Source organism: Malania oleifera, chromosome 11, assembly GCF_029873635.1.
Source record: "Malania oleifera isolate guangnan ecotype guangnan chromosome 11, ASM2987363v1, whole genome shotgun sequence".
NCBI classification, from domain to species: Eukaryota; Viridiplantae; Streptophyta; class Magnoliopsida; order Santalales; family Ximeniaceae; genus Malania; species Malania oleifera.
This window is the reverse complement of record NC_080427.1, coordinates 80,253,797-80,325,885: the sequence shown is the minus strand read 5'-3', so window position 1 is coordinate 80,325,885 and position 72,089 is coordinate 80,253,797.

The following is a 72,089-nucleotide window of genomic DNA, read 5'->3' as shown; positions in this document are numbered from 1 at the left end:
CATATCAATAACAAATTCAATCTCACGATCGGGAGGCAATCCTGGTAAATCTTCGGGAAAGACATCTAAGAACTGCCTTACTATTGAAATATCTGCAAGTTTCAATTCCCCTCCTAGCGCTTCCTTTAAACAAGCTAAGTATCCCTGACACCCATTTAGCAGTATCCTCCTCACTTGAATAGCTGATAGTAGCTACGGTGAGGAGCGCACACACGACCCCATAAATCTGTACTTTTGCTCCCCAAGAGGTCTGAATACCACTTCTTTATTAGATAGCTGGGTGGGACACATCTCAGTAAGATGGAATGAATTATTTACAGTGTGTGGCAGTATAAGTTTCGTTATATCATAATATACTCATTTTAGTGATAATACCATCTGAGAAAATATACAAATTTGTATTCGTAATCATATAGATATAAAACACAATCTTTTTATAGCTTTATTCCATTTCTCAAATTCATGCACATGCAACCTATATTTATCAGTGAAATTTCCCGAGGATAGGGGAGATTAAACGCCCATACATGTAGCTCCCCTTTGCTCTGATATCGTTTGTAACCTTTCCCGAATAGTTCGGGTGTGGATACAAATGCTACTTATCAGGGCACTTACCTTACTCAGTAAGCTCTCAAGCGGAGAGTTTTACTTCACCCTAATTATTTATGTTTTTAAACTCACACTCTTTAATTTCTCATTTATATTTCACATCTAGCTTATGAGTGTCCTCGGTAACCAATCCATGTACGGTCATTGACTCATGGCTTCCCTAAGGATATTCTCCACGCCATGCTTCCCTTCATCGTTAAGGTTGTGCGGCCCGAAGGCTAGAACTAAATTGCGGTTGGCCTACCTGATTAGATCAAAATAGGAAATTCATCCATGTGTCTGTAGTACAATTGGCCTACCATAACCCTAGTCCGAACCCAAGGGCAAAACTACCTTTCTCACTAGCTCAATCGGCTGTCAACACCACACTCACCATGAGACTGTGTAGTTGCACTAACACCTCACTAGCAACGGTACCTTGCTTTCAACAATACATCCGTTCACCAGGGTTCTCATTTTCACATTTCAATATTTCACATTTTGTATTCACATTTCAGTATTCACACTGCAATATTCATATTTCAATATTCACATTGCAGTATTCATATTGCAATATTCACATTTCCATATTCACATTTCAATATTCACAATTTAATATTCACATTTCAGAATTCGCCTTTCAATATTATCATTCTAATATTCACATTTTTAGTATTCATATCTCGTCTCATAATAGTATATATCATATTTCAATATTCTCATCATTTTTCAATAACGCATACCATCATTTCATATTTCCTCATTTATTGTAGAAAACATTTCCATATATATATATATATGTATGTATGTATGTATGTATGTATGTATGTATGTATATATGTATGTATACCCTATTCCATCATTTTCCAGTAAACATATCTATGTTTCACATTTTATTATTTCTTAGAAAATACTCATCAATATTTATCACTTTCATCATTTCCCAAATTTCAAATCCCAAAACATCACAACTCAGTATAAATCATATGCCACACAATTTTATCTGATATTCGTAACATAATAATTTCGGAAAAAATATCATAGTTTCATTTTCACATATTTCCTCAACTAGTAATTTCAAAAATAACTGCAATAATTTGTCCCCATACCTGACTTACTGAGTTCTCACTAAAATACCCAAATTCTATGCTTGCAGCGTTCGACGCTCAAAACCCTGAAATTCTTATTTTTCCCTGATTAATCAACTCAACTCCCAAAATAATAATAATTTTAATATTTTCTATGCCCACACACTCTCAATAAAAAAATTAAACTTTAACAACAATTAATGAATATATTTCCACTATCCTACCCTAGCCTTGGAGTGGTACCTAGGAAACCCAAATTAAATATCTGCTCCCGCCAACATGACGAGGATCGGAGTTAGGACCCTATAGTGGTGTCAGATCGTCGATTTGGCTAGAGATTTAAGGAAAAATTGAGGAGAGAGAAAGAGAGAGAGAGAGATTACCTTACCCTAGGGGTGGTGCCTATGTCGCTCCTACAACAAATCCACTCCGATGAACATGTCGGTGGCGGAGATAGGATCTCAGTGGTATTTTCTATTTTTTGATTAGCTAAGTATTGGAGAATAAATTAAGGAGAGTGGGAAGGGGGAACAAAGGAGTGAGAGACGAGATTGGCGAGAGAGGGTGAGATAAGCGCAGAAGGGGGGGCTCTATTTTGTAGGATTGAATTTCAATCCTAATTTGTTTATTATATATATATATATATATATATTATATTAATATATATTATTATATTATTTAAATAATAATAATTAATTTAATTAATTTAATTAATTAATTAATTAAAAAATTTTAAACCACTACATCCTCCTGTAATAATATATTTTTTTTTGGGACATTACACCTATATCATCCTTTTATCCAAGCCTTTAGCACTTTTAAAAAGACAACTAAACCATATGTGCTCTTTCCTTTTATAATATAAGCAAACTTTATGCACATGTCAAAGAATTTGCTTATTTGTTTCATTTTTACTTGATGAGGCATGACTGTGGGTTTGATAAACAAAGCATGAACCCTTTTTGAAAATATTCTTCTTTTTAACTCTAAAGGGTTTATCATGATTATTCTTTTCATTTTTGGCTTTGGTTGATATTCTAGAATGATCATTCATTTCATCCTCCAAGCAAGTAATTTTCGTAACTCTCTCAATCTTTTTCTTCTCTAGGATAGCATGATAATCTATTAGATCTTCTAATTGTTTTGCTAACCTTTTATTTTCATTTCTCAAGAAAGTTCTCTTCTTAGACATCCTAACAAGAAACATATGAGCATTAATGAATTTCTTTCGCGATTTCTCATAGGATGTCATGCATTCAATATCATATTCACATGATTAACTACAGGATTTATTACAAAAATTATCACATGATTCAGTGCAAGCATCATTAATAGTATTATCACAAGATTCAGTAGAATTTTCACTAGAAACAATAGATGATTCATCAAACAATATATTGCAGGATTCGGCACACGAATCATCACAATAAACATCAATTTAATTATTTAATAAAGAAGATTGAGATACGTATACCTCCTCTTCGACTAAAGCACTTAGCCCATGATTCACCACTACTAGATCGTTTGAGCATGATTCTTCAGAAGTGGTGGTCTCTTCTTTCTTGGACACTCCATATCTCTTTTCTAACTCCTCCCATATATCTCTCACACATTTACATGCCATAATTTCATATAAAATATTATAATCTAAAGCATAATAAAATAAGTCCATGACATATGTATTTGCATGCATTAATCTAGTATCATTTTCATTCAGTGACATACAAATTCCTTTATTAATCACTTGCCAGGCCCTCTAGTCCATTGATTTTATAAATATGCTCATTTTTATTTTTCAAGTGGTAAAATTTTCTCCGCAAAATATTAGAGGCCTAGAAAGGGATTGTCCCTCACCGAATAGGGATACATCAATTTGAGCCATTACGATCTTTAACATAATTGGTTAAGCTTTTTGTAATGAGGCGCTGATACCAATTGATGTGAATGGTGTAATCCCAAGAGGGGAGGTGAATTCGATTTTTTTTAAAAAAAATTCTTCCTAGGTTATGTGTGTTCAATTGGACACTGCAGCCAGTATTACACAACCTAGGGTTTATCTATGCAAACTCAAATTCCAAAATATTTAAAGCATGTATGTAAAACAATTAATCACAATAAATAATTAAACATACATGTGTAGAAATTAAATAGCATAGGGAAAGAGAGACAAAAAAATTGTTATTGAGGTTCGGCCAATCTTGCCTTCATCCCTGCCTTAAGCCAACAGTTCAAGGATTCACTATATGCTCACTTAACTGGGTGGAGCGATGCTGTTTACAAACTCTACTTATGGTGCGGAGACTCCCTAGCTCAATTATGGGGTTGAGCCACAACCAGTTCTCCTCATGGGGCGGAGTCTCCCCAGCTCACCTAACCAAGCTTGAGCCAAATCGGTATACCTTACAAGATGGTGTAATCTTCTTCAGGCCATGCTTGGAATACAACGATATCAAATATTTTTTGTACAAATAAAGTGCTTCTCTAACAAGCAGATGTGTACAATAATATACGTGTTGACTTTATGAGTCTAATCCTATTTTGATAATGACAAACCACTTAGTATTTTACCTGTGCATTAAGATTTTGAACAGGACCATGGCTTAGCATGCACGGATGGTAAGCACGCTATGGAAAGCCATGAGGAACACGAAGTACATACCACTTGACTCAATCCATGGAAGCAAAAGAGCAGAAGGATAAAGACAATCCAAATTTTCGCAGAACGGCGCTTCAACACAGAAATAGACGAATATTTTTTCATTAAAAGATCCAACGGTTGAAAATTGATCAAAGGGTGAGAATACTTATATATACCAACTCTAAACCCTAAGTTAACACTTTTGTACAACTTTTGCACAACCTTTGCACATCTTTTGCTAAGCTTTTCCTACTTTCAATGTATTCACATCAAGTTTGGGCATTCGTCAATATCATCTTCAAGATCCAAGCACTTACACTCATATCATTTTATGAAAAATTGGTTTGATCTTGAGGTTTGGTTAAGTTTATTATTGAGCATTCAATCTTATTTTTATAAGCTCATTTATTCCCATATTCTTTCATTTAAATATTTATTGGGAGCGAGTACTCGAATTTCACATATATATTTGTTTGAAAAATCTTTTGTAATATTTAAAGGTAAATTTTTATTCAAAAGATTTCATATTATTTTTGTAAAAGGTATTTGAAAGCAAGAGCTTAAATCTTTGTGATATTCAAAGCTATATTCTGATTCAAAGGTTTTATATTTTATTAATCTTGCAAAAGTTATTTGAAAGCAAACCCTAGGATCACCAAATCCTATATTTTTAAGAAATTATTTTTGGGAGATATTGAATAAAGTGTAGATCTTTGATGCATCTCATACACATATATTTTTCATATAAATATCATATTTTTATATACATCATTGAGAAAAATATATTCTCTCTTGAGCTTCATATTATACCTTATAAGAGTGCTTAGGGCTGATTGTACTCATTAGCTTATTAAGAGGTGTCTGAGTGTTCAGGAATATTTATTTTTTATTTGTATTAACGATTCGATTTGTGAATCATGAAAGGAAGCTACGCCTCTTGTAAGTAGCAGATTAGGAGATAGTTACGTCTCTTGTAAGTGGCAGATTGTAATGGGAAGTTCCGCCCCAAGTTAAAGAGCAGTATTGTAACGACCCCGACCCGCCACGTGGGCTCGGAGTGCTACTTTAGTGAAGTCAGTGTACCTGGTACCTTATTCATAAAATATAAAACATATATATGTAGTGAAAATAAAATATAAAATCCTCAAATTACATTACCAGAGTTCTAACTATCTTTATACACAATTACATCCATTTTCATGTAATTACATCCCAAAAAACTAAACAAAAATAAAATCCCTATCTACACACTACCTACATAAAATTTACACCACTAGCCCGGCTACTCAAGCCTACTAGACCCGATCTCTAGGATTCCCTGAAAAGACAATTTGTAAAGTAAGGGTGAGGCACAGGCTAGTAAGGGAAAGACTAAGTTAATGTCAGTGTGTGGCCAGCATGCATTTAGTGTACATAAAATAACCAATTCACTAAGCAGAAAATCACATTTATGAAAACATTCTTATTTTACACTCACACACACAATTAGCCGAGGATAGGGAAGATTACCCGCTCATACAAGTAGCTTCCCTCTGCTCTAGTACCATTAATGCTACCAGGGTACTCACCTTTCTTAGTAAGCCCTCGAAATTATCTTATTAATTAACTGTATTCACATAAATTAACAGATATGCATATAAGACACTCCCTGTGACAAAAACGCCATTTACCTTCCCCATGGCACGGGTTGTGCGGCCCGAAGGCTGGACTAAGCTTGGGTGATCAGCCTAAATGAAGTCAAAATCAACATCCTCTGCAAACACATCTGCAGGCATCCACAACAAAGCTACAGGTCCGACACCCTTACTTCAACCTCACGCAGGCAGTTAGCTGGACCCCCTACACTTCTATCCAGACAGTGTGGGTGCACATGGTCTAACTAGCAACAGTACCGTGCTCACAATAGACTGGTCCCTAGGGTTCCTAAAGCATATCATGCAATTTAGATAATAGAAATCATCATTTAAAATATCAATTCACATATATTTCTTGTTATTCCAAAGATCTAGCCCCCGACCAAAAAATACAATCCAGCGTATAGCCAACAATTAAAACTTGGCCCTCGGCCGTCAAATAATAATCCTGGCCCTTGGCCAATCAAATAACACTCGGCCATTGGCCGTTAGTTCAAACTCCTGCATTTTATAAACAGTTCCATTATTTTCACAAGCATTTCCAGTATTTCTCAAACAATTCAGTATTTCACAGACAATTCAGTATTTCAAAATCCCAAATCCAGATATACAATAATCCATACAAATTAAATCATCTTCCACACGATTTTTCACATTTCAACAAATCCATATAAACAAACAAGCTTTCCACCGTTCATTTTATTCAAAAATACCATACCATATATCCTAAGTTTGTAAAATCCATTTTGAACAGTTGGTTTCCAAAATAGCCTTTAAATTCTCAAATGAATGAATAAATAAATAAATAAATAAATAAATAAATTTATATAAACATAACAATTTAATTGATTCAAATTGCATAAAATTACTGACTTAACTTAATCCCCTTATCTAATCCCTGAAAAAGCCCGATAAAACCCCGGCCTATGCCCCACGGTGTTCAAAAACCCTTGAAACCTGAAATTCAAATTTCACCATATTATTTGTCACAATCCCTAAAGTAACTTTCCCTAAAATTTCCTTAAGTTTTGAATACCCTAAATAGCCTAATAAAAGTCTAAATTATCAAACTCACCTCCGATTTAGGATTGGTACCCTAGAGCTTCGATTCGAAAACTCGCTCCGGTTAGATTGTAGAGAATCTCCCCACGAGTCTCCTGGCAATTTTTGTTTGTTAATGGGGCTTATAGTTTAAAAGAAATTGAGGTAAGTTTGAGATTTGGCCTTACCCCAGGAGATATGCCTACGCCGTTCCCACGACAGATCTGCTCTAGTAGAAATGTCGGTGGCGGCGAGCAGAGCCCAACAGTATTTTTGGATTTTTGATCGACCGAATAACGGAGACGAGATGGAGGAGAGTGGGAGAGAGGGGAGGGAGGAACGGAGTTGCGCCCTTCCTCTGCATTTCTTCTTCCTTAAGGATCTCAGATCCTTCAGGTTCATTTATATATATAATATCATTATAATATTACATTATTATTATATTACATTATTTAATTAATAATTATTATTTAATTAGTTAATTTTATTATTTTTTAAATTTAAATTTAAATTTAAATTTAATTTATTTTTTTAATTAAATATTTTTTTTTAATTTTTTTTTAGGATCACTACAAGTATAGTGGAATCCTTGGGTAGTTTACCTAAGGCGAGGACGTAAGCCGGGTTGGCCGAACCTCATGAAAATCGTGTTTGCATCTCTCTCTCCTTAGCTCATTTAATTTCTGCTTGCACTTAATTATTTGTATATTGTGTATGTATTAAATATCTATCACACTTGTGAGTGATTGGATGATATTGATTGATTGATAAAGTTATACTTTAAAATTGTTAGGTTGTGTAATACTGAACTGTTTGTCACCTAGCTTGTACGTGTGTGGTTGTAAGTTTTCAAAATTAGGACTTAAAGACCAAGATTTTTTAAAATACCCAATTCAACCCCCTTTTGGGATTACATATAAATTCACAACATGCAATGCACTCTAGTGTGATGGAAGTGTAAGCTCAGTTGAGATTATATAATACCTCCCAAAAATATATATATGTGAAATATTGTGAGAGATGATGGTGAGTATAATCTTTGTTTCAGATATATAATATTTACAAAGTGTATTTCAAAGATCTTAAAACTCAAGTAATATCTCAAAAAATATTTTTCAACAATAGAGTGTAGGAGATAATGATGATTAGCTTTACAAAAATATTTTCCAATAAGTACAAAAACTAGCTTTTGAATCTTGCAATGAGTGTGCAAATATTCTCAAGATGTAAAGAGTTTTCCCAAAAATATTTATCAATGAAATCATATGGGAAAAAACTCAAGCTTACTCTCTAAAAATTGATTTTCAAAATATGAATGAATGAGAGAGTAAAAGCTTTAAGAAATGAAATATATGATGCCCAAAATAATAAGTATTCAATAATTCTCTAAGTTGCAATGACTTTGCAAATGAAGAGGATGAACTTAATGCTCTCTTTCTAGAATGATAAAACAAGTGAATATAAGAAAGATATTGAATATATGCTTGAGTACATGAAAATATAGCACAAACATTTTAGAGAGAATTTCTAGCTAATCAAAGTCACTAATCAAGCTTTGAAATAAGGCATTTATAGAATTTCCAAAAATTATAACCATTAGGGACACGGTGAGAATTTTGGAAAAAGTTTAATTATAAAAATAATCATGTTTAGCATTAAAAATATTGGGCAACCCAAGAGGGTCGGTCGACTGGTGAGGGCATCGATCAGCTGACTACACGAAAACCAAGCCTTCACGAGAGGGTTGGTCAGCTAGGCAAAATTCCGGTCGGCTACCCTTTCTATTTTATTCAAAATTTTGCAAGGCTCGGTTGGTTGGGCAAGGTGTCGGTCGACTGAGCTAAAGGCAAAAGCCAACCCTTCGTAGGTTCAGTCGGTTAGGGCTCTCCTTAGTTTATTTTAGGCCAATCGGCCTAGAAATAATTGCCGGTCTATAACGACCTGAAAATTCATACCATTTTTTTTCATAAAATATACTACAAAATAAAATACTCTGATACCCCAATATTATCAGCTATAACATCTCAGGCCCCTGGTGGGCACTGAGGAAATTTCTGTTCACAGAATAACATACCTATGCAGCGGAAAACATAAAGTCATACATCCATATTTACAATACCAGAATCCAGTATTCTCACAAAACATACATTCATGATTACATCATCCTAGCATCATCTACCCAAAAACTACTGAATGCTACTCAAAATAAAATTCCCCTGATCACACTTACCCTACAGACAGGGTAGTGTAGACGTCCTCTCTACCTGCGACTCTGATCTGCTCACCTAGTTGGATCGCCTAAAAAATGTTAAATCACTGGGATGAGACAACGCTCAGTAAGATGAAATATGCTATTACCAGTGTGTGGCAACTAAGTTCACATAAATAATATGCTGATAATTTATTGAAACTGAGTTAGCTGGTAAAATAATATATAGTACAACTAACACCTATATAGTTTAAAATACAACTGTAGTATCTGAGCTTTCTATTTATTCATACTTCTAGTATTATAATATATCTTCTGTTAATATGTAAATCTATATACATATCAATAACTGTGATAATTACCCTGAAAAACTGTAAGCCATGATTTAACCCTTTATGATAGGGTTGTGCGGCTCGTAGGCGGGACTTAACACTGGTTGGCCTACCAGGTAAGTCAACTGATACTCTATCAATCCTCAGACCAACCTTACTGCAATCCCTCCAAAGGCTCGGTACTGGCATCTACCTCATCAAACCAGCCTCCTCAACCCAGACTTTTGGGGAGCCTGCAATCCCTCCATAGGCACGGTTAACAGAAATCTACACACTATCTGAGATATGTGGTTGGATTCTGATTTGAAATAGTTATGGTACCGTGCTCTGCTGATAACCGATCTAATACATCAGGGTCTGATACTGTACAATACTATTATATATATTATCTTACTATTTTAACATGATTCCGATATATCTAAAACAACCATAACATTGCAATGATTGATCTGAATATGTTGTATAATCTGAATAATCTGTAAAATCTGAATAATTGAATGTTATTGTTCTATAATCTGAATATCATGGTATATCTGAAAGTACTGTAAAATATTTATCTGAATGTAAACTGTAAAAATATCTGTCTATATATATATATATATATATATATATTCTGTAAAACATGATATCTGTAAACTAAGTAAATTTCATGCTGAATCTGTTAATTACTCATGCCACATAATTAAATAAATATTAAACCCATTTACTAAAATTTGGATTTTTCCCTAATAATTAAATTAATTTATATCTCATAGAATTTTTCCCTATAACACATATATTTTTTGATAACATTTCCAAAATTACTAGCATAACATATTTTCCTTAACTGACAAATTGAACTCGCTTATTGATGTTCTAACTTACGCCTCTAGCATTCATAATTCCATAATCCTGAAAATATCATATATATTTTCCTTTCAAATAACTGAATTTCCCAGAATAAATTTTCATACTCATATTTCTTGAATTATAAACTATTCATTATCTTACCTGGGTTCTTGAGAACACCCTCTAGGTCCCCTAACCAGCCTGCAGTATAAGACCCAAAACCCTGAATTCAAAACACCCACATAAATCATCCCAAACACTAGTATTACAACGTCTACTACTAAATCTGGGTTCAGAAAAACTTACAAAACAAATAACCCTTAAAAAATCTACTTACCCTAATTTTGTGATGGTTCCCAAACTTCTCAAATTGAACTTCTGTTCTGGCTATGTTGTAGAGAATCTCTCCAGGATCATCATGGTAGCTTCTGATCATCGAACCGGGCACAAACGGGGCTGGAAATCTAAAGAGAAGGAGAGAGGATCCATTTTTAGAGAGAGATAATGAGAGAACAAAAATGATTCTTTTGCTGAAAACCTGATTTTTGCATATTTATAAGTGTCTTGACACGTGGCTTTGTCGACAAGACACGTGACCTCGTCGACGAGGCGAAGAAGGGAGTTCGTCGGTGAAGGTAAGGATTTCGTTGACGAACCAATGGGTCTGAAACACCCCCTATTGGTATCTCTTCATCGACAAACACTGAACATCATCCACGAATCCTTCAGGGAGTTCGTCAACGAACCCTATTTTGCCCCATTAAATTTCTCCTTCTTCTCTATTATTTAACTATTATAATTTTTGGGTCTTCACATTCTCCCCTCCTTATAAAATTTCATCCTCAAAATTTGCTACTTATTTTATTACTTACCCTCACTTATGGCGGCGGAATACCGTGGTTACATTTAGGGTTCTAAGAGATTACAAATATATATATAAAAGAAAACTCTCCCACAACCAAAAACACTATCCATCCTATAATCTAACGTACAATTCATACCTTAACTATTCTACACAGAATTTAATATTATTGATTCTATCTAATTTATTATTCTTAACTACTATCGATCCCACCAAACAGGTGCGGGTATTTCTATCGTATTTCCTTCTCCAACTCCCACGAGGCCTCTTCTACTGCACAATTCCTCCACAAGACTTTTACTAATGAAATTCTTTTAGTACGTAACTCCTGTTCCTTTTTTTTTTTTTCTAAAATCTGCACTAGTGTTTCATCATATGCTAGTGTATCTCTGAGCTCTATCTCCTCATAGCTAATCACATAAGAGGGATCTGGAACGTATTTCTTTAATAGAGAAACACGAAATATATTGTGTATTCTAGATAGAGCTAGTGGAAAAGTTAGCCTGTAGGCGACTAGACCCACTCTCTCAAGTATCTCGAATGGGCAAATAAACCTAGGGCTCAGCTTACCCTTCCTCCCAAATCTTATAGCCCCTCTCAGCGGTGCCACTTTCAAAAACACCTGATCTTCCACATCAAACTCCAATTCCCGGCAATGAGTATATGCATAGCTTTTCTATTGACTCTAAGCTGCACTGATTCTATCTTTAATTAGTTGAACTTTATCGTACGCCTGCTGCACCAATTCTAGTCCCAGAACTGGCCTCTCACCCATTTCATCCTGGTATAATGGAGAACGATACCTCCTACCATACAATGCCTCATAAAGTGCCATAGTGATGCTATCCTGATAGTTGTTATTATACGCAAACTCCACCAGCGGCATATATTGGGTCCAGTTACCCTTGAAATCCAACACACATGTTCGCAGCATATCCTCAAGTATCTGGATCGTCCTCTCTGTCTGCCCATCAGTCTAAGGATGAAATGTTGTGCTGAATGATAATTGAGACCCCAAAGCCTCCTACAAGCTTCTCCAAAATCGTGATGTGAAATGTGTAATGACCCAAAGAATAATGGTATTTAAATAATAAAGAAAAGGTAAAATGGAAATAGAAAAGAAGGAGGCAGCAGCCTTACGTTCGTCGACAACGTGGCAGTATAGGCTCATCAATGAAGGTGTGCCTCGTCGACAAGAAGATACCGAGAGAATGTTTTGGGCGACTCTAAAACTCATTGACGAAGGGGAGAGTTCGTCGACGAATTGCCTCTTGACCTCGTCGATGAGGTGACGTGGCTTGTCGACAAAGCCCACAGGTTAAATAGTGCAAAACTTGGTTTTTATACAGAAAAATTGGCAGAAAACATTTTCTCTCTCCTCCCTTCGGTTTCTTTCTCTTCTTTCTTAGATTTTGGCTCTGTCGTTCGCCAGATCGACGATCTGAGGCCACCACAAGGCTCCTGGGTAAGTTCTCTCCAAATCTATTGGAGCGAATCATTGGTGGGGCAGAGTTGAAATTCATCCTTGGTTTCAAGTAAGGCTTCTTGTTGACCTAACTAGGCTTTTCAATCCTATTTTGATGATAACAAAATGAAAGATGCTTTAACATATGATATTAAGTGATGTGTTTTAGGTAAAAGAACTCTTAAGATTGATAGGTTGAAGCTCAATGTTAATCTAGTGAAAGCTCCTCAGAATGTTAAAGGAAATGAATGACAAATGAAAAAGTTTAAGGGCAAGCAAACCTAGAGTCAAAAGTGAACCTCAAAAGGCTAAAGGAGGCTAAAGAATTTAAGAAGACCATAATTAGAAGAACTGTTGTAAGTACTTCAAAGCCAAATGCTAGTTAGATATGTGAAGCTCTCATAAGTCAAAAGAAACTAAGAAAACACCTTGTTAAAAGAGCTTAAAATATGTTTTTTCTTTTTCATTTTGAAGCTCATTAAGCAAAGAGACTTAGAGACTTTAGTTTAAGTCTTGGAACACATTTTTCAAGGTTAAACAAGTTAATATTCGAAGATTAATTAAGTAAAGAAGAGTTTAATTCAACAATTTAATTAAATGAGGAAATTGTTCTTTGGAAAAATTTTGAATTTCAAAGTTAATTCAATAATTTAATGCTACCTAATTAAATGAGGAAATTGTTCCTTGGAAGAATTTTGAATTTCAAAATTAATTCAATAATTTAATTAAATGAGGAAATTATTCTTTGGAAAAATTTTGAATTTCAAAATTAATTCAATAATTTAAATGCTACCTAATTAAATGAGAAAATTGTTTTTTGAAAAATTTTGAATTTCAAAATTATTTCAATAATTTAATGCTACCTAATTTAATGAGGACATTATTCTTTGAAAAAGCCTATAAATACCTCTTTGGGTAATGAAAAAAAAAGAAGAAGAGAAAACACAAGAAAAGAGAGAAATCAGACAAAATTTGAAATTCATCTTGTGCTGAAATTCTCCTAAAGTTCTTCTTTGCTCACATCTTTTGCTGGAGGGGAATTCTACAATTTTGGTTCAAAGCTCGGTTCCAGTTTGCAATTCCATTTCTCTTTTAAACGAACCATTGGTGACTTCTAAAAACTTTAGAGTTTCATATATTCTAATTTGCTTTGTTTTTTTGAAGTACAATTTACATCTCAATTTGTACAACCTGCTCTAAATTTTGAGAGTATTTTTGGTACGCAGAATTTATATTATATTCTTGTAGATTGTGACGATCCCAGGTTTTCTGGATCGTTGGTTAGGCGAGAGATTATCGTTTAGAGAGGTGCTGCTCTAGCCTTCTGAAGGAGTGTGTAAAGGTATTGTTCCGCCCGGTAAAGGAACAGGTTTAGTGAATCCTTTGGTGGTTTTTCCAAAGGCGAGGACCTAGGTTGTGTTGAAGCCAAACCTCGTAAAATCCTGTGTCTCACTCTCTCTTTCCCTTACTCTTTATTTTCAGTATATTTATATTGCATGGATGGTTTAAATTTGAAATCATATATACTACGTATATTTGGAAATCAAACAAACTTAAAGTTTATTTTTGATTTGGGTTGCGGAAATCGAAAGGGAGTACGTTGGTTAAACCATACTTTACGGAAACCATACGGGAGTACGTTACTTGGTTAAAACACCCAAAGAAAATTAACTAATAGTTTACTTGAATTCTGAATTTTGGAAAGAGTGTGGATGTGTGGTTGTAAATCATATAAAAGAAGCAAATTTATTTTAACAAGCATATCATTCAACTACAGGGCTTGATTCATATTTATAAGGCATACATAAACAAACAACCGTCCTAATTTCTTACTACTGTATATCTTAATTTCGGTTTGGTTTTTTGCTTTCAAATTGTGTTTGATTAGTTTGGATAGTGTGATTGATTGAAAGGTTGTTTGGTGATTTAGTTGTTTAAGTGCTTGTATTGTTGATTGTATAAAAGAAACCAAGTTATTGTGTGTTTGACAAATTAAACGAACAAGTAAAAGAATTGGTTAAATAATAAAAGAAGTTAAGTATTGTTAAAAGGAATTAAAAAGAAAGTTTTTAAATTCTCAACTCACCCCCCTCTTGGGAAGATATCCTAATTTCAAATGGTATCAGAGCCCAGTTATAGCAAAACCTAATAAGTAGCTATATAAAGATCTAAATGGCACAAATAGGAGTAGCTCCCTTTGGTGAGGGTCAATCCTCAACTAGGCCACATATTTTTTGTGGAATAAATTACACCTTCTGGAAGCAACGAATGAGAATTTATCTTCAAACAATGGACTGGAAGGCATGGAACGTTGTAGAAAATCGAAATCTAATCCCCACTAAACTAGTTGATGTAAAAGAGGTACCTAAAGAAGATAAAGAACTAAACGATTCAGGTTATAAAATGTTGCAAATTAACTCAAGTGCAATAAACGCATTATATTATGCACTTGATGCAAATGAATTCAACAGAGTAATGGCATGTAAAACAGCCAAAGAGATTTTGGATAAATTGGAAGTAACTTATGAAGGCGCGATAGATGTTAGGGAAAGTAGAATCGATATGTTAAGCAGTGAATATGAAGCTTTTAGGATGAACTTCGATGAAAGTATAACAAGCATGTACACACCCATATCATAAACTCATTAAGTGCCTTAGGAAAAACCTATTCCACCCATGAGATGATCTGTAAAATTTTAAGAGCACTTCCACCTATTTGGGAACCAAAAGCCACAGCCATTACGGAAGGAAGAAATCTTAAAACAAATTCTTTAGATGAACTCATAGGATCTCTTCTAACCTATGAAATGATGTTGAAAGAAAGAAGCACAAGAAACAAAAATAAGAAGACTATAGCTCTAAAAGCTTTGAAAGAATATTCAAGTGAGGAAGATAATGAATCTAGTGAATTAGAATACGATGACTTAGCTTTAATAACTAAAAGGCTTGGAAAATTCTTAAGAAGAAACAAAAATTTCACTAGAAAATTTAATGGATCAAAAGCTGAAAAAGGAGAAAGCAATAAAAAGGAATACAAAAATAAAAATGATCCTCCCACTTGCTATCATTGTAAAAAGGTCGGGTACATCAAACCGAAATGCCCACAACTCAAGAAGGACAAGAAGAAGAAGAAGCCTGCAATGAAGGCAACTTGGGATGACACTAGTTCGAGTGAATTGGAAAGTGAACCAAGTGATCGAGAAATAGCAAACATGTGCTTCATGGTGCATAACGAAGAGGTAAACTCTTATTATTCCCTCTCTGAAGATTCATGTAATGAATCTTGTAGTAATTCGTGTGAAAGTATGTCCTCTTACAAAGAACTTCAAAATGAATTACTCTTTCTACATAACAAGTTTATTAAAGTCTCAAAAAGGAACATTAGCTTGAAACAAAAAAACGAGGCACTTAAAAATCAACTTGAATCTGCAAAACATGTTGAAAAAGAAAAAGACTTAAAAATTGAAGAACTTGAGAAGAAAATAGATAATTTATCTCAAAAACTAGTTAAGTCTCAAGAGAATGAAGATAGCAAGAAAATGCAAGAAATGAATGGTCTCAAAAACCAAATTCTAGAGAAAGAAAAGGTCATCTACAACTTTACCAGAGGAAAGGATAATTTTGAAAAGATGGTAGGACAACTAAGGATGGCAAACAACAAAGAAGGAATTGGATATAATGAAGCCTCAAACAAAAGAAAGAAAAACTTGTATATGAGATATTTTGTAAATCAATCTAAATATTATGCAAGTACTTTATCAACAAATATTCATAAGCACACCACTCGCCACATGTGCAAAAATAAAGGACACATAATGTTTAATTGTCTACTTAAAAAAAAGTATACTAAAGTAAAAGATGAGTGGAAGATAAATACTAAAAATAGACAAAATTTAAAGAAAATTAAGAAGGTTTGGGTTCCAAAAGTAACAACTTGAATCATTTCTTGTAGGTTTGCTTTAAGACCACTCTGTTTAAGGATAAATGGTACTTGGACAGTGAATGTTCAAGGCATATGACAGGAGATAAATCTAAGCTTACCTCTCTCACTCCAAAGGATGGAGGATTTGTAACCTTCGGTGACAATGCAAAAGGCAAGATCATCGAAATAGGTAAAATAGGTAAAGACTCTTCATTTTCTATAGATGATGTCTTGTTAGTAGATGGTCTAAAGCATAATTTACTAAGTATTAGTCAACTTAGCAACAAAGGATGTGAAATAATGTTTAAGAGAGACAAATGCATAATACGAGATTCTAAGAATCAAAAAACGTTATTCACTGCACTTAGAATGAACAATGTTTATTGCATAAATTTTGATAGTTTAATCTCTCAAGACATAACTTGCCTAGAAGCCATGAGTGAAAATAGTTGGCTTTGGCATAGGAGGTTAGGACATGCTAGCATGGATCTTATATCCAAACTCTCCAAAAAGAATTTAGTTAAAGGCTTGCCTAAAACAAAATTTGTCAAAGATAAAGTGTGTGATGCTTGTCAAATAGGAAAACAAACCAAGAAAAGTTTCAAAAAGAATAAACATATATCAACTAGTAGACCCCTAGAATTCATACACTTAGACTTGTTTGGTCCTACTAGAACCCAAAGTTTAGGAAGAAAACAACACGCCTTTGTAATTGTTAATGACTACTCAAGATACACATGGGTGTTGTTCCTAGCTAACAAAGAAGAAGCTTGCAACTCATTCATCACTTTATGTAAGAAGCTTCAAAATGAGAAGGGGTATTATGTCTCAAATATTATAAGTGACCAAGGAAGAGAATTTAAGAATCAAAATGTTGAAAATTTTTGTAATGAATATGGCATAAATCACAACATTTCGGCACCTAGAACCCCACAACAAAATGGAGTTGTGGAAAAGAAAAATAGAACCCTCCAAGAAATGGCAAGCAAAACACCCTATGAATTGTGGAAAGGAAGAAGACCTAACATAAAGTACTTTCATGCTTTTGGATGTAATTGTTTCGTCCTAAATAACAAAGACAAATTAGGAAAATTTGATGCTAAATCGGATGAAGGCATTTTCCTAGGATACTCCACAAATAGTAAATCCTATAGAGTCTACAACAAAAGAACTCTAACCATAGTTGAATCAATTCACATAGACTTTGATGAATCTAGCCCTCTTTCAAGAGAGGTTAAAAATGAAGAAAAAGTTGGTGTATTAAAAAAGGAGGATGAGATAGAAATCAATGAGGAAAATGAAATAATCAAAGAAAAGTCAAAAGATGAACTCATAGAAAATATGAAATTTCCAAAAGAATGGAAATATAAGAAAGATCACCCTCAAGAACAAATTATAGGTGAACCATCTAGAGGTGTGACTACTAGATCTTTACTAAAGAACCTTTGCAATCATCATGCATTCCTATCTCAAAAAGAACCTAAAAATATTGAAGAAGCCTTTATGGATGAATCCTGGATAGTTGTAATGCAAGAAGAATTAAACCAATTTGAAAGAAGTCAAGTATGGAAATTAGTACCCAAACCGGAAAATCATTCGATCATAGGAACTAAATGGGTATTTAGAAATAAAAAGGATGAAAATGGTATAATCACTAGAAACAAAGCTAGACTTCTAGCAAAGGGGTACAATCAAAAAGAAGGAATAGACTATGATGAAACCTTTGCCCCTGTAGCTAGAATGGAAGTTATTAGAATGTTGTTAGCCTATGCTTCTTACAAAGAGTTTAAGTTATACCAAATGGATGTCAAAAGTGCATTCTTGAATGAATATATCAATGAAGAGGTATATGTTGAACAACACCCTGGTTTTGAGAATATTGAAAATCCTAACCATATATTTAGACTAACTAAAGCTTTGTATGGACTTAAACAGGCCCTAGGGCTTGGTATGAAAGACTTAGTGGATTTCTATTTGAGAAGGGATTTTTAAGAGGAAAAATTGATAGCACCGTGTTCATTAAAAATAAGGAAAATAATATACTTTTAGTTTAAATCTACGTAGATGATATAATATTTGGTGCTACAAATGAACATCTATGTAAAGAATTTGCAAAATGTATGCAAGAAGAATTCGAAATGAGCTTGATGGGGGAATTAAACTATTTTCTTGGACTGCAAATTAAACAAGAAAAAAATGGGACTTTTATAAGTCAAACAAAATATATAAAAGATATGATACAAAAATTTGGTATGGAAAATAGTAAACCCATAGGCACACATATGAGTACCTCCATTAGCCTAAACAAAGATGAAAAGGGAAAATCCGTAGACATAAAGCACTATAGAGGTATGATTGGAAGTCTATTATATCTAATAGCCAGTAGACCCGATATAATGTTTAGTGTGTGTATGTGTGCACGTTTTCAATTAGCACCTAAGGAATCACACCAAATTGCCGTTAAAAGAATCCTAAGATACTTAATAGGCACAATGGACTTAGGACTATGGTATCCTAAAGACACTGGTTTTGAAATGATCAGTTATTCAGATGCGGACTATGCCGGTTGTAAGATAGATAGAAAAAGTACAAGTGGCACATGCCACTTCTTAGGAAGATCTTTAGTTTCTTGGTTTTCTAAGAAACAAAATTTCATGGCTTTGTCAACTGTTGAGGCCGAATATGTAGCTGCTAGTAGTTGTTGTGCACAAACTCTTTACATGAAACAACAATTAAGAGATTTCAATTTAAACTACACAACTGTACCAATTAAGTGTGATAACACGAGTGCGATTAACATATCTAAAAATCCTATTTCACACTCAAGAACAAAGCACATTGACATAAGACACTACTTCCTAAGAGATCATGTTCAAAAAGAAGACATAAATCAGGAATTCATCAATACAAATGACCAATGGGCTGATATCTTTACTAAACCACTCTTAGAAGATAAATTTATAACCGTAAGAGGAGAACTTGGTCTACTACATAGTAGAGAAGTAAACTAAAAGGAACCAGACTTAAAGAAATATCTACAATCTCTAGGATCACCTAGGGTTTGTCTCTTTTAAAAGATCAAAATTTGTTTTGGCATGTACTTTGATGTGTTGTATAATTCAACACTGAGTTTGAATTTCTTTCCTTGTTGCTTGTAAAATAGACTCATGATATGTGATATGCAGCATGCTACATGTGGATGTTTGAAAAATTGGCATCTTGAAATTGGTATTTTGAAAATCTAAGCATAAAGTTATTTTTTAAAAATCTTGACCATGTATGCTTATGATCACATGAAAGAATGAAAAATTAGAAGTGCATGATAAAATTTCAATATGAATAACTAAGACGTATATTGGTATTGGTATTGGTATCCATGAATATATCACTTGATCTTTAAGCAATACAACATGATTATAAGCATTGGTAATATTGTCATAATCTTGGTATTTGAATGATGCATTATGCATGACAAATTTTTTAAAGTTTTTTTCACAAATATGAATGTTGAGCACCATATGCATGATTGAAAATTCCAAGATGTCACAACACATATGAAATAAGAATGCCTAATATGAAATATGATATTGAATTTTGGCATGATTGAGAAATGTGTGCTCATATGTTCTTTTAAATGTTTACCCTTTTTGATTGATGTCAAAAGGAGGAGTAGTATTTGGAGCAAAAATTTTGGCTTGATTGAGAGCATGATATTGAATGTTGAGCATGTTGAACATGATAGTATTTGAGCATGATAGTGAAAAATCATATTTGAGCATGTTAAGCACGATAAGAATGAAAAATTGGGCAATGAGCATGTTTGATCTTGAATCTAAAATTTTTTAAAATAATGCTTATTTTAAGGGGGAGTAGAATAATGCTAGATGTAAAGGGGAGATTTTTTATGCTTATTCATATTTTTTGCTCCTCATTTGTCATCATCAAAAAGGGGGAGATTGTTGACCTAACTAGGCTTTTCAATCCTGTTTTGATGATAACAAAATGAAGGATGCTTTAACATATGATATTAAGTGATGTGTTTTAGGTAAAAGAACTCTCAAGGTTGATAGGTTGAAGCTCAATGTTAATCTAGTGAAAGCTCCTCAGAATGTTAAAGGAAATGAATGACAAATGAAGAAGTTTAAGGGCAAACAAACCCAGAGTCAAAAGTGAACCTCAAAAGGCTGAAGGAGGCTGAAGAATTTAAGAACACCATAATTAGAAGAACTGTTGTAAGTACTTCAAAGTCAAATGCTAGTTAGATATGTGAAGCTCTCATAAGTCAAAAGAAATTAAGAAACACCTTGTTAAAAAAGCTTAAAATATGTTTTTTCTTTTTCATTTTGAAGCTCATTAGGCAAAGAGACTTTAGTTTAAGTCTTGGAACACATTTTTCAAGGTTAAACAAGTTAATATTCCAAGATTAATTAAGCAAAGAAGAGTTTAATTCAACAATTTAATTAAATGAGGAAATTGTTCTTTGGAAAAATTTTGAATTTCAAAGTTAATTCAATAATTTAATGCTACCTAATTAAATGAGGAAATTGTTCCTTGGAAAAAATTTGAATTTCAAAATTAATTCAATAATTTAATTAAATGAGGAAATTGTTCTTTGGAAAAATTTTGAATTTCAAAATTAATTCAATAATTTAAATGCTACCTAATTAAATGAGAAAATTGTTTTTTGAAAAATTTTGAATTTCAAAATTATTTCAATAATTTAATGCTACCCAATTTAATGAGGACATTATTCTTTGAACAAGCCTATAAATACCTCTTTGGGTAATGAAAAAAAGAAGAAGAGAAAACACAAGAAAAAAGAGAAATCAAACAAAATTTGAAATTCATCTTGTGCTGAAATTCTCCTGAAGTTTTTCTTTGCTTACATCTTTTGCTGAAAATGAATTCTACAATTTTGGTTCAAAGCTCGGTTCCAGTTTGCAATTCCATTTCTCTTTTAAACGAACCATTGGTAACTTCTAAAAACTTTAGAGCTTCATATATTCTAATTTGCTTTGTTTTTTTGAAGTACAATTTACATCTCAATTTGTACAACCTGCTCTAAATTTTGAGAGTATTTTTTGTACGCAGAATTTATATTATATTCTTGTAGATTGTGACGATTCCAGGTTTTCTGGATCGTTGGCTAGGCGAGGGATTATCGCTTAGAGAGGTGCTACTCTAGCCTTCTGAAGGAGTGTGTAAAGGTATTGTTTCGCCCGGTAAAGGAACATGTTTAGTGACTCCTTTGGTGGTTTTTCCAAAGGCGAGGACGTAGGCTGTGTTGAAGCCGAATCTTGTAAAATCCTGTGTCTCACTCTCTCTTTCCCTTACTCTTTATTTTCAGCATATTTATATTGCATGGATGATTTAAATTTGAAATCATATACACTACGTATATTTGGAAATCAAACAAACTTAAAGTTTATTTTTGATTTGGATTGCGGAAACCGAAAGGGAGTAAGTTGGTTAAACCATACTTTACGGAAACCATACGGGAGTACGTTATTTGGTTAAAACACCCAAAGAAAATTAACTAATAGTTTACTTGAATTCTGAATTTTAGGAAGAGTGTGGATGTGTGGTTGTAAATCATATAAAATAAGCAAATTTATTTTAACAAGCATATCATTCAACTATAAGGCTTGATTCATATTTATAAGGCATACATAAACAAACAACCGTCCTAATTTCTTACTACTGTATATCTTAATTTTGGTTTGGTTGTTTGCTTTCCAAAATTATTTGATTAGTTTGGATAGTGTGGTTGATTGAAAGGTTGTTTGGTGATTTAGTTGTTTAAGTGCTTGTATTGTTGATTGTATAAAAGAAACCAAGTATTGTGTGTTTGACAAATTAAACAAACAAGTAAAAGATTTGGTTAAACAATAAAAGAAGTTAAGTATTCTTAAAAGGAATTAAAAAGAAAGTTTTTAAATTCCCAATTCACGCTCCTCTTGGGAAGCTATCCTAATTTCACTTTTTATGCAAAATTTGGTCTTTTCATAGTTATAGGAAATGATATTCACGTGAAAATATTAAAGTTTAGTTCTGGGGATTGTTTGATTCAGGGTGTTGAACGGGGAACCCTGCGAGTGTAGGACCAGTGCATTTAGGGGGTTTCTTTTCAGTATCAGGTAAGGGAATAAACTAAAGCCGTCATTTTCCATGAAAATTATTATTAATTAGAAGAATTATGTTTAGGAAAGCATGTATTATTTTTGTATATTATTGATAAAATGCATATTTGGGAAAATACTGCTATGATGTAGAAATGTGTATATATATATATATATATGTATTAAGTGCCAGAAATTATGATTTTAGAATGGAATGTACGGTGTATTCAGCATTATGTGGCATGTATATTATTTTTCATGAAAAATATTATATTGTGGTTATTTTACGTATACAGCATGTTTAGAAATTATGAAATAATACGGTACATTATGGTTTCAAAATACATGATAAATGAATTATTTATTCAGAATGATATTTATGAGATGTTCGGCGCAAGGTCGTGATTGATAGTTGGTGCAAGGTCATGTATATGTATGATTTTTGGCGCAAGGCCACAGATATGAAAATAAAAGGCGTAAGGCCCTATGTATTTACGTTATTATGAAAAATGCTATCAATCTATTTACATTAAACTGTATATTATCATGTATTATGTATTATCAAAACCCGGATGGTAGTTTAGTTCAGTTACAAGAGCACAGTACCGTAGCTATACAGATCAGATTACTATGTTCAGATTTGTGCTAACCGCCCCACGAGAGGGTGAGAGATGAATAGTCAATGTGGCTTTCAGTATATAGTTGTAGACGTCCACCTGGCAGTCCGAACCAGAGTGTGGCAGGCCCATCGTACTTACAGACATTTTTTACTTGGCAGTGGTCGGCCAGCCATTGTCGGGTCACGCCTTTGGGCTGCACAACCCGTTATGGGGGGTAATACATGACATCAACTAGCTATACATCCTGGGTAAGTTTTCAGTATTATCATTAGTTGTACTAGATGGTTCATGAACCATATGATTTATTGGAAATATGAAATTATATGTTTATGTAGTTATTAAATGATCAATGTTTTCTAGTATGCAAAATGTACTGCATATCTATATTAGCATTAAATATTCATGTTGTCACACAGCTGTATTTAGTTTATTTTCCATTATTGAGAAGTGTCTCACCCCCGAGCATTAAATAATTTTCAAGAAACCTAGAAAGACCGACGGATCGAGGCCGCCGTTGAGCCACTGGTGCTACCCCGTTAGGAGGGTAAGTTTTGTACTGGGGTCAGGAGATTTTTTTTTTTTGGGATCTTAGATGTATTTTTGATATTTTAAGGTTGTATATGAATACAGTATCACTATGGATTATATTTGGCTCTAGTATTATATATTTTATGGTTATGGGAATGTGATTTACATTTATTGCTGCTTAGATTTCTACAGTGAATGTCAGAGGTGTCCTTGTTACCCTTGGGTTCGGGTTGACTTTATTATTAAATATGTTTTATTATATGATTATATAAGCAGGTTGTTTCAAAATGTGGGTCACGATTTGAGACTATGGATACTGACATTCCATGGGCTTGAACTATCTCCCAAATATAGATCTCTGCCAGTCTTTTCATAGGGTAGCTAATAAGTAGGAGGTGGGCAGTCTTCGTTAGACGGTCAACGATCACCTAGATAACATTCTGACTATGTAGTGCCGGCGATGAACCTGTGACAAAATCCATGGATATATGGTCCCACTTCCACTCAAGGATGTGGAGTGGCTATAACTGTCCTGCCGACCTCTGGTGCTTAGCCTTTACCTGCTGGCATATCAAACACTACTACACTAATTCAATTATTGCCTTCTTCATACCTCTCCACTAAAAAGACTCTAAGATCTTGATACATTTTAGTTCTACCAGGATGAACTGTGTACAGGGATCTGTGAGCTTCCTCCAAAATAGCCTTCCTAATCTCAGCATCCGTAGGAACACACAGTCTGGTATGGAACCGTAGGGTTCCATCATCTGATATACTGAACTCCTCCCCCTGATTGTCCTACATTTTCTCTATCAACTCTACCAACTCTGCATCATTTCTCTAAGCAGCTTTTATTTTCTCCTACAATGTAGGCTGCATCACTAGGTTGACAACGAATGGCTGGTGACCTTCCTCTACCAGCTCCACACCTAACCTCTCCAAGTCCATCTGTATCAGATGATGAATCTCGACTGCTGACATCGCTGTTCCTACTACTTTCTGGCTTAGTGCATCGGCCACCACATTTACTTTCCCTGGGTGGTAGCTAATGGTGCAATCATAATCCTTAATGAGCTCTAGCCATCTCCTTTGCCTCATATTCAAATCTTTTTGGGTGAAGAAATACTTTAAACTTTTATGATCAGTGAAGATCTCGCATTTCCCACCGTAAAGATAGTGCCTCTAGATCTTTAGAGCATACATCACTGCCACTAACTCTAGATAGTGCATAGGGTAGTTCTTTTCATACTCCTTAAGCTGTCGAGATGCATAGGCAATAACTCTTCTATACTGCATTAACACACATATGAGTCCCTTCAAAGATGCATCACTGTATATAATAAATACATCCTCTCCTGATGAAAAAGAAAGTACCGGTGTAGTGACTAACCACCACTTGAACTCCTGGAAGTTCTACTCACAATCATCAGTCCATTTGAACCTCACATTTTTCCTTATGAGTCATCTCAGTAGACTCGATAATCTGGAAAAACCATCTACAAAGCGTCGGTAGTAACCTGCCAGACCCAGAAAACTTCTGACCTCCTGAATATTTCTCGGTCTCACCCAATTCACTACTGCTTCTATTTTACTTAGATCAATTGATATGCCATCCCCGGAGATCACGTGCTCGAGGAATATCAGCTTTAGATTATCCTCCCTTAACACCTGCAATATCAGCTTCAGATTATCCTTGTGCTCCTTAAAAATCTTCAAGTAGACCAGTATATCATCAATAAATGCAACAACAAACTGGTCCAAATACTGATGGAACACCCGATTCATTAAATCCATAAACACTGCTGGTGCATTAGTCAACCCGAATGGCATTACCAAAAACTTGTAATGCCCATATTTGGTTCAAAAAGCTGTCTTTGAAATATCTTCTGCTTTAACTCTCACTTAGTGATACTCCGACCGAAGGTCAATCTTGGAGTAGACTTGGGTCCCCTGGAGTTGATCAAATAAATTGTCAATTCTGGGAAGAGGATATTTATTCTTGACTATTTGTTTTTTTTATTTCTCTATAATCTATGCACATCTTCATTGTCTCGTCTTTCTTTTTCACGAACAGGACTGGTGCTCCCCAAGACAACACACTAGGCCTGATGAATCCTTTATCCAAGAACTCCTGCAACTGATCTTTCAATTCTTTCAATTCGGTTGGAGCCATACGGTACGGTACTTTAGATATCGATGTCGACCCTAGTAGCAGATCCACGGTAAATTCAATCTCCCGGTATGGTGGTAAACCAAGAAATTCTTTTGGAAAGACATGGAAATCTTTGACTATTGGAATATTAGACTGTTTCAGTTCTTCCCATGGAAACTCCTTTATGTAAGCAATATACCCCTGGAAACCACCCTGAAGCAGCTTCCTCGCCTGAATTGCCAATACTAACTGTGGTGAGGCATGCACTCGTGAACTCACAAATTTAAATTCCTGTTCACCTGGGGGGTCTAAAGATCACTTCTTTTTTATGATAATCTATGCTGGCGTGATTAGCTGTCATCCAGTCCATACCCAATATCACATCAAATCTCTGCATATCTAGTACCATAAGATCAACTGGTAGTACTTTCTCCTGAATGTCCACTCAAAAATTTCTAAATGCTTTCCTACATCTCACTGTATATCCAGTTGGTGTGGCTATAGACAACTCGACATTTAACAACTGTGCCTTTACCCCAGATAGTTTAACATATCCCGACGGCACAAAGGAATAGGTGGCACTTAAATCAAACAAAACAATAACTTTATATGGTAAAGTAATAAGTGTACCTGTAACAACATCTTTGGCAGCCTCAGCGTCTCCCAGCGTCAATGCATAAACCCTCGCCGATGCCGTGTTTCTCTGCTAGCCTCCGCGGGGCGCTTAGTATCCATCCCAAAATGGTCTATGAGCTGGTGCATGAGTTGGCAATCCTTGACATGCCTAAGCTCTATGACTAGGTCTCCTACAACGATAGCAGACATTCTCTCCTCTTCTACACTCTCCAAATGCCTTCGACTACATCTAGGACAGATAGGGAAAGTAGGCTCACCCTAAAACCCTCGGTGCCCTGTCATCTGCCTCTAGCCTTTACCGAACCAGTCTCCTCTCCATGGTCCCCGGCTGGAACTCGCCTGGAAACCTAGAGTCGTAGGCCTCTTCCTCTAGCTTGGTACTCCCACATTTGTATGTTCAATCTCCTATGCTACTATAGCTCTGTCAACCAGCTAAGAGAAATCCTGCATCTTCAGTATTGCCACCTGCTTATATATATCTAGCCTCATGCCCATTTCAAACATCCTGGCGTTCTTAGCTTCATTTGGCACTATATATATATATAGAGTGAATCATGACAGCTCAATAAATTTGGCCATATACTGCTGAACTATCAATGGTCCCTGGGTCAAACTCAGAAACTCCTGTACTTTAGCCTCTTTGTCCATGGAAAAAAAGTATCTGTCAAAAAATATGTCTCTAAATCGAGCCCTGATCATTGGCACTAGTACGGGTCTCTGCTCCTCCAATAATCTAGTAGTCGTCCACCATCTCTCGGCCTCCCCTGCCAACTTATACATGGCTTAAAGAACCCTTTGCTCATTAGCGCAGTGGAGCATCATCAGTATTTTCTCTATAGGAGCATCATCAGTATTTTCTCTATCTCTTACATCCAGTTCTCAACAACTGCAGAATCAACAGCTCCTAAAAATGCTGGAGAGTTCATCTTTGTGAACTTCTCTATCGTACAACCCTATGCTGCAGATGGACTGCCTTGCTCCATGGAGCTCCATGCAATATCAGCTAAGACCTGCTGAGCTATGATATGTAAAACAACATCTGAGTCCCTGTTGCCCATATTAGAGGGCCTTGCTCCATCATCATCGCTAGCGGGAGCACTACTACGTCCAAGGTCCATCCTGCAATAACACCAAATTATTCTAAGAATCCAAATTTCATACTACTATTCTAACCAAAATATCCTCATACCACCTATTACTAATTTAAGGTCTAGTCCTACCATCTAGAAATAGAAATCGATGATAGTTTACTATGATTTTTCTAAAATCGTCACCCCAGAAAAAACATAAAAACCACCCTGAAGTTTCTGCTTCTAGACTGCAGAACATAACCTTAAATTCTCACCCTAGTCTCCCAACATCAACTCACTGATATTCTGTTCTATCCCAATTTCTATCTTTCCTTAAAATCCATTACTATGTTCTGGTATTATTTTTTGATGTACTCTAGAGTCTACAGAACCTAGCAACCTAGGCTCTGATACCAAAATGTAACAACCTGAAAATTCATACAATTTTTTTTTCATAAATATACTGCAAAACAAAATACTTTGATACCCCTATATTATCTGCTATAACATCTCAGGCCCCAGGTGGGCACTGAGGAAATTCCTGTTCACAGAATAACATACCTATGCAGCGGGAAACATAAAGTCATACATCCATATTTACAATACCAGAATCAGTATTCTCACGAAACATGCATTCATGATTACATCATCCCAGCATCATCTACCCCAAAACTCCTAAATGCTACTCAAAATATAATTCCCCTAATAACACTTACCCTATAGACAGGGTAGTGTAGATGTCCTCTTTACCTGCGAGCCTGATTTGCTCGCCTAGCTGGATCACCTGAAAAATGTTAAATCACTGGGATGAGACAACGCTCAGTAAGATGAAATATGCTATTAACAGTGTGTGGCAACTGAGTTCACATAAATAATATGCTAATAATTTATTGAAACTAAGTTAGCTGGTAAAACAATATATAGTCCAACTAACACCTATATAGTTTAAAATACAATTGTAATATCTAAGTTTTCTATTTATTCATACTTCTAGTATTATAATATATTTGCTGTTAATCTGTAAATCTATATACATACAAACAACTATTATAATTACCCTGAAAAACTGTAAGTCATGATTTAACCCCTCATGATAGGGTTGTGCGGCCTGTAGGCGGGACTTAAGACTGGTTGGCCTACCAGTTAAGTCAACTGATACTCTATCAATCCTCAGACTACCCTTATTGCAATCCCTCTAAAGGCTCGATACTGGCATATACCTCGTCAAACCGATCTCCTCAACCCAAACTTCTAGGGAGCCTACAATCCCTCCATAGGTACGGTTGATGGAAATCCACACACTATCTAGGATATGTGTTTGCACTCTGATCTAAAATAGCTATGGTACCGTGCTCTACTGATAAATGATTTGATATATTAGGGTCTGATATTGTATAATACTATTATATATATATATATATATATATATATATATTATCTTACTGTTTTACCATGATCCTGATATATTTGAAATAACCATAACATTGTAATAACTGATTTAAATATGTCGTATAATCTCAATAATCTGTAAAATTTGAATAACTAAATACTGAATAATTGAATGTTATGGTTCTGTAATCTGAATATCATGGTATATCTGAAAGTACTATAAATTATTTATCTGAATGTAAACTGTAAAAATATCTATCTGTATATATATATATATATATATATATATATATGTATATATATTCTGTAAAACATGATATCTGTAAATTGAGTAAATTTCACATTGAATGTGTTAATTACTCATGCCACACAATTAAATAAATATTAAGCCCATTTTTTGAAATCTGGATTTTTGCTTGATAATAAAAGTAATTTTTATCCCGTAGAATTTTTCCCTATAACACATATATTTTCTGATAACATTTCTAAAATTACTAGCATAACATATTTCCTTTACCTGGCAAACTGAACTCGCCTACTGACGTTCCAACTTACGCCCCTAGCATTCATAATTCCATAATCCTGAAAATATCATATATTTTTTCTTGTCAAATAACTGAATTCCCCATAATAAATTTTCATATTCATATTTTCTGAATTATAAACTATTCATTATCTTACCTGGGTTCTTTGGAACACCTTCTAGGTCCCCTAACCTGCCTGCAGTATAAGCCCCAAAACCCTGAATTAACAACACCCACATAAATCATCCTAAACACTAGTATTACAACATCTTCTACTAAATTTGGGTTCAGAAAAACCAACAAACCAAATAACCCTTAAACAATCCACTTACCCTAATTTTGGGATGGTTCCCAAACTTCTCAAATTGATCTTCTGCTCTGGCTAAGTTGTAGAGAATCTCCCCAGGATCATCATGGTAGCTTCTGATTGTTGAACCAGAGAGAAATGGGGCCGAAAATCTAGAGAGAAGGAGAGAGGATCTGTTTCTTAAGAGAGATAATGAGAGAAAAAAATGATTATTTCGTTGAAAACCCGATTTTTGTGTATTTATAGGCGTCACGTGGCTTCGTTGATGAGACATGTGGCCTCGTCGAGGAGGAAAAGAAGGGAGTTCATCAATGAAGGTAGGGATTTCGTCGATGAACCAATGGGTCTGAAACACCCTCGCTTGGTATCTCTTCGTCGACGAACACTGAACTTCATCCACAAATCCTTTAGGGAGTTCGTTGTCGAAACCAGGGCATTCGTCGATGAAACCCTGTTTTGCCCCTTTAAATTTCTCCTTCTTCTCTATTATTTAATTATTATAATTTCTGGGTCTTCACACAATTGGCTGACCATTTCAAGAGATAACTTAATGGGTCAAATATTTAAGGTTGGTCGACTAATGCATTTAGAATGGGCATAGGTTGGTCGATCGAGGTGCTTGAAAATTTGATTTTTTGCCTTGATTTTGAATTTAAAAATTTTATCCCTATATGTTTGAATGTGGCATTATAGTTAGGGAATTTTTCATGCAAGTTTAGGTTCCCTAAGGTCAGTCTATGGTCATGTGTTTGAGCTTTCAATTCCCATCATGCATGAAATGCATTATTACAAATTGAAATCTAAACTAAATGCATTACAAGTAAAATCATGTGTCTTCTTTTCCTTTTGCTCTTCACATTTCCAAGGAATGCACCAAGTTTGTATGAGCTTTTGGATCCTCATGGCTTCCATTGTACGTCTCATTTGTGTGTGTGCTAATTTATAAACTTGCTTATGCACTAAATACACACATGAGATACAAGTGTTTTGTCAGCATCAAAACAAGGATCAGACTCAAAGAGTCAACAATTTCCACACTTTAAATTCTGTACATGTATGCTTGTTCATTTAATGTTTTAATTATTTTGCATACACACATTTAATTTGCACACTTTAAATTCCGTACATGTATGCTCCACATGTGTATGTCTGTACTCATTACTTAAATCATTTTACGTACACGCTTATATTTTGAACGAGATATGACATGGGGGGGATGGTAAATTTAATTTAGCCAAAAAGTTTTAAAACCCAATTCACCCCCCCCCTCTTGGGATCACACCATAATTGTCATTATTATGACACTTTTTGCTTGCAGGTTGCGACTCTAATCTAGACCTATTCACATACTTCTTCAAGTATGTCTAAGTCTACTCCCCTTAACTCTTCATTTTATTGCTCATCAAAAATTTAACTCGGTGGCTTGGCATCCCAAACTCTACTAGTACCATTGTCTTAATGCTAAAAGCCACATTAAATGGCGTCTCTTTAGTCACTATCTTGGGGGTCATATGTTATGGCCATAAAATAAGGGATATCTCCTCTACCTTTTGGCACCTATCACACCTCTGTACAAACTGTGCAGAGTCATCTTGCAAGGTGGGCTAGTAATAAACCTGCCTTATGAATTTCTAGACCAAGGCTCAACCTTCTTTATGTCCTCCACATGCCCCTTCATGAATTTCTCAAAGCATATACTCAACTTTGATTGGTCGAAAGCACCTTAAGTATAGCATTGTGAAAAAACATGTGCTATATAGTATGTTAGCTTTACCGTGATCTCAAGAGGGGTGGTGAATTGGTATTTTTAAAATTAATTCCCTAGGTTAGTATTCTAACAACAGTATATTCACAACCCTAAAGTCAATCTAGTACAAGTAAAGTAAATCAATTGAAATATGTAACAGAAATTAAATAACGCAATTTAATCAACTAAGCATGCACTAGAAAGCAGTAAAGAGAAGTGACACACCGAAGTGTCATCGAGGTTCGGCAAATTGCCTACGTCCCCACCTTGGCTAACAAGGACAAGCATTACCACAGTAATGCTCACTTAAATGGGTGGAGCGGCACCTAAACAACCAGGTCAATTAGCACAGGACTGACCTCAACCTTTACACAATCCTTACCGGGTTGGAGTACCACCCCCTCAGGCCACGCCTGGAAATACAACAGTATTCTCTCAATCAAATGGTACAGTGATTATGCTTTCATGTAAAGTAGATATGTACCCAATACGCGCAGTCACATACACATCAATGATATGGATATAGTGTAAGCTCAATGATGCAAATAGTTGTGCTATCAACACTCAATACGGTATAATCAGTGAAATGCTCAAGGGTGTTCAATAGAAGCAATATCTTGGAATTTAAGCAAAGCACAGTTCAGTAGAAAATTAATATTCCAAAGATATGAATTCGATAATCAAACTAGTTCAAGAAGATTTTCTTCAATGAAATAAGCACAATACTAGTTTGAAAATATTTTGCTTGTTGGAAAAATCTTTGCACAACAAAAATCAAAGCTATTGAATACTTGCAATAACAATGCAAATATCCTAAGCTCACTTAATTTATCCCCACACAAGATTTATAATATGAAAATTTGTGGGATAAACCTAAGCTAAACTACCCAAAAAATAATATCACAATCAATCACACAATGAGTGTGCGCAAAATGAAAAACTCCCCCTTAGTCATGCATATTCCTTAGTCAATGGACCATCATCAAAATATGAGGCGTTCAATTTAAAGGTGATGATGCTCTACCATTTGGATCCGGAGTGAAAGTACATAGTCCAAAGAATTTGACCAAATGGATTCTATGAACTAAGTTCATCCTAAGACACAACCTAAATGTGTACATGCCTTCAAAATACATAGCAGTTTGGATTTCACATGTACTATCCCATGTATTTATTGTTCATCCTAGGAAGGGAAATGTGTTGCTTATACTAATAAAAAATTTATTTCACTAGGTATACCAGATAGTATAAGCGGTCCTTTTAATGCAACTATACTGGTTATCTGTTAAGAAATTTTGTCATATGTTCAGTATAGTCTTCCCTATAAGCCATAGATGCATCAGAAAATATATATTGAGGCATGCAATAATGTTCATGACCCAAGAACATTTCATATCAAATCATAAGACTTTAAGCACTAGATATAATGTTTATGGTATTCTCAAGAGCCTCAATATTCAATAAATGAAGGTAATGCATATGGATCATTTTTGTGCTTCCTATAGGGATGGAGCTGGGCTCTCCTAGTTATTCGATGATTATGAAATGATGAATTTTAATTTTCTATTTGGTTTCACTTATCCTTTCAAAAATGTTTTAACATTAATTTTATCATAATCGTCTTTAGCACAAGGTTTTGATTTAGGAAAAATCCTATCAAAATTTCGGCAGCATGCCGTCTGTAAATCGGACATTTCCCAAATTTACCATGTACCTAAAACTAGATAGATTCACACAATCAACAAATAATAATCCAATTTAAGCATGTGAGAACCTATTTCCACTACCAGCATGCAATTCTCATCAACTGCATCCGCCATGCAGGAGGCATTCTAGACTAAGCATGCAATCAGGTAGTTCAATCAATATATCAAATAAAATATAAACTATCCATACGAAAATATAATCATCAAACAAGCAATGGATAGTGGCATTCAATACAAATAAGTTATCCATCAAATATAATTGAGCTTAAATCAAAAGATGGGTATACGCATTTATTTAAAAACAAATTATTCATTCATGAGAAAATATAGTCATTTAAATAAAAATGGACATAGGCATTCAACTCACTTTAGATCATATTTAAACAATATCCATCCATCATAAAATATATTCATTTAGCAGACATGGATTTTTGCGTTCAGCTCATACAAAGCATCCAATATATATGAAATAATAAGCACAATACCACAAAATGCATATTGGATGAATTTTCAAAGCATGCTGCTCTCCCGTAATTATGTAGCCAAAGAATTATATGTTCAATTGATTGTATTTGGCATAACAAATATTTTCAAATAGGAAAATGAGCTTATGAATTCCTTGAATTTAATTTATCATTTGAAAATGATTTATCGTTTAAGCTCAATTATGAGTTTAGGAATATACATTGCATAACATAAGATCAACTTCCTAGAACTCAATGTTGTGTGATGGGCAAAACATGCTATATTTAAGATTTTTCAAATTACAACGCATATACATATAGCATTACGAATATAATGACATTTTAAAATCAATTTGTCCATTTGAATGGGATTTTATTTAAATATGCTTATGACATTTGAATGAAGAATTGATAATGATATAAGCACGCACTAGCCAATATCAGCATATATTAACCAATCATAATTACATGTACATTTATTAAGCTTAGATTGGGTAAGATCATTGAAACTCACACATTGGCTAGATTTTTCTTAGGGTTCTCAGAATGATAATAGTGTATATTAAGGTTTTTAATTTTAAGCATTATACACTATTTAGGCATTCAAAGTATTCTAATCCTATGTATAACAATTTCTGAAATCTTATGAGTATATAAAAATTTCTTTGAGATGAACCTTATAAGACATCATGCTATTATCATAAAAGATTTATCATGATTTATACAAAGATTTAATACAAGATATATCATACAAATCATGAAATGAAATTAACACAAATGTCATATGATTCACAGCAACAAATAAATCAAGCACAAGATATATCATGTGAATCATACTATGAGTTATTCAATATCTTAGAAGCAGAATAGATATACCTTTTAGTTTTACTCCTCCTTAATCATTTAAGCTCGGAGTGGTGTTCATCTCTTTTTGGTTTCTCATACCTCTTATGTTTTCCAAAAGACCTTAGCACTCAAAAGAATAAACTTACAAAGGCATTAGTGACTAGGGCATAGAAAAAGTATACATGGCACACAGATGATATGCATTAAAACACATGTCATGCATTTTCAAATCATTTTCAGATTTTGGGAAATTATGCCTTTTTTTTTAAATCATTTTTCAATGGGATATGATAACATTAACAAATACTTTCCAAATCCTCCAATCAATTGATTTTACAAGAATATTTTCAACAAACACATAGTAAAATCTACACAGTGAAAACAATGGAGAATTTGCAAAGTGCTGACCCTCAAAATTGGGATACACCAAAAGGTTGAGCCGTTGCGATCTTTAGCATAAGCGGTTAAGCCTTTTGCAACAAGGCTCTGATACCAATTTTTGGAATTGGTGTGATTTCAAAAGGGGGGGGGGTGAATTGGGTTTTAAAAATTTTTTGGCTAATTTTAACAATTCGCCAATTCACCACAGTATCATATCCCATTCAACATGTATACATGTATGTATAGTGAGTTTAACAATAAAAGCAAACATACACGTGTGCAGTATCTTATTTAAATCAAATGTGTGCATGAGAATAATTTCGACATTAAATAAACATTCATACACATGTTGAAATTAAAGTGCAAGAATTTAAATAAGATAGAAAAAGCGACATCAGATTTGTTATCGAGATTCGGCCAAACTAGCCTACATCCCCGCCTTGAGCTTACCCCCAAGGATTCCACTATACCTGCTCACTTAACCGGGTAGAGCAAAAGCCTTTTACATCCTCTTCTTACAGGGCGAGGAAAACCCTAACTCAATTATTAGGCTAAGCCAAACTAGTCTCACTTGCGAGGCTGAGACTCCCCAGTTCAATTTTGGGCTGAACTGAATCGATCTCATTTACGGGGCTGAGACTCCCCAGTTCAATTAACGGGCTGAACCCAACCGTTATAGTAAAATCATTTTGTACATAAAATATGCTTCTAAACTAAGCAGGGATGTACAACATTAAAATCTAATATGCATTCTCATATGATTTTGAAATCAAACTCATGTAGAGTATGGGTTTTCTCTCAAAATATTTTTCGAGTAAAACTTGAGAGTTTGGAAAATGATTTTCTTTTCTAAAATGATTGACCTTTTCAAATTCAAATCATAAAGGTTACCAAGCAAAAATGAATATATGCTTTAGCCTTTTTTTTTTTTTTTCAAGAAGCTTTTCAAGCCAATATATATTAATGAATATATGTTTAAAACTCTTAAATAACCCAAAGAGTTTCTCCAAAAATATACTTCAAGATAAGTATGAGAAACTAGGATTTTGCTATCAAAATGATTGACCTTTATAAAATAAAAGGAGAAGCCTCTCAAGCAAGTATATATTAAATTAATATATGCTCAAGGCTCCCTCTTGTATAACCCAAAGAAATTCTTCAACAAATGTATTTCAAGATAAGAGTAGGAGAATATTAGGGTTTTCTTCAAAATGATTGACCTTAGTAAAATTAATCCCAAGAAGGCATTCAAGCAAAATATATGAGCAAGAATATTAGCCCAAGACTTCAAGACATTATTCACAATAAATTTCTCCAAAAAATATTTTTCCAAATAAAAGAATATGGGAGAAATTTAATATTTGAAAACATGAAAAATAGAAAGGCCTTCAAGCAATATACATATAGAGAATGTTATATGCTCAAGCCACTTCAAATATAACCCCAAAAATATTTTCCCCAAAAATGGTTTTCAAAAGAAGAGAATAGGAGACATTTTAATCTTTGAAAATATATCACAAATGAAAGAAGAAGGCCATCAAGCAATATATATATATATATATATATATATATATGTATATGATATATGCTCAAGCCTCTTCACATAAAACCCCCAAGAATATTTTCTCCCAAAATGATTTTCAAATAAAAGAAGAGTAGGAGAAAATGAGAATTTAAAGAACAAATGGGGTATAGAAGTGTGGGAGAATCTAATAATGATAGACTAAATTAGCAAAGGGATTCTCCAACAATTTTCAAGTGTTTTGGGGTTGTATTTATAGGCAAAAACCTCTTGTGACTGTTATATAGCCGTTGGGACCTTAATATATATTTTTATTTTGAAAACTTGCCATTTTTCGGCCATTGGGACACTTTCCCGAGAAGGTCGGTCAACCAAGCTCAAGGTACGGTCGACCGAGGCTTGAAATCCGCGAGTTTCGATCGACCGTAGTGAAGGTTCGGTCAACCAGCCTCGACTTTTTTGCACAGATACTATTCAGTGTTTTGGCCATAACTTTTTCTATACAACTCTAAATTGGATTTTCTTTATATAAATAGAACTATAAGAGGAAATACCACAACTTTCATGTTGAACACATTTTAAGATAATGAGTTTTGGTTTAAGAAAATGCCCATAAATGAGATGGAAGAAACATGAAGGGAGTTTTTCTATTACAGACACGTTTCAGTGTTTTAGCCATAACTTTTTCTGTGAAATTCAAATTTGGACGTTCTTGGTATCAAACGAAAGCTATGGGAAAATGACATAATTTTTATGTTGAACATAGTTTGATATGAGATCGAATTGAGTGAGAAAATTGCTTATTTATAACATTCAGTCGACTGGCCGATTGACCAACTCTTTTGAAAAATTTGGTTTTTCCCTTATTTTAACTTTAAAACCATTTAAAAACCTTTGTATAAGTTAGACATTTTATGAAAAGAGTTTTTCATGTTATTTGGACATCCTATGGTCAATCTAAGGTCAGGTAGAGCTTCAATTTTAAATCATGTAAGATGCATGCACATTCAACCCTAATTATTATTACAACCCAGAAAATAGATAAAGTCTTCGTGTCTTCTGCTCCTCAATGCTCCATGGAATATGCCGATTGGTGTTCTTCTCAGTGCTCTTTATGGTTTCCATTTTGCATTCATCACTTGTACTTACAGAAATATAAACTTGTTCACACTCAATTACACAAGTGTGATACTATGGTTTGTCATTATCAAAACAGGGATCGGACTCAAAAAGTCAACAAGAGGATTTTTTTGGCTAATCAATTTACTAATCCTTGTTAATCCTCACAAATGAGCTTATATTTATAGGAAGGATAAAAAAATATAACCGTTTGGGACTTGTTGGGAATTATTAAAAAAGTTTCAAATAGTTAAAACACCAGTAACCCAACTTAACCCAATTTTACAACAATAAAAATAATTTTAACCCGCCAAGGTTCGGGTGGCTGAACCGTGGTTCAGTCGCCCGAATAGACACAACAATAAAAATCTTTAAATTTAGTTCGACAGCCTGAGTTTGAGTTCGATGGCCCAAAACAAAGTCAGAAATATTTCTTTGTAACTTCGGGTACCCGGTCATAGGTTCGGTAGCCCGAACTCGTGTGTTCGGTCGCCTGGGGCTCAATTTGAACTATATCACTTAGTAGCCCGAGTTGGTGGAATGTCCCTTTCGAAGGGTTCGGGCACCTGTGGACAGTATGCACAAATATGTTCAGTCACTCGAGAGCCTAAGTCAACTGTTGACTTATCAACAGTTCGGGTGCTTAGGGAGTTTTGAACTCTTGGGATTCGGTCGTCCGAACTCTCTGAATTTCCCTAATGATGTTCAATTTAAGTACATTTTTAATACTTTTGTATTTAGTATGATATATGTGAGAGTGTTGGGACCTAGAGTCATACTATGGTCTTACTGAGCTTACCATATATCCTATATGCATGATATGCAGGTAAGTAATATAAACCATATTCCTAAGTTACTATTACAGACCCATATTAAAAAAATTGAATTGGCAATACAAATTAAAGTCTTCAGGGTCTTCATGTTGCTTCAAGTGTCATTTCTTGAGATGCTCATTTAAACCTGCACAAACACTTGACAACCATCAAATACCTAAGTATTTGTAATTATCAAAACCAGGTGTGACCTATAAGGTTAACATAGTACATCACCAATTAGCACATATCTTGCAACTTTCTTTCTTAACTTCAATGCTTCTTTTAGGTTGTCTAGGGCTAGTCCTTCTTTCAAGGAACTTATAATTGGGTCTTTTCAACTAGACCTATCACCCACAAGGTTCACGTTGATGCCCATTTTTGACCTGGGGGGGGGGGGGTTGCAGTAATTAGTAGGCTTTAATTGTGTTTCTTAGCCTTTACAGCCTCATTGGAAATAAAATAGGCTTTTCCAAGTTAAATGGGCCCATTTTGGGCTTATAGGGCTTAAGGAGTACTCTTAAGCACTTAAAGGGGCAATGGCGTAATTCTCCTTGCCCCTAGGGACACTCTAGGATTTTTAGTCTTTTTAAGCCTCCAACCCCAATTTCACCTATAAATAGACACGCAAAGCACAAGGGAAGGGGTGGGTTAAGAAAATAGTAATAAAATGAGAGTAAAAGAGGGAGAAAGAGTGAAATTAAAAGAAGGGAGGCAAGTTAGTGAGAAGAAGAAAAAAAAAAAAGAGAAGGAAAGGGGATACAACCACTTAAAAGAACAAAAGAGAGAAAAATGAGAGAGAAAGGGAGAAAAGGGGGAGAGAGTGACGTTAGTAAAAAAAAAAAACACAAGCTAGAGTGAGAGAAGGAGAAAGACAAGAGTGAGGATAAAAAAGGGTAAAAAGAAAGATAAAAAGAAAAGGGGGCTTCACGGCCAAACCCTAGAGGGACATGGCCAAAAGGTAAGGAGAGAAAAGGGAGGGGACAAAGGGGAGTCTCTTTCTATCTCTACTCGAGCGTGTGCTTGGGGATCCTTGGGCTAGCTAGTGTGCATCTTCACAGGTGAGTTGGAAATCGCCCTGGATTGTTGGTGCTTGGAGAGACATCAGGGCTTCAACACTAAGGTTAAAATGTAAACATTGGATTGACATTGATGAAACCCATTTGCCCCTATCCTCACGAGGTGGCCTTACTTACTTTACAAGACTGCCACCACCACTCGCTTCATTAAGGAACATGTCTTCTCCTCTGCAGCCAATGGTGTTTCTACTAGCACTGATGGCGACATCAAAATTTTCTAGGCCCATTATGAGGAGATCCGCAAGGGGGTTCTTGATGCTCTAAGGTCTAAAGTCGCCTTTAGTTCTGACGTACCTTCATCGGCTTACCCGACCACAAGTAAGGCATCCTCATATGGTTGACACAAAGTCATTAGATATCTTTAGTTTCTAACCTCCTCTTTCGACTTTGGATTCATTAATATTGTGATCTGATTATTGTATATTGGAATTTTGTGGTGAGTATTTCATAGGTTTAATACTTTTTTTTTTTAAGTTATAATCTTGATTTGTCTTAGACTTATGAAGTCTTTTGCTCTTAGGAGAAATGGAATTGTTTACGAGGCAACTTGGGTGCAGATGTTTACTAGAGACCTTTCGTCTTTCATTCTTGACATTTGAGTTTGTCGCACACTTGCGATTATATGGATTATTTGAATCCTGTTGTGCAAATTTTTAAACTCTCGAAATGCTAGGTTTGCAATGTATTATGTTTGGCCACTTGAGGAGGCTTCCTTTGTTGCAATGTAAGGGATAATTTCCTTGTGGTTGATCCTGTTGCATGTTTTTTTTTTTTTTCAAAATATGCCCTCTTAAATACATGAATGCTAGGTAATTAGACACATAATATTGGCATTCTTTTACCTCTCCTTTTTTTTTTCTTTTTTATTGAGGGATTTTACTAATTGAACCATGTTTGAAGAAAAGAAGGTTCCTTTCATTGAAATAATTAAACCATGTTAAATTTTTAAACCCCATTGGAATTTGGTCTCGTGTTATTAGTTAGAGCCTCTTTGTTAGTGGTTTATGCCCACTTGCTTGGTGTTATGGTTGATGTTATCTTCAATGAGAATGCTTTCTGCTTGGATGCCTTTTCCATGTAGTATTTTATTTTTGGAAAAAAAATAGCCAACATGAACTTGGATTGTTGCTTACACTTCTCAATTCTTATATGATTGGCATTTTTTAGAATCCATGTAACTAAAATTGTCTTTAGAAAATACACTTCTCCATATTTGTCCATTGTGACTTTTAACCTAGCTAATGATGAGATGATAGGGGAAATATCATTGAATGGTGACTTCTTTCCTCTCAACCTATGGAATTTCTTTTCTCAAAATCATTTTTTTTTTCAAAAGATTATTCAAATTGTTTCTCTCTATGACCAATGATAACTTTAGAAAGTTTTCAAAAATATTCTCTTTTTTGTCAAGCATCTCTCCTCGAAATGGAAACATTTCTGCTTTTTTTTTTCAATCCATCAATTAAAACCCTAATTGGTAATTAGGGAATATTCAAATCTCCTATTAAAGTGTTGAATCCAATCAGTTATCAGAACCCTAATTGACAATCAGTTATTTTCAAAATATCTCATTAAAGGGTTGACTCCAATAAACCATTAAAATATTTATTGGCAATTAAAAGATTTTAAAATCTACCATTTAGGGGTTGACACAATCAACTATTAAAACTCTAATTAACAATCAATGATTTTTCAAATCCTCCATTAAAGAGTGACTCAATCAACCATTAAAACCTTGATTAGCAATCATGATATTTTCAAATCTCCTATTTAAGGGTTAACTTATAAACCATTAAAACCCTAATTGACAATCAATGATTTTCAAATATCATTAAAGAAATGACTCAACTGATCATTAAAACTCTGATTGACAATCAGGTGATTTTCAAATCTCCCATGTAAGGATTAACTTTAATCATTGAAACCCTGATTGGCAATCAAGAGATTTTAAAACCTTTATCAATGATTGATTTCAATCATATTTGTACTCTGATTCCCAATTAAAAGACTTTGCAAATCTATTAATTGATTGAATTTAACCTTCCGCCAAACCTGAGGTCAATCAGGAGATTTTCGATCTCATCAACATTAAACTCTTTAACTTCAATTATGAGACTAGGACCATAATTTCCATTAATTTAAAACTTAATCAATAATCACATGCATCTCATCTGGCCCTTGATTGATGTAATACATTTTGATGTTGACTTACCCCCCCCCCCCCCCAATCCTAACTTTCAAAGGTAAGGGTCATATTTGAATTTACTCATGGCAATCAATCAAAACCTTTTTTTCCATCATTTCTTCTTTTTACTTTATGTTTAAAAAATTTAGGGTTATTTAAGGCTGAACTCTCCCTTTCAAACGGGAGCATGTTAGGGTTTTTAACTCTATTGTTTGGAATCTTGGACAGTGACACTTCATTAAATGACCCAAAAGAGGAATATCTTTTCTTTCCTTTCTTTATTCTTAGTTAGGACACACACACACACACACACACACACAACAATAACTATTCCTAGAATGGGTGTTGGTAGGGTGCTGGTTGACTAATCTCCCTTAGAATGGTTGGTTCACCACCTTCCCTATGCACAAATGTACTCCCAAACCCTTATTCTATGTTCCATAGACCTTTTAGGAATTTTTTTTTTTTTTTGCCTAAATAAAAAATAATAAAGGTGGTGACTTCGCATTGCCAATCTTCGTATTTTATTGAGTCTTATCCACCTATTGTTTGACCTTCTTTTTTGGAGGATCACGATGCAAAACTTTTACATTCGTCGACACACCCCTAGATTAGAATTCGATGTCAACAGCTTGGCGACTCCACTAAGGTCGTGTAGAGAATGGAGTTGCTTCCTATGTGTTGTGTCCTTATTGATTTATATGTTAATTTTGGTTATCTGAGTTGTTATATTATGAATTTTTGTATATTTTATTGTTATTTTTTATGTTGTATGGTTGTATTGAACTATGCTAAATGGATTGCTCTTGTATATTTATATTTTTTATTAGATTTGCTCCATCACACACTATCTACTGACACTGCACGAGCTTTATACCTAAGTTTGAACCTTCTAAAATTAGGAAGGGGTAGTAGTGTAGGCCTTTGTAAGGCACCATCCTCCGTATACGTTTCACGAAACCTTTTCACTTATATTAAAGCTTGTCCATGCAAAATCTTTAATGACTCAAGGATGAGGGGTCTTGCTAGTCATCCACAATGTTAGCAAAGACAGTCTAGAGTCTTATGAATTAGAGCCAAAGCCTTGCACTAGCACCTTGAATCTCTACCCTAGTATAGACTCGATGATGATGAACCTGAAAACTCAGCCATTATGCATAGGACATTAGAGCTTTGTCTTAGCATGCATACAACTAACCCTATTTTCTTAATTCTGACTACTTTGTTGTTTGTGATTCATGTACATATATAGTTTCTACTATATTATTCACCATGTCTTATGAGTTAAAGAACCCCATAGAAGAGACCTTGGATCTAGAAAGGATGAAGATTGAGAAGATGACTCTGGGAAAACTTCTATGGTTTATATAATTCCTTGTGGATTCATAGACAATAAATTAGTATGATCCATATGAGATAATGTCTCTGCACAGGCTACGAAATTGTAATGGACAATGAGACATGATTACTTTAATGAGATTTATTTTTCCTTTATGTATGCTTGGATTGTGTTTGTTTATTCATTCTGTCTTCTTTCAAATTAAGATTTGGAAAAAATTCCTCGTGAGAAGAAAAATTATGATTCTTTTCTTTCAAGGACTCAAATGATGGTGCAACCTCTCATGAGCGATGATCCTTCTTACAGTTGTGGTCTTTGAATAGGGAAATTCATACTAACTTTGATTCTTGATTCTGGTATATTCTAGTGTCCATTCCTCTAATTCTATTTTTTTCTTGTATGTTCTCTATATCCCTTATGTTCTCTATATCCCTTTGTCTCAATCTAGGCAAAATCCCACACTTAATAAGGGATCAACTCATTGTAAACAACCCCTTATTACCTTACCCAAGACAAAGGAGATGATTATTCAAGAAGGGTAGCCAAGTGAGGGATCTGCCAACCAAAGGATTGAAACTTTGGAGAAAGCCATGACAAATTTGTTGACACTAGTGAAAAGAAATACCACCAACCAAAGGGAAAATTCAACATCTTACATCTCTCACAACCCAAGTTGTATCAATAGTTGGTTGCTCAAGGCAAAATTGCCTCGATACCTCCAAAGTTGGGTCCTCTCACAAAGTGGCACAACCCTAGGGAAACCTGCAAGTTCCACAATGAATTTCTGGGATATGCCTATGTGAACTACATCAAATTGAAACACAAGATACAAAATTCAATTAATGCTAATATCCTAAGGTTCTAGACTAATGAATCAAAGAATATGAAAGTCCAAACCAATCTGCTTCCAAATTATGCAGGTTCTTTTGTGAACTCTTAGGAGATGGCCTAGTGGTTGTAAATGAAGAAAGTCTGATCCAATTATCTCTAATAGATTACACCATTATGTAGTTGTCTAATTGTGAATCATTTTTCTTGTCATTAAGGGCTTAGCCTGTGGACTTTAGTAAATTTTTGTAAGCAAACAATTTTTTATTTTTAAAATTGAATGAGCCATTGTTATCTATTTGCTTATCTTATGGAATAGTGCCATGACATTATCTTTTTATTTTCCTTTAGCATGTATATTTTTTTTAGCCCATTTCTCTGTTTGATTGTCACCTTGCATCATGGGAGATAATATTGATTGCAATAATAGAACCTTGAACCATTCCATGGGGGGAGGAAAGAATTTAATTTCCTATTTGAGATCCTTAATTAGACAAAAATAAGGAAAGATAGTATTTCACTAATGTCACACCCAAAGATCCTAACCAGGCATGCAAGAAGGACGCATTCAAAAATCTCATGTTGGTCCAAATTAGATTAGTCAAGTTGTTGGATTTGATTGCTCTAAAATGTAAATCTATGATGGATGACCATGTTTGGCACCTATCACCCTACATTTGTCCCCTTAAATTATGTTATCCTTTGTTAGCCAGTTGAGCCTTTGTGATGATTTTTTTTTTCAACGTGTTCCCAAAATTACACTGTTAATTTTGCATGTGCTTTAAATTTTAACTAGGAAAGGATGAGATTCAAGATGACAAGAAACCCTTATTTTAGCTATCCTTGTATTGAAACATCCATTGCTTACCCCTTTTTCTAGCCTAAATTATTCTTTCATGAAACCTAGTTCAAGGATCACACTCGTATAGGCGTATTACATACAAAAGCCCGTAACGCTGTGGTAGTTTCTATTTTGATGAAAAAAATGAAAAAGAAAGATGAAAAAAGAAATTGACAAAAAAAGGAGGTTGTGAAAAAACAAAATAATAACCAAAGGTCACAAGGAGATTGTAGAATAAAATATATCAAATGATCAAAGTTGAGGAAGTGAAAGCAAGAAGGTGATCCTTGACCATTTTCAATAGCCCGAAAATTTGTCTTGAGCCTACAATATCTTTATTGTTCTACCCCAAACCTCAACCTCATTACAACCAAAAACAAAGTCCTCTTGGATTGGATTCATCATCTTTTTCTAGTTAAGTCTTGAACGAAATATGTTAGGCCTTAATCCCATAATGGTTAGATAAGTAACCTATTAATCAACAATAGGTTCAGTACAAACTATCACCGTCTAAGAGTATTGGAGCACATGAACATTTGTGAGTTTTTAAGCTTATTACCCCTCCATTTCTAATAGTTTTTGTATCCTTCGGCCATATTTCATCATATTGAAAGTCCATCTAGAGATTCACATTTTTCTACAATTAATTTGGCATGCTTGTTAAACAATCAAGTTTTGGAATCAAAGAGCATTTTGAGAACACGAGCTAACTCTTGGTGAAAACTTGAAATGGCGACGAGAGGGAATGGGCACTGAAGAAGAAAAAGAAGGAAAAAAAAAAAAAACAAATTCAAAAGAGTAGCTCACATCATGACACTTGGGTTGTTTTATGTTAATAAGGATTAGATCAGCTCAACCTTACCTGAGATTCAACTGGTGACAATGCAAGTACTAGGCAGTTTTTTTTTTTTTGTTGATTTGGTTTTATAAAGAGCTTGATAGTGATCTTCAACTACTTTTCATCTTGGCTATGGGATTGAGGAAAAGTGATATTGTGGCAATCAATTTTTATCTCGAAGTACCCAACCTCCTCTTTCACATTGATTTTTCCAAACCACTATCTTGATGCATCTTTTAAACTTATTCCCAAGATATATTAGCTCAATCTATTCTAAAAAGAAAAAAAAAACAAAATCAAGATTTTTGACTAAACTCAAGATCATAGTTGACACACACCTAATGATCTATTTGAGGCATTTGATTTTGGGTCTTGATTCGGACGATGGCTCTATAGTCTCCAAGGATTCAAATATTTTGAGAAATATAGAAGAAACATTGATACGAAGTCAAGTCCTTACATGTTCAATCAAAAACATTTATTGGGCCCTCATAGTTTGGCATAGCTAAGGCATCGACTATCCATAGGTAATGATGAGGTTTTAAGCAATGGCTGATAACTTTCTTGGGTAAGCATTGTATATTCTTTGTTTTAAACTTTATTTCATTATATCACTTGATGCCCAGTCTCTAAGATTTGTCCCTCTCCTCTTAGGGATATTTTAATGTTAGGTCATCAAATCCTAATGGTCTATCCTTTACCTTTTTGAGTGGGAAAAATTGATTTAGAATCATCAAGCCTCTATGATCTTTTCTTGATCTCTTTAGGAAAAGTCATTTCAAAGTCTTTCAAATCTCAAAGGTCAATCATCATTCTTGTTTGAGGATAGAGTATAGTTCTAGGTTATCTAATGTTGGAGGTCCATCCTCACGCTTTTCATAATCAAAGGTCATTAAACCCTTGAGGGCAACCAATTCGAGTCAACCAAACCCTTAAGAACAAACTAGTTTGAGGTTGTCAAACCTTCGAGGACAGGTCAGTTTGAGGTCATCTAGCCTTTTCATAATTCTTTAGTCTTTTTCATTCCACACTTTTGCACATCAGGTCTTGTCCTAGCACATGTAATGGCTCCCGACTTTCAAATTTTTATACTAGGTTTTGCATAAGCGCATCTAATGGCTCTTATTTTCACACACTTTTTGCATACGGTGTCTTGCCCCAATGCTTATAATGACTCTCAATTTCCAAATTTTTATACCTAGTTATACCAAAGTGCATGTAATGGCTCCTGACTTCCAAATTTTGCACATATGTCTTGCCTGAGCGCATATAATGGCTCCCATTTTTGCACACTTTTTACACATAGTCCTTGCCTTAGTGCATGTAATGGCTCCAAATTTCTAGATTTTTATACCAGGTCTTGCCTAAGCACATATAATGGCTTCTGGCTTCCAATGTTTTCTTGTGGTTCTTTCTTAAATGCATGTAATGGCTCATGCTTCCACACATTTTTTGCATATGGGTCTTGCCTTAGGGCATGTAATGACTCTTAATTTCCAAATTTTAATACCATATCTTGCCTAAGCGCATGTAATGACTCTTGGCTTCTAGATTTTGCACATGGGTGTTACCTAAGTGCATATAATGGCTCCTATTTCCACACACGTTTTGCACATGAGTCTTACTTAATGCATATAATGACTCTCAATTTCCAGATATTTATACCAAGTCTTGCCCAAATGCATGTAATGGATCATCGATTCCAATTTTTACACGTGGGTCTTGCTAAACCCATATAATGGCTCATGTTTCCACAATTTTTTTGCAAACGAATCTTGCCTCAAAGCGTGAAATGGCTCCCAATTTCTAGATTTTTATACCAAGCCTTGCCCAAGTGTATGTAATGACTTTTGGCTTCCAGTTTTTGCACTGTGTCTTGCTTGAGCACATGTAATGACTCCTATTTTCACACATTTTTTACACACGGATCTTGTCTAAGTGCATGTAATGGCTTACGACTTCTAGTTTTTGCATGCGGGTCTTACCTATGTGCATGTAATGGATTTTATTTCCACACATTTTTTGGTACATGAGTCTTGCCTTAATGCATGTAATGGCTCCCAATTTCCAATTTTTTATATCAAGTCTTGCCTAAATGTATGTAATGACTCTCGACTTCTAGTTTTTGCACTCGAGTCTTGTCTAAACACATGTAATGGCTCCCTTTTCCACACATTTTTTTTTTTGCAAATAGGTCTTGCCTCAACACATGTAATGGTTGTTGATTTCCAGCTTTTATACCTAGTCTTGCCCAAGCACATGTATGGCTCCTAGCTTCCAGTTTTTGCATGCAGATCTTACCTAAACGCATGTAATGGCTCCTATGTTCCACACACTTTTTGCATACTGGTCTTGCCTTAGCTTACGTAATGCCTCCCGATTTCTATATTTTTATACCACGTTTTTCCCAAGTGCATGTAATGGATCCTAGCTTCTAGTTTTCACATATTGGTCTTGCCTAAGTGCATGTAATGACTCCAATTTCCACACACTTTTTGCACATAAGTATTGCCTCAACGCATTTAATAGCTCCTGATTTCTAGATACCAAGTCTTTCCTAAGCGCATATAATGGCTTCTAGCCTCTAATTTTTGCATGTTGGTCTTGCTTAAGCACATGTAATGACTCTCGTTTCCACACACTTTTTGCACATAGATCTTGCCTTAGCGCATGCAATGGCTTCTGGCTTCCAGTTTTTGCAGGTGGGTATTGCCTAAGTGCATGTAATGGCTCCCACTTCCATACAATTTTTGCACACAGGTCTTGCCTTAGTGTATGTAATAGCTCCCAATTTCAAGATTTTTATATTAGGTCTTGCCCAAGTGCATGTAATGGCTCCTAGATTCCATTTTTTGGACATGAGTTTTCCTAAGCACATGTAATGGCTCCTACTTCCACACACTTTTGCACATAGGTCTTACCTTAGCGCATTTAATGGCTCTTAATTTCCAAATTTTCATATTAGGTCTTGCCCAAGCGCATTTAATGGCTCTTGGATTCCAATTTTCGTACGTAGGTCTTGCGTAAGCATATGTAATTGCTCTTGATTTCACACACTTCTAGTTTCTTGGGTTTTACCATCGTCTTCATTACTATATCTTTGCTCACATAAGTTTCATTCAAAATAGGTTGTTAATTCTTATGAGTGACCCATCCTTATGGGTTTGTGACCTTGTTGGCTTTGTTGCTTGATTAAAATAGGGCATCTCTTTCTTTGACTAATGCCTTCATATAAAGACACTAGTCAAATAAGGATAGTTGTCGATGCCCATTTTTACCTAGGGGATTTTGCAGTAATTAGTAGGCTTTAATTGTGTTTTAGGGCCCTTAAGGCCTTATTGGGGGGGGTAAAATAGGTCTTTTTTAGGACATGTGTGTCCATTTTGGGTTTATAGGGCCTCAGGAGTGCTCCCAAGCACTTTGAGGGGCAACGATTAATTTTCATTGCCCTTAGGGATGCTCTAGGGATTTTGAGTCTTTTTAAGCCTCCAACACTAACTTTGCTTATAAATAGACATGCAGAAGCACAAGAAAAGGGGGACAAGAGAAAAGTAAGAAAGGGGAGTAAGTGAGGAAGAGAGATTGAAATTAAAAGAAAAGAGACCAACTAGGGAGAAGAACAAAAAGAGAGAAGGAAAAAGAGGGGGGACAACCACTTAAAAGAAGAAAAAAAAGTGAAAGAAATGGAGAAAATAGGGGAGAGTGAGGTTAGTGAGAAAAAAAACAAGTCGGGGCAAGAAAATGAGAGAGATAAGAGAGATGATAAAAAAAATAATAATGAAAAAAGAAAGAAAAAAGAAAAAGAATAGGAGGGCTTAGAGCCAAACCTTAGAGGGACACGACCAAAAGGGAAGGGGATAGAGGGGAGTTTGTCTTTCTCTCTCTACTCGCATGTGCGTCTAGAGGTCCCTAGGCTAGGTAGGGTGCATCTTTGTTGGAGAGTTGGAAATTTCCCTAAACCGTCAATGCTTGAGAGACCTAGGGGCTTCGACATTAAGGTTCAAATGCGGACACTAGATCAACCTCGACGACGCCCATGCGGCTACCCCCTTTATCCTTGCAAGGTGGCATCACTTCCTCAATGAGACCACCACCATCGCTCACCTCATCAAGGAAGAGGCTTTCTCCTCTGCCACCAAGGGTATGTCTAATGGCAGTGATCAAAATCTAGGTCCATTCTAAGGAGATATGCGAGTGGTTGTTCGTGCTATAAGGCCTGAAGTAGCCTTTGAATCCAACGCACCTTCATCGATTGATCTAGCCATAGGTAAGGCATCCTCGTATAGTTGACTTCAAGCTTCCTTAAATATCTTTTGTTTCTAACCTTCTTTTAGGCTTTGGGTTCATTGATTGTGACATGATCATGGCAGATTGGAATTTCATGGTGAGTATAACATATGTTTTATACTTTTCTTTGATGCTATACTCTTGATTTGTCTTACACTTATGAAATCTTTTGCTCTTAGGAGAAATGGAACTATTGACATGGCAACTTAGGTGCATATGTTTACTAGAGACCTTTCATCTTTCATTATTGACATTTGAGTTTGTTGCACACTTGTGATTATATGGATTATTTGAATTCTATTGTGCAAGTTTTTAAACTCTCAGAATACTAGGTTTGCAATGTATTCTATTTAGTTAATTGGGGAGACTTCCTTTATTGCAATACGAGGGATGATTCCGTATGGTTGTTCATACTGCATGGGTGTGTGTGTGTGTTTTCTTCTTCTTTTTTTTAAAAAATTTTCCCTCTTGAATACGTGGTTTCTAGTTAATTAGACGCATAATATTGGAATTCTTTTACCTCTCTTGCTTGTTTTTTTTTTTTTTTGTTTATTATTATGGGATTCTACTAATTGTACCATATTTGAAAAAAAGAAAAGAAAAGAGTCTCCTTTCACTAAAATAATTGAACCATGTTAGAGTTTTAAACCCCATTAGAATTTGGTCTCGTGTTATTAGTTGGTGCCTCTTTGTTATTAGTCTATGCCCATGTGTTTGGTCTCATGGTTGATGTTATCTTCAATGAGAATGCTTTCTACTTGGATGCCTTTTCCTTGTAATACTTTATTTTAGAAAAAATAGAGCCATCACGAGTTTACTTGGATTGTTTCTTATTTTTAACATTAAAAATTTTGAATGATTTTTCTCACTTCTTACATGATTAGCATTTTTTAGAGTCCATGCGACTAAAACTATCTCTAGAAAATAGTTGTCTCCATATTTGTCCATTGTGACTCTTAACCTATCTAATGATGGGATGGTAGGGGAGATCTCACCATATGGTAACCTCTTTCCTCTTAACCCTAGGTAGGGACAAGTGCTCTCCCTTAAGCCCGTATGGGTGAATGGGAATTGGCACTTGCACCATGGGATTGGAACATTAAGGGCAAATTTGGAATTCCATTTCTCAAAATTCTCCTTTTTTTTTTTAAATGATCATTCAAATTGTTTCTCTTTATGGTGAATGATGAATTTTGAAAGTTTTGAAAATCTTTTCTTTTTTGTTAAACATCTTTACTCAAAAGGGAAACATTCTTTCTTTTTTTTTCAAAAATGTCAAATCTCTCTTATAAGTATTGATTGCCCAATCAAAGAGACTCAATCCATCAATTAAAACATTGATTGACAATTAGCGGATTTTCAAATCTCCTATTAAAGGGTTGAATCCAATCAGTCATTAAAACCCTTATTGGTAATCAGTTATTTTCAAAATCTCCTATTAAAGGGTTGACCCCAACCAACCATTAAAACCTTTATTAGAATTAGAAGATTTTCAAATTTCTTATTTAGGAGTTGACTCAATCAACCATTAAAACCTTTATTAGCGATCAATAGATTTTCGAATCTCCCATTTAAGGGTTGACTCAATCAACCATTAAAAACCTAATTAACAATCAATGATTTTCAAATCTTATTAAAGAAATGACTCGATTGATCATTAAAACCCTCATTGACAATTAGGATATTTTCAAATCTCCCATGTAAGGGTTGACTTTAATCATTGAAACCTTGATTGACAATCAGAAGATTTTTAAACTTTTAGCAATGATTGACTTCAATCATATTTAAGCTCTGATTGTAAATTAAGAGACTTTGCAAATCCTTTAATTGATTGACTTTAACCCTCCACCAAACTTGAGGTCATTAGGAAATTTTCAACCTCGTTAACATTAAACTCTCTAACTTCAATTATGAGACTAGGACCCCAATTTCCATTAAGTTAATCCCATGCATCTCATCTAGCCCTTGATTGATGTAAGACATTTTGATGTTGACTTCCCCCAAGTCCTAATTTTCAAAGGAAAGGGTCATCTTTAAATTTACTCAAGGCAATCAATAAAAACCTTTTCCCATCATTTCTTCTTTTTACTCTATGTTTACAAAATTTAGGGTTATTAGAGGCTAAAGTCTCCTTTTCAAATGGGAGCATGTTAGGGTTTTTAACTCTATATTTTGGACAATTAGAGAGTGATGCTTCATTAAATGACCCAAAATGGGAATCTCTTTTCTTTCCTTTCTTTATTCTTAGTTTGGACACACACAAACACTACGGTAACTGCTCTTAAAACAAGTGTTGGTAGGGTGCTAATTGACTAATATCCAATAGAGTGGTTAGTTCAGCACCTTTCCTATGCACAAATGTACTCCCAAATCGTTATTCTTTGTGTCATAGGCCTTTTAGGGTTTTTTACTTTGTTTTTCATGAATAAAAAATAATGAAGGTGGTGACTCCACATTTTCAATCTTTGTATTTTCTTGAGTCTTATCCACCCCTTATTTGACTTTCTTTTTTGGGGGATCACCATACAAAAATTTCCTATCAATTGGCACAACTCTTGGACCAAAATCTGGTGTCGACAATTCATTTTTTCGAAAATGAAGGCTAGATGATTTAGGTGTTTATAATATAAGGTTGATTTTTCTAGGTAGAAGCTATCTTTGCTAACATCTCAGCCTCCTTGTTGTCACCTCGATTTACTTGGTGTAATTCAAATTCATCAAAGTGTTCTGCCAGCTTCTTCACCTCCATTACATATAAGGTCATCCTATTTTATTTTGTTTCATATTCTCTATGCTACAACTAGTTGTGAATTAATAAAGACTTTGACCTTTCTTGCCCCCATTTTTGCAGCTAGTTTTAGCCTAGCTATGAGGGCTTCATACATAACATTGTTGTTTGCTATTTCAAACTCTATTTTCCATGTGCAGCCAATCTTCTCTCCTTCAGGCATAGTAAATACTAATCCAACTCCATTACCTTGGGAATTCGATGAACCATCTACATGGAGAATCCATACCTTATGCTCATCATTATTTGCATTTGCAGACGTAGACTCTGTAATGAAATCAACCAAGATTTTAGCTTTTATAGATGTTCATGGTTGATAATGGATATCAAACTCGCTGAGTTCTACTTACCATTTCATTAAATGTCTAGAGAATTCAGGGGATGGAGAATCTGCCTGAGTGGCTGATTAGTCAATACCACTACCTTGTGCATTTGAAAATAAGGTCGTAGTTTCCACACTATTGATATTAGCAAATATGCTATTTTGTCTATGAATAGACAAAGAGCTCGGCTCCTTAAAGGACTCTATCTATCTAGTAGATCAGCTTCTATGTCCTATATTCCCATTTTAAGAAAATAGAACTCACAACCTGCTCTATAACGACGTGCCTATTTTACCATAAATTTTTTTTCCACAATACAAAACATAATAAACTTGATAAAACATAATCAACCTAGACCCATGGGTACCAGGGATATCCCTGAAATATAACTCTAACACCTAAGCAGCAGGAAACGTAAAATCATATACATACCAAATCATCAAATCAACACAATACCAGAGTTTTATTACAACTATTATATACATACACATATCCCCAAAATAACCAAAAAGTGTCCTAGGGTCACAACCCGAAAATCCATCAAACCCTAGCATAACAACTTACCCTTCTAACAAGGTAGGACAATCGACCTCTAACGTTGCGAAGCTTTATCCGCTCTTCTACCTAGGGCCCCTAAAATTTTTATATAGCTAGGGTGAGACACTTCTCAGTAAGGGAAATAAACTAATATTAGTGTGTGGCAACATGAGTATTCTCGTGTTATACAGATAACAATACGTAAATCATATCTAGCAAAACAGTTTGTTTCATATATGTTTAAAACATAATTTATCATAACATGATATAATATACTGAGTTACCATACATGAAATCATCATATATAACTGTACATGAAATAACACCCTAGATGGATAGCTGGCTAGTGTCATGTGTTACCCCCACATGATTAGGTTGTGTCCGAAGGCGAGACCTAACAATGGCTGGCCGACCACGTTAGATTAACATAAGTCTGTAAGTACGATGGGTCTGCCCCTCCTAGTCTTGACACTAGAGAGACGCCTGCACTACCATAAAACCACATCGACTGCCGATCTCCCACTGCCCCTTACGATAAGTGGTAGCACTAACATATTTATGATCGTGATCATATAGTTACGGTACTATGCTTCATGAAAGCCTAAACCAAACCATCTGGGTTCTGATAAAATATAGTAAATCTCAAATAATGATACATAGTTGTTTCATAATAATATCGGTCAAGATAATATTTTCATGAATTTTGCATATCATAACATATAAAACACGACCCTTATGTCGACAATTTGTATCTTATAATCCACGGCCCTTACGCCGCCATAGTAAAACATGAAATCCATGACCCTCTTTATTATTTAAATACCATAATTCTTTAGGTCACTACAACGGCCCTTATGCTGGCATTTCATATTAAACCACGGCCTTTACGCCAACATATCATATCATGAAAAATCACGGCCCTTACGTCGGCATATATTTGAACATACATAGTTTGAAATCTCTGTACTATTTCAATAGCATACTTTAAACATAGTTCCCATATCATTTTTAATACCTTCCTGAAAACAGTAATAACATGCTGATTCTGAAAAACATAATATTATAATATTACATAAAATCATATAATTTCATACTAATGCCACACATAAGTGAATATTAATCTATCCATAAAATCTGTATCGAATCATATTTTCTGCTGAACTGTATTAAAATCATATTCTCATTAACAACAGTATTTTCAAACTTAGTTCTATAACATACATAATTTTCTTGAAAATAAAAGTTGAAAATTAATAAATAATGTCATGGAAATACTGACTTAGTTTATCCCCTTACCTGACTTATGAAAAAAACCCACAAACTACTCCAAAATCACACTCGTGTGTTTCCCCATCTCAACACCCTGAAATTGCATTTCCCCATCAAAGCTTCAGTATAAACTTATCTAATACCTTCCTCAACCTAGAAATACCAAATACCTTAATAAATATTAAAATAATAAACTTACCTAAATTTTGGGATGGTTCCCAAGTTGGCCTAACCGACGAATCACTCTAGCAGATTTGTAGAGAATCTTTTCAAGAGTGACGTGGCAACTTTCGATCATCGAACTGACAAAGAACAGGGCCGGAATCGAAGAGAGAAGGAGAGGGGGTCATAAGAGAGAGAGAGAGAGAGAGAGTTTTCTGTAAAATTCCTCGCAGCAAAATGGGTTTTTGAGCTTATATAGAAAGCTTGTCCACGTGGCCTCATTGACAAGTCACATTCCCTCGTCGATGAGTCAATGAAGGGAGCTCGTTGATGAAAACCTTTTCCTTGTTGATGAGTTTCAGGGTTTGAAAACAATCCTTTCAGTAACTTCTCATCGACGAGACGCGTGTCCCCGTTGACGAGCCCAAGAACCCTGCTCGTCAACGAGCACTTCTTCACTCGTTGATGAGACCCTGTTGAAATCCTTAAGAAAATTCATTTTTCTCTCCTTATTTTATTATTTAATTACTATAATTCTTCGAGACCTCTACATTCTCCCCTTCTTATAAAAATTTCATCCTCGAAATTTACTATTTGAGCGATTCACCATCCCTTAAAGAAAAAGGGCTACTTATTTTATTACTTATCTTCACTTATGGCGAAGGAATATCGTGGTTACATTCAGGGTCCTAGGAGATTACAATACAAAAACTAAAATTTTCCCAAAACCAAAATACTACCTATTCTATAACCTATAATACTACTTATACATGTCTCATCTAGCTTTTCATAAAATTAAATCATACTACATTTACTTTATCCATATACCAAGTGCTGATTTCCACTGAATAAGTGCGGGTATTTCTATCGTATCTACTTCTCGAGCTCCCATGAGGCTTCCTCTACCCCATGATTTCTCTAAAGGACTTTTACTAAAGGAATCCTCTTATTGCGCAATTCCTATTCCTTTTTGTCTAAAATTTGTACAGGAGTTTCTTCATAAGCTAAAGTGTCATTGAGTTCTAACTCGACATAACTGATGACATGGGAGGGGTCTGGGACGTATTTTCTCAACGTAGAAACATGGAATATGTCGTGAATTCTAAATAAAGCTGGTGGTAAAGCTAGCCGATAAGCCACTGACCCCACTCTTTCAAGTATCTTGAAAGGGCCAATGAACCTAGTGCTCAACTTACCCTTCCTCCCAAACCTCATAATTCCCTTCAAAGGTGCTACCTTCAAAAATACATGGTCCCTAACTTCAAATTCCAACTTCCAGCGGCGAGTGTCAACGTAGCTTTTTTGATGGCTCTGAGCTGCACTGATCCTGTCTCTGATGAGCCAAACTTTGTCATATGCCTGCTGCACTAGCTCTGACCCCACAATTCGTCGCTCACCTAACTCATCCTAGTATAGAGGAGAATGACATCTCCTACCATAGAGCGCCTCATAAGGTGCCATGTTGATACTGGCTTGATAGCTGTTATTGTATGCAAATTCTACCAACGACATATACTGGGTCCAACTACCCCCAAAATCCAACACGCACGCTCGCAACATATCTCATAATATCTAAATCACCCTCTCAGTCTAGCCGTCCATCTAAGGATGAAACGTCATGCTGAAAGATAACTGAGACCCCAGAGCCTTCTAAAAGTTTCTCCAAAATTATGACATGAAACGTGGATCTCGGTCTGACACTATAGACTCTGGCACACCATGAAAACAGACTATCTCCTAAACATAAATCTCTGTCAATCTGTCCATGGAGTAGTTGAATTTAATAGGAATAACGTAAGTCTTCGTCAATCTATCAACGACCACCCAAATAGCTTTCTAACCATGTGGCGCCAGTGGCAAACCCGTCACAAAGTCTATAGATACATGATCTCACTTCCACTCTGGGATGTAAAGTGGCTGCAATTGGCCCGCGGGCATCTGGTACTCAGTATTTACCTAGTGGTATGTCAGACACTGCTGTACAAATTCAGTAATTTCCCTCTTCATGCCACTCCACCAATAAGACTTTCGTAGATCCCTATACATTTTAGTGCTACCTAGATGAACTGTGTACAAGGACCCGCGAGCCTCCTCTAAAATTATCCTTCTGATATCAGCATCTACAAGCAAGCATAACCTGGAATGGAACCTTAAAGCCCCGTCATCAGAAATACTGAATTCATCTCCATGTCCATCCTACTCCTTAGCCATCAGCTCTGCTAATTCTATGTCATCTATCTGAGCTGTCTTAATCCTTTCTTGTAGAGTAGGCTACACTACCAAGCTGGTAATAAACGCCTTAGGATCACTTTTTACCAACTCTACATCGAGTCTCTCCAGATCCATTTGAAACGGATGCTGAACCTCCATAGTTGCCAGTGCTGGTCCTACTGATTTCCTGCTAAGAGCATCGGCTACCACGTTTGCTTTCCCTAGGTTGTAACTAATAGTGCAGTCATAGTTTTAAATAAGTTCCAACCACCTTCTTTGTCTCATGTTCAACTCTTTTTGAGTGAAGAAATACTTCAAACTTTTGTGATCGGAAAATACCTCGCATCTTTTACCGTACAAGTAATGCTTCCAAATTTTTAACGCGTGCACCACTACAGCCAATTCCACATCGTGGGTTGGGTAGTTCTTTTCATACTCTTTCAACTATCAGGAGGAATAAGCTACAACCCTATCATGTTGCATCAATACACAGCCGAGCCCTTTCAAAGACGTGTCACTGTGAATAACATAACCATCACCCCTTTATGGAATGATCAACACTAGTGCAGTGACAAGCCTCTACTTCAATTCCTGGAAGCTTTACTCGCAATCCTCATCCCATTAAAATCAAACATTCTTCCTGGTCAATCGTGTGAGAGGTCCTAACAATGCTGAAAACCCCTCTACAAACCAATAGTAATAACCTGCCAGTCCCAAGAAACTTCTAATTTCCTAGACTTTCTTCGACCCTTCCCAATTCAACACTGTCTCAATCTTTCTAGGATCCACTGAAATACCATCTCCTGAAATAACATGCCCCAGAAACGACACTTTCTCCAGCAAGAATTCACATTTACTAAACTTGGCATACAATTTCTTTTCCCTAAGCATCTAAAGTACCAACTATAGCTGTGTCTCATGCTCCTTAAAACTCTTTGAGTAAATTAGTATGTCATCAATGAAAACTACAATGAATTGATCTAAATACTAGTAAAAAACTCTATTCATTAAGTCCATGAACACAACATGAGCATTTTTCAGACCAAATGGCATAACTAGAAATTCATAATGCCTATACCTGGTCCTGAAGGCTGTCTTCGAGACGCCTGCTGCTTTTACTTTCACCTGGTGGTAGACTAATCTGAGATCAATCTTGAAATAGATCTATAAGAACCCAACCCATGAGATATGAAATAAATAAATAAGAAAAGGGTAAAATAGTAATTGAGCAGGCTTCGTCGACGAAGGCCCTTCTACTGTTCGACGACGAAATGCAGAGGTTCGTCGACAAAGAGAAGCTGAGAGGTTTGGAAAATCCTAAAATCTCAGGCTCGTTGACGAGACCACCACTACGTCAATGAATTTCCTTCACTGGCTCATCGACAAAGACGCCGCCTCGTCAACGAAGTTAGCCGAGTCAATGGTGCTATAAATATTTTTTTCTTTGCTTATAAGCTAAGATACTCAAAATTTCTCTCTCTCTCTCTCTGGAACTCAAAACTCCACTCTCTCTCTCTCTAGATTTCTTCTCTGTTCATCGTTAGAATCGACGAACCCGAAGTCTTTGGGTTTTGACCCAAAAATCAAGGTAAGGCTCGATTTTCATTTCCGTTTCAGTAGATCTACAGAACGTAAGATTGTAAGTAATTATTGTATTGTGAATTATAGGTTTTAGAAACTTGGTTCGCTATTCAAGAGCCATAGAGTTTGTGTTTGGATTTTTAGGGAAAGGTAAGGGGATTCCGTTTATATTAGTTATTTTTGAAATCAAATTCAGTAGAACTGTGGTTCACGATCCTATGTGTGTTTTGGCTACTTATTTGGGGAAATCTAAAAGGAGGTAAAATTACGGGGTTTTCATGTTATAGTTTTGGGAAAAGGGGGGCATTGGGTTGCATCTTTGGTTTCGTAGGAAAATTGTGGATATATTGTGTTATATATTGTGTTATGGAGATGGTCATGCCTTGACTTGTTTTAAACTGTATTTTGAAAATCATGATTTTGAGATTACCAAATGAGTGTGGAATGAATTGTTATATGAATATGCATTGAGTTGTGATTTGCTGAAATGAGATATAGGAACATGAGTTCCGAATTGTTCTAGGTTGTGAAAGAGTGTCCGGCTCTATACCTGAGGGTGTGAAATACCACCTGCTAGTGGCAAGAGTGTTCGGCTCTATATCCGAGGGTTTGAAATATCGCTTCTTACCGGCCGATCACCGAAGGGTGTGGATCCCCCAGATGTACCGGTACGATGCCATGGGAGCCCAGGGCTACACCATGTGCCAGGGACGCCATGTAATATGGATCGGCTTCGTGCTAAAGGGTGTGATGACATCGGGTTGCTTGATCATATATGTGTTGGGAACTATACTAGAACTGTTTTGTGAAAAATAATGGAACTGTATTGAACTGTGATATGTTTTATGTCATGATAACACTCATATGCCACACACCGGTATAACCTGATTCAACTTTACTGTGAGGTGTCTCACCCCTATCGTATGTACATGTTTTAGGTCCTTTGAGTAACCGGAACTAGCGTCCTTGTGTTGGGAGTGTGGAGGTTGGTTTATTGTGTGAAGTACTTGTGTACTAGGACTGTAACAGGGTGGTCCTTTTGGGTATTGCTAGTACCCTGGGTTACGTTTTGTAACATGGATCTTAGACTCTATTTGTATAGACTCTGGTATGGTACGATGTAGGTATGGAATGAATTTTTCCTCTGCGTATATGTCATGTATGTGAATGTGTATAGGGTGTACGGGAACCCCATGGGGTCGGACCCTCATTCATTATAATATCATGTGTGTTTTGTATGATACAGGAACAGGTTAGGTTACTACATCACACCGTGGGGCCCATTTCCGGGTTCGGGGCGTGACAAGACCCGTGTACCCTGAAACTGATTAAATAAATCGTCTATACGGGGTAGAGGATACTTATTCTTGATCGTCACCTTATTAATTTCCCTATGATCTATACATATCCTTATAGACCCATATGTCTTCTTTACAAATAACACTGAAGCTCCACACGGTGATACATTGGGCCGAATAAAACCCTTATCCAGTAAGTTTTGCAACTGATCCTTTAGCTCTCCCAACTCTGCTGAAGCCATTATGTAAGGAGCTTTAGAAATCAGTGTCGTCTTGGAAGTAGATCAATAGAGAAATCTATCTCGCGGTCAAAAGGCAACTTGGGTAGCTTGTCTGGGAAGACATCTGCAAACTCCTTCACCACTAGCGTATTGCCCAACTTCAATTCATTTTCTGACATTTCCTTTACAAAGGCCATGAACCCTTGACAACCGTCTAGAAGTTATCTTCTCGCCTAAATGGCTGATACTAATTAAGGCGAGAATTGCACACGCGACCCTATAAATCTAAATTCTGGTCTTTTCGGAGGTTTGAATATTACTTCTTTCAAACGACAGTCTATACTGGTGTAATTAGCTGCCAACCAGTCCATAACAAAAATTACATCGAACCCATGCATATCCAATACTATCAAATCAGCTAGCAAGACTTTCCCCTGAATATCAACTGGACAGCCTCGGAGCACTCTGCTACACCTCATTTCTGACCCTATCAGTGTAGTTACTAACAATTCGGTGTCTAACAACTATGTTTCTGCCCCACATAATCTAGTACACCCCATAGACACGAATGAGTGTGTGGCTATTGAATCAAACAATACAATAACTTTAAATGAAAGCATGTTAATCATACCTGTCATCACATCACTGGCAGTCTCAGCATCTCCAAGCGTCAAAGCATAGACCCTCACTAGAGTTACATTCCTTTTCTGGCCTCCACAAGACGCCTGATAGCCTCCCCAGTACGGTCTGGGAGCAGGAGCAGTACTAGGCGCCTGATAGCCTCCCTGGTAGTGCAGTGATAACAGACAGCTCTCCCCACTCGACACTCTCCCAAGTGTCTCTTTCCACAAGTCTGACAAACAGCAAATTCTGCACCGCCTGAAACTCATAACCTCCAATCTCCCGCCTCTGTCCTCTGCCATAGTTTTCTCTCCTCCACTGACCCTGCCTAGCTCCCTGCTGAAAACCTGAAGGCGTAGATCTCTTCTTCTGTCCTTGCTCCTCTGCATCCATATGCTCACTAGCCTTGGCTAAAGCTGTTATGTCAACTAACTTAGCAAAATTCTATATTTTCAACACTACCACCTACTTGTATATTCCTTGTGTCAATCCTCTTTCAAATCGTCTCACCTTCTTTAGTTCATCAAGAACAATATATGAGGCAAAGCGGGATAGCTCCATAAAACGCACTAGATACTGCTGGACCAACTGCTGTCTCTGCTTCAAATTTAGGAACTCATCCACTTTAACTTCTCTGAAAGTGGCTGGGATATATCTGTCAAAGAATAGTTCTTTAAATTAGTCCCATGTCATAGCTATCGGCGTCGTCCTTTGCTGCTCCAAAAGTCTCACAGCAGTCTACCACCTCTCAGCCTCCCCTATTAGCATATAGGTGGTGAAGAGGACCCTTTGTTCCTCTGTACACTGTAATACTGTCAAAACTTTCTTTATCTCTTGCATCCAATTCTCGGTGGCTGCAGGATTAACTCCTCCTAAAAATATCAGAGGATTCATCTTGGTAAATTTCTCAATCATGCACCCATGGCCTGCAGACGGGCCCCCTGCTCTCTAGAGCTCCTAGCAATCTCAGCCATAACCTACTGAGCCACAATGCGTAATACCGCATCAGAGTTAGCCTTGCTTGCACTCGAGGGTCCCGCACTGTCACTACCACTCGTATAGGCACTACCTCCCCCAGGTTCCATCCTGAAAAGACAATTAACATGGCTCAGGGACCCTATTCTTATAATTTACACATCTAACTGAAATCTCATATCATCCCCCTATCTTAACACCCTTATCTTATTTCAAGATACAGTCCTACACTTTAGAAACACAACCTGACAATAGTTTACTATGAATTTCCTAAAATTGTCACTACAGGAAAAACACAAAAACCACCACGGAAGTCCTGCCTCTAAACTGTAGAACAAAATCTCAAATCCTTTTCCTATACTCTGGTATCGTTTCCACTGCACTCTAAAGTCTATAGAACATAGCAACTTAGGTTCTGATACCAAATTGTAATGACTTGCCTAGTTTACCATAAATTTTTTTTTCCATAATACAAAACATAATGAACTTGATAAAACGTAATCAACGTGGACCTATGGGTACCAGGGATATACCTGAAATACAACTCTGACACCTAAGTAGCGGGAATTGTAAAATCATATACATACCAAATCATTCAATCAACACAATACCAGAGTTTTACTACAACTATTATATACATACACATATCCCCAAAATAACCAAAAAGTGCCCTAGGGTCATAACCCAAAAATTCATCAAACCCTAGCATAACAACTTACCCTTCTAACAGGGTAGGACAATCAACCTCTAACACTGTGGAGCTTTATTTGCTCTTCTACCTAGGGCTCCTGAAATGTTTATATAGCTGGGGTGAGACACCTCTCAGTAAGGGAAATAAACTAACATCAGTGTGTGACAACATGAGTATTCTCGTGTTATACAGATAACAGTACATAAATCATATCTAGCAAAACCATTTGTTTCTTATTTGTTTAAAACATATATTATCATTACATGATATAATATACCGAGTTACCATACATGAAATCATCATATATAGTGTACATGAAATAACACCCTGGATGGATAGCTGGTTGGTGTCATGTCTTACCCCCACATGACTAGGTTGTGCGGCCCGAAGGCGAGACCTAACAATGGCTGACTGACCACGTTAAATTAACATAAGTCTATAAGTACGATGAGTCTGCCCCTCCTGGTCCATACACCAGAGGAACGTCTGCACTACCATAAAACCACATCGACTGCCGATCTCCCACTACCCCTTACGACAAATGGTAGCACTAACATATTCATGATTGTGATCATATAGCTACGGTACCGTGCTTCATGAAAGTTTAAACCAAACCATCCGGGTTCTTGTAACATATAGTAAATCTCAAATAATGATACATAACTATGTCATAATAATATCAGTCAAGATAATATTTTCATAAATTTTGAATATCATAACATATAAAACACGGCCCTTATGCCGGCAATTTGTATCTTATAAATCACGGCCCTTATGCCACCATAGTAAAACATGAAATCCACAGCACTTATGCTAACATAACATATCATATGAAAATCACGGCTCTTATGCCGACATATCATATCATGAAAAATCACAGTCCTTACGCCGGCATATATTTGAACATACATAGTTTGAAATCTCTGTACTATTTCAATAGCATACTTTAAACATAGTTCCCATATCGTTTTTAATACCTTCCTGAAAACAGTAATAACATGCTGATTCTGAAAACATAATATTATAATATTACATAAAATCATATAATTTCATACTCATGCCACACATAAGTGAATATTAATCTATTCATAAAATTTGTACAAAATCATATGTTGACCTTATAGGTCACGCCTTGATTTTGATAATGACAAATACGATTGTATTTAATAAATATCTAATTCATGTGCAGGTCCATTTTAGTAGATCATTAATGGCACGTGAAAGCTAAAAGCTTGAAGACAAATTCATGCTCTTAATTGTAATATTTTTTGTAATGAAATTTGTCTGTAATAGTAATTAGGGTATTTGGTTTGTAATAAGCACACACATCACATGCATGGTTTATTTTGTAAGCTCAAACCAAATCATAATGAAAAATGACCTTAGCATGACCTTAGGGTATACCCTTCGGTCGATCGATACCGGACTTTTTCAGTGTCTTCGAATTGGACCCCAAGTGACCCTAGGACACACACATTTATACATATGTTTGTTAGGCACTTGAATAGGGCTTGTTTGTTTCGAAATGGGACCGAAATGCACACATGGTGCACTTTCGGTCGACCAACCAAGTCAGTTCATTTTGGCCTGGTCGACCGAAACCTCCCTGGGTCAAAGTTTGACCATCTGGTCGACCGAAACCTCCCTGGGTCAAAAGTTTGACCACCTGGTCGACCGAACCAGGTTGTTCAAAGAGACCTAGTCAACCGAAACCCTCCTTAGTCAACATTTGACCACCTGGTCGACCGAGAGCTTTTGTTCTCCAACGACCTGGTCGACCAGAGGGTCCTCGGGAGAATTCCCAGCGGTCTGGTCGACCGAACCAGGCAGTTCAAAATGGCCTGGTTGATCGAACCTCGGAAAATTGAGAAATCGTCCTCTCCTAGTCGATCGAGACCTCAGTTCAAAAGTCCTTTGGTCGACCGAACCATATGAGACTTGGTCGACCGAACCTATTTTGGTCGACCAGACCTCTCGGGTTGCCCTGATTTTTTACCGCAGTTAATATTTTTTAAACAAGGTTAAAATGCTCTAAACATCATTAAACTTTCCTAATAATACCCAATAGGTCCCCAACGGTTATATTTTCTCCCATGTTTATATATATGAGTTCATTTGAGAAAATTAGGGGTGATTAGCCACCTTGATTAGGGAAGAATTCTCTGAAAAATAAAAAGCCTATACTACTCATTTTCTAGCCCCATTCACTCATGCTTATCGTATAATAGTGCATACATCATTTGTAAGTGGATTGAGTGTGTGTTTGGGAAGGTTTGCTCTCTTGGTTGTATTTGTTTAACACGATTTTCATGAGAGCCAAACCTAAGGATTCTTAGGGGGCTTTTGCTAATAAACCTATCCTAAGAAGACTTGCTTAAGCTTCTGAGTATTGCATTTGTGTTGCAATTTCTTAGGAAACTTGTATTTTTCTTTGGGTTGCAAAATCATTTTCAAAACATACTCAAATATCTTGTGTGATTTATATTGATATATTTGTGAAAAGATATTTGTGTTTGTGATAGTGATCTTTGTGGCAATATTCATCAACTCACATATCCTTTGCTGAATACAAAGATTGAATATCTTTTGCAAACTGAATATATATATATTACTGGAGCATCATATGATTGAGGAAACCTGCTCATTGAAATATACATATTGTCTGACCAGTATCTTTGTGTGAACTATTATATTGAACATATCTTGTGATACAAAGATTGTTTGTTTGTCACTCTCATGTACGCATTACACTGATAGAAAATACTTTTGAGAGTTGAATCATTTAGACCACATTGAGCTTAGATATTGAATCATATTGTGGTGTATATTATTGCCCGCATTTGGGTACATATCTGCTTTACACGAAAGCACAATCACTGTACCATCTGATCATATACACATTTTTTGCATATCCAGGCACGGGCCTAACGAGGGAGACTAGCCCTGGAATAGTCTCGGATTGGCTTAGACCCAGTTAGGAAAGCTAGGTGCGTCGTCCTGTTAAGGCGTGTAAGTTGAGGTCAGCCCTGTTAATTTGACCTGGTTAAGGTTGAGGTCAGCCCTGTGTTAATTTGACCTGGTTAAGGTTGAGGTCAACCCTATGTTAATTTGACCTGGTTGTAAACGGTGCCGCTCCACCCTTAAGTGAGCTATTAGTGGAATCCTCGGGCTTGCGAGCTAGAGGCGGAGACTTAGGCACAGTTGGCCGAACCCCGATAACATATCGTGTGTTTATTTACATTTCCGCACTTTACATTTACCGCACGCATATGTTATTATGTGAATGTTGCGCTTAATTTAAATTTCCACATATCTTTTATATCTACGCATTTGGAATTATATAGACCGACCCACCCTAGGTTGTTTTATACGGGTATTTTATTTAACCTAGGTGATAAATTTGAAAATTCCAATTCACCCCCCCTCTTGGGAATACACCAATTCTAACATCATATTTTCTGCTGAAATGTATTAAAATCATATTCCTATTAACAACAATATTTCCAAACTCAGTTCTATAACATACATAATTTCCTTGAAAATAAAAGCTAAAAATTAATAAATAATTTCATGGAAATACTGACTTAGTTTATCCCCTTACCTGACTTATGAAAAAAACCCCACAAACTACTCCAAAATCACACTCGTGTGTTTTCCCATCTCAACACCTTGAAATTGCATTTCCCCAGAAAAACTTCAGTATAAACATATCTAATACCTTCCTCAACCTAGAAATACCAAATACCTTAAGAAATATTAAAATAATCAACTTACCCAAATTTTGGGATGGTTCCCAAGTTGGCCTAACCGACGAATCACTTCAGCAGATTTGTAGATAATCTTCCCAAGAGTGATGTGGCGGCTTCCAATCATCAAACCGACAAAGAACAGGGCCGAAATCAAAGAGAGAAGGAGAGAGAGAGAGAGAGAGAGAGAGAGAGAGAGAGAGAGAGAGAGAGAGAGAGAGAGAGAGAGAGAGTTTCCTGTAAAATTCCTTACAGAAAAATGGGTTTTTAAGCTTATATAGAAAGCTCTTCCACGTGACCTTGTCGACGAGTCACATTCCCTCGTCGACGAGTAAATGAAGGGAGCTCATTGACGAAAACTGTAATGACCTGCTTAATTTATCATAAAAGAAAACATATTTAAATAATACAGTCAACCTGAACCCGTGGGTAACAGGGACACCTGTTATACACAGCGGAACCTAGGCAGCAATAAATATAAATCATCATTCAGATAACCACAAAGTATATAGTACCAGAGTTAACTATAAACCAAAACACTATACTTATATACATCTCCCAAAAATAACCCAAAATATCTCTAGGATCCCACATCCAAAAACTTCTGATCCTAGTCCAGACTTACCCTCCTAGCGGGGTAACTCAACAGACTCAACGGCAGCCTCAATCCGCCAGTCTTTTTGAGTTTCCTGAAAATTATTTAAGTTCAGGCGTAAAACACTTCTCAGTAAGAGAAAATAAACTAAATACATTTGTGTAGCAACATGAATATTTGATGCAATTATACATATATTGTACATTTCATATACATGAAAACATTCATCATAACATACTGAATAATCATATACTTTTGTATTTTCTAATAAATCATGATGTCATGTATTACCCCCATGATGGGTTATGTAGCCCGAAGGCCGGACCCGACAATGGCTGGCCAACCACTGCCGAGTCAAAAATGTCTATAAGTACGATGGGCCTGCCACACCCTGGTCCGGACTGTCAGGTGGACGTTTATAACTCTACACTAAAAGTCACATCGGCTATCCATCTCCCACCCCCTCGTGGCGTGGTTAGCACAAATCTGAACATAGTAATCTAATTTGTATAGCTACGGTACTGTGCTCCTGTAGCTGAACTAAACTATCATCCTGGTTCTAATAATACATAATACATGATAATATACAATTTAAGTAAATAGACTGATATAATTTTTGGTAATAACGTAAATACATATAGCCTTGCGCCATTTACTTTCATATCTGTGGCCTTGCGTCAAAATCATACATGTACACGGCCTTGTGCTGACTATTAATCACGACCTTACGCCGAATATTTCATAACTTCTGAAAATCATACTTTATTCATAAAATTGCTATAGTATAATACTTATCATGTAAAATAATATTCATGCCACACAATGCTGAGTAAAATCATACATTTCATCCTAAAATCATATTTCCTGTATAACAACAGTATTTTCCCATATATGCATTTTTACCATAATATACAAATATAAGACATGTTTTCCTGAAAATTAATTGCTGATAAATAATAATAAATTGCATGGAAAATAACTGCTTTAATTTATTCCCTTACCTGACACTGAAAAGAAACCCCTAAAACGCGCTCGTCCTGCACCCACAGGGTTCCCCGTTCAACACCCTGAAAACGACAACTCCCAGAACTAAACTTCGATATTTTTCCATATATAATATTTCTTATAACTATGGAAAACCCAAATTCTGAGTAAAATGTCTTACCTTAAACCAGGGATGAACTTCAACTCAAACCCACCAACGATCCACTCCGGCATATATGTAGAGAACTTCTTGAGGAGCTTCGTGGTGGCTTCAGATCATCGAACCAGCATAAATTCGGCCTGAGATCGTAGAGAGAAGGTAGGAGGGACGTAGAGGAGAGAGAGAGAGAGAGAGAGAGAGAGAGAGAGAGAGAGAGAGAGAGAGAGAGAGAGAGGAGTGCTTGCGCAAGAATTCGGCCAAAAATGAAGTTTTTACCCATTTATACACTAGCCTTCGTCAACGAGGTCAAGAAGGAACTTCGTTGACGAGTGCTCCCCTTCATCGAAGAAATTTAGAACTATACAAAATGGCCTCTTGGTGTTTTCTTATCGACGAGATGCACCCTCATCGACGAGCCCTATATACAACGTCATCGACGAACGTAAAGCATTTGTCGACGAAGCCTGCTGTCCCCCTTTAAAATTTTTCCACTTTCCTCTCTCTTAATATTTAAATACCATTATCTTTTGGGTCATTATAAAAACCTTCTCCTTGTCGACGAGTTTTAGGATCCGAAAACAGTCCTTTCGGTAACTTCTCATCGATGAGACGTATGTTCCTGTTGACGAGCCCAAGAACCCTGCTCATTGATGAGCACTTCTTCACTCATTGACCAGACCTTATTGAAATTCTTAAGAAAATTCCTTTTTCTCTTCTTCTTTTATTATTTAATTACTATAATTCTTTGGGTCTTTACATGCTCTGTTGTTGTAGGGTACAAAAAAAGTATATCTCTGTGTTGGGGCTTAATCAAAATAGGTGTGGAATCCATATACTGTTTTAGATCATCAAATGCCTTCTCTTGCTCATCACCCCACCCAAACCTCTCTGCACGCCTCAAAGACTTGAAGAATGGTAAGCACCTCTCAACTGATGTAGCAATAAATCGGTTAAGAGCTGCCACTCTTCCTATCAAATTTTGAACATCTCTATTAGACTTTGGAGACTTCATGTCCATCAAAGCTTAAAATTTTTTTGGGGATTTGCCTTATTTCCTTTCTAAATAACCATAAAGTCGAGGAATTTTCTCGATGCTACACTAAAGATACACTTGGCAGGATTTAACTTCATCCGGTGCTCCATCAACACTGTGAAAGCTGCTCTGAGGTCATTGGAGTGGTCACTTTGCTTCCCTACCCTTTACTAACATATCATCCACATGTTATACCAAAGACACACTTGGAAGGATTTAACTTCATCCATTGCTCCATCAACACTATGAAAGCTGCTCTGAGGTCATTGGAGTGGTCACTTGCTTCCTTACTCTTTGCTAACATATCATCCACATAAGCCTCCATCGTTTTACCAAGATGCTTTTCAAATATGTGGTTCACCAAACTTTGGTATGTCGCACATGCATTTTCAAGCCGAAGGGCATTACATAATAGCAATAAAGACCTCGGTCTATCACAAATGCAGTCTTCTCTTCATCTGTTAGGCTTATTATAATCTGATTATAACCTGAAAAAGCATCCATGAAATTGAGGATTTGGTGTCTTGCAGCCGATTCAATTAGTTGGCCTAAGCAAGGTAAAGAAAAGCTATCCTTTGGGCATGCCTTGTTCAAGTTGGTGTAATTTATGCAAGTCCTCCATTTGCCATTTGACTTCTTCGCCAATACTACATTTGCCACCCATTCTAAATATTTCACCTCTCGGATGAACCCTGCATTTAAAAGTTTATTTACCTCTTCATTTGTCACCTCATCTATATCAAGGGTGAAGCTCCTCTTTTTTTCTATTACGTTGGTTTGAAAGTTAGTTCTACATTGAGTCTATGTGAGATCGTCTTTGAATCATTCCTAGGCATTGTTGGGCTTTTGTGGAGCCTAGTTGTGTTTTAATTTGGATGACGACTCGACCCCTATTTAATTAGAGATTTCTATCCTAAGGCTTAGTCCATGGAGCGAAGGCTTGGGCGGTGAGGCCCAAGCCTTCGCTCCATGGACTAAGCGGTACAAGCCGTACTCGTGAGGGTCTGGGGGCAACGGCCCCGGGGAAAATTTTTTTGGAGCCCATTCGGAACGGAACCCTAGGCGCAACATATAAAAGGGATGCTTTCGGGTGATTAGGGTGGTGTGTGTGGTTGTATCCGTGAGAGAGCGAGAGCGAGAGAATTGTATCGCTGCACTCTCTATGCTTTCTTTTTGATAATATTGAAATCCCTGCAACTCCGTGGACGTAGGCAAAATTGCCGAACCACGTAAATATTGTCTTGTGCGTGTGATTGAATTTTTCTTTGGCATTATTCTTTCTCTATTTGTTTCTCACAAGTTTCGGGAATTTGTTCGTTTATTCCCAACAGGCATATCATCTACAATCCAAGCAAATATGTTTCAATGCTCTTTTAATAATTAGATGGGGGACTCTTTCAACTTTGGAAGTAATCCTTTCCCAACTTTCACCTCTTTCTTGGGTTCATCATCCCATGGAGAGATTAATTCTAACTTCTCTACTAGGGATCCCCTCTTTAAATTCTCACTATTTCGAATATCCAAATCTTCTAGCACCAAAGTTTCTATAGCTTGGGCTTTTCCTTTCAAGGTTGTCATATAACACCTCCATACACACCACTTGATCTCCTCGTATCTCACGCACTCCTTGGTTGGTTGGGAACTTAACCAAGAAGTGATAGGTAGTGGTAACAACCTAAATCACATTCAAACTTGGTCTTCCTAAGATTACATTATAAACTGGCGACCCATCAATCACCATGAAATCCACCATCTTTGTTATCTACTAGGGCTAGAGCCTCTGGTCATCAAGAGTCATATGGAATCTACTGGCATAATAGTTCTCCCATATCAACTTATGCCTTTTCTCCCAATGACTAGAGGAATCGATATGGCTTTAGAACACTAATGAGTGCCATGAGGGGAACCCCAAAGTCCAAATTTCTTACCCCTAGTGCTACAATAGTGAAATGCTTCATAAATTTTTTTAGGGTTTCTACGTCTCCCATAGTGAGGTTTATGAGACTAGTAGGTTCTCATAATCTTCCTGTTGTTGCTGGTAGAGGTTCTTGTCATCTTCCTATTGCTGACAAACTAGACTGTGAACTTCTTATTTAAATAAATGAAATTACTAATTATGTAAGGCTTTAGACTTTGGTACCACGATTGAGTAAAACTCTTCAAGGTTGTCACAAAAGCCCTACACAAGATTAGGTTTATGCCACCTCAAAGGAGCATGAGTCACCTAAAGTGGTCAAGACAATCAATAAGGTCTCTAGTTCTATCATATGACTCGACTTGTGACATCTTGAACTTTGCAGGTAGGGCGACTACCAGAACGGTGGTGGTGAAAGGTAGTTTTGTTTGCTCCATGCCTAATAGTGGAAACATTTGTTCATCTCTTTGAATTTATCATTGATGGTCAAGGAATGATCTACTATCGTGCTTGTCTCATCGAAAGGCTTTTCTATTGGAGCTATAGCCGTCTTAAAAGTTGGATTGGTTGATAGTTCTTTTTCTTATTTAGGGGCTACAATGGCAGTGTGATGCATTGGCGGTCGTACTTGCTGGTTTTGAAGAATCTCCTCGAGGATCCCTTCAATCCTCCTTCTTAGGTTATTGGTTTAGATATTGTAGATTATAGAAGTCCACCTGCCCCTAGCTTCGAGTGACTTTGCTAGAGGGCGGGTTTGCTTCTAAGAGACTTTTTTTGACTTCTTAGATGACATATCCAAGGTTGTAGGGACGACTATAACGGAGCTGCTAATTCTATTGATGTTTAAAAATAGGTCACCACTTTAGAGGTCGATTAAGTCAAAACAAAATCAAAGATAGGTTCTTGGGAAGTCCCAACGGCCTTTTGGGGATCTCTCTTATGCCTAAGTAAGTTGGTAGTTCTCTAGTAAAAATGTGGAAAAAAGAGAGCGAGAAGAATGGAGAGAGGGAATCTGTCTTTTCTAGGTTAACTT